The 72,089-nt window shown below is 38.9% G+C and overlaps 1 long non-coding RNA gene across 1 annotated transcript; it reads left to right on the top strand.

The window, feature by feature from the left end:
• The first annotated feature begins 19,624 nt into the window (after positions 1-19,624).
• LOC117674861 (uncharacterized) lies at positions 19,625-59,350 on the top strand. The gene is made up of 2 exons (XR_004594022.3): positions 19,625-19,718; positions 58,985-59,350. It is a non-coding gene; the product is annotated as an uncharacterized LOC117674861 (long non-coding RNA).
• The last annotated feature ends 12,739 nt before the right edge of the window (positions 59,351-72,089 follow it).

Raw genomic sequence — 72,089 nt, 5'->3', positions numbered from 1 at the left:
AGGAGATATACCTCAACCAGGCTTGCAGGATTCTGTTGGTACAGACGATCTCCCCCCAAAAAAGTAGCTATAGCTTTCCTGTGCAGTTGATTTCCTGGTCAGGCTCTATTGTGGTCATAACTCAAGGACTACTTCTATTCCTCCTCCTATAGAGCAACTTTGTGAGATGGGCTTGGCTGAGAAAGAGTGACTGGCCTGAGGTCGCTCATCCGGTTTCAGGTTTCAGCCCCAAGGCTGGACTAGAACTCCCCATCTCCTTATTTCTAGATCAGCACCTTAACCACAAGACCAAATTAAAAACAAGTAATTAAAAACAAGCAAACCCAAAACTATCCTTCCATAGACTGACAGTTTTGGGGAGAAAACAAGCCAATCTTTTCACATTCCCTCACGCAATATTTAGTTAACAATTGGATTTGACAACACTGAACTATCACTAAAAATGGCCCTTAAGAAGCAGATACTCCTCAATTCTTTTAAAAATATCAAGCACAATTTAAAGGGCTGATCTAATATTGGCAAGTAAATGACTCTATTTAAAGAAAACCAAGCAGTTCTTCTAGCTGTAGCTATTTGTAAGTGATGAACTGATAGCAACTAACAAATACTACATTGTAAGGTTAATTGTTTGAGGAAGCAATTTGTGAGCAATTAACAGCTGGTACAATTCACAATTGTGGTTAATTTATCTCGTAAAACATTGCTATATACGCATACTGTTGCATCTGTTTCAAACAGCACTGCACAAAAGTTAAGATACATCATTAATATTTCATTCATGGCATTAGTGGGAGGTTCAATTATATTATAACCCTGGCCTCTATCTTAAATACCAGATGGGCACTATTAAAGTATGTCAGAGCTTGTGATAAGGATGTGGCCATAGTCTAGGAACTATTAATTGTGAGATGTACCATTTATTATTCATTTCACTGAAATAATATTATATCTTGATTCTATGCACAGTACAATTTGCCCTTTAATATACATTCATGTTCAATGTGACATTACAAAGCCCATTTGAATGTGCCAGAATCCTTAACAAGAAGCTAAGGGAAAAGCTGGTTATACTGTAAGGATATTATCCTCAACGTTACTTCTTACTAAGTGACATGAAAGCAATCCATTTAAAGCAATAGACAGTGAAAATTAAGTTAATGATTAAACTGCAAGTCCTGTTTGCAGAGTTTTTAATCTGATTCATAACCATGTTACAGCTTGTGTTGAAATAATGTCCAGCAGCACTAAATTAAATTAATCAAAATATTTTAAAATCTTTCTTAGTTACATAAAATGTTACGATTAGGTTTTTTTCTGTAACATTTTTTCAGAAATCTCCTTTTAGCTAATACACTATCACAGAACTTTAACTAAAACTCATGATCCTTTCTTACACCTGCTTTCTTCCTCCTCGGCTGCCATGAATAACAGGGGTGGAAGGGACCTTGGAAGTCTTCTAGTCCAATCCCCTGCTCAAGCAGGAAACCCTATACCATTTCAGAAGTTATATAAGCCAGTAGCCTATATCAAGCTGTTTGTTTTCTTATTTCTAATCCCTGCAACCCTACCATGCTGCACCCAAATGTGGGGCAGAATATAATAAGTTGTAATTTACATTATATAGACTAGCACAGGGGTTGGCAACCTTAAACATTCAAAGAGCCACAAAGGTCCTAATCGGAAGCTCCCCATTCAATTCTGGAGATGACCGGAAGTCCGGTTCCCCCAACATAGAGTCTCCTAGCGTGGCATCCTTTTTCCTCTGCCAACCAGAAATCTGGTTCCCCCACCATAGAGTGTCCTCCTAGTGCAGCATCCTTTTTCCTCTACCTGTCCTAACCGAAAGCCCTATCAATTGTGGAGCTGACCAGTGACAGGGGGCCGCAGAAGAGGGATGAAAGAGCCACATGTGGCTCCAGAGCCGTGGGTTGCTGACCCCTGGACTAGCATATAGTTTATGAACTACATATCCAAGGTACAGCCCTGTTTAAATTTTCTTTTCGATTGTATTGCTGATAATTTCATATAAGCCTTAACTTTCAAGAAAAGGACTCTCTTTTGTTGACCAGGACTGGCAGGAGAGCATTTAATACATTGTAGCATTTTTAGCTGTTCTCAAGCCTCTGTGAACAAAGAAAATAGTCAAGCCAACCTTGGGCAGGCTGAGAATGTATCTGCTTTGATGTTTTTCTCTCTCAAATGTTTCTTTCACTCCAGCAATGTTCTTTTCCATGGCTGTGCTGCAATTCTTGTGAAATAGAAGAACCGATAAGGGCAGTGATGGGTTTCAAATAATTTAGCATCTGGTTCTCTGCCCTAATGACAAGTTGGGTAGGCGTGGCTCAGTGGTCATGTGACCATGTGGGTGAGGCCAAGTCAACGTCCCTCAGGTCGATGGGCCTTAGTCTTACAATATAATAAGGGTTAACCAGAGAGGCAGTTTCTGTAAGCAGGGCAATAAAGATTAGGCTAGAAACAATACCAGAATGTTTCCTTCCTGCCTTCCTTACAGGATTAGCTCTGTAAAGTGGGAAAAAACAAAATAAGATTTCTTCCAACAATCGGTTCTCCGAACTGTTTAGAAAGTAAACAACCGGTTCTCCCAAATAGGTGCGAACTGGCTGAATCCCACCACTGAATAAGGGAATAACAAAGAAGTGGGACATGAGGGGGATGAATGCTTAGCAAGCTTGGGTGACAAATAAGGGCTTGACTAACTTTAAACATTTAGGGGTGATAATAGATTATAAGTGGCCAGAAAGCATGTGACCAGCCTGGGCCTATCAACTGGGCCTGGAAAGGAATGATGTGGCGTAAGCTGACGGGAGTAGGATGATTATAAAAGTATGCTTTTTCGTTACTTGGGTGTGGTTTCTCTTGCCTGTGTCTATTGAGGTCTACCAGCTTTTGCAAATGCTTCAATAAAATTGTTTTGTATTCCAACAACTTTGAGTTTGAGCTTTTCTCCTGACTCAAATGATCGTATTATCTCAGGAGCTACAAAGCCAGTGACCTTAGCAGGAGGAACGGGTTGATTCTCCAGTAGTTACAGTCTGAATTGCCACAGCATCCGTCTTCCTAGCCCTATTCCCAATTCCCTCTACGGTAATAGCAGCCCAGTATCAAGGAGACCAGAAACCTCAAGTGCAATGCAGTGAAGGGAAAATGAAGGCATTGATTCAACATTACTTAAGCTGACAACGAAAGAGCAAGATGAGGAAACTTAAACAGAGGTAGGTTTTTGATGAAAATTCTGGGTGTGGTCTACTAATCCAGGCTTTGACCAAATCTGACACCATTTTCTCTATGTCTAATATGCAGGGGGGCCCTTTCCAGATTTTTCTCTTTTATTCAAGCTTATATGCAGAGAAAGAAACCATTCAGATTTATCATTTGAAAATCATCCCTGTTCTTTTTTTCCTCATAACTCCTGTTTATGTCTATGGGAAAAAATGTAATAATTTGGCCCTTAAGCCAGACTTTGGATTTCCCAAGGAGAAGTGATCAAGAAACCCAAAGCTAACTGCAACCCTCCATTTTGTCTTAGGGAACAGAAACACTCCAATACCCTCCTTTTCAATAAATTAAATAGCACTTTTGAAGGACACTTTCTGTAACAATAAAGATAATAAAGACAATAAAGATTCAGTACTATAACCATTTTATTTATTTATTTATCAAATTTTGACACTGCCCATCTCACTTGAGTATCTTTGGGTGGTTTACAAATAAAACTATAAATTTATGGTGTAATTCCAATTATAATTTTAGACACCTTCTGAATTTTAGAGCCTTCTTAATTTTAGAGCCTTCTTAATTTTAGAGCCTTCTCTGTGGCGGCACCTGCCCTCTGGAATGACCTACCCCCAGAAATACGCATGATACCAGACCTCCGGACTTTTCGTCGGGCCCTTAAAACTCATTTATTTTATCTAGCTGGGCTGGCTTGATCCCATCCTTTCGGTTTTAATTTGTAATTGATTTTAATTGGACTGTTTTAAATTGTGGGCCGAAATCATTTAATATCTTTTAAACTGTTTTTAAATTTTGTATGTTATGTTTCACCTTGGCTGTTCACGGCCCTGAGTCCTGCTGGAGAAGGGTGGTATAAAAATCAAATAAAAATAAATAAATAAATAAATAAATAATTTTAGACTAGGCTGAAGAAGCTACTTGGAAAATCAGAGAAATTTTTCAAACCCAAAAATAAAAGAAGTCCAGTTGCCATGACTCAATTTCCAGACAACTCAACTGGATGACTAAGAAGCTTCATCGACAACTAGACTAGGTTACAAAATGGACCAAATGATGAATATGAAAGGTAAGCATAGAGTTTAAATTTAACATAATTCACCAAGAGTACAATGTAAAAAAACGTAAAAGCCAAGCAGGAGAAGCATATATCCTACCAGTCCTCCATCTTGGCTCCGCCTCCCTCTCAGAGTACAATGTATTGGATGGCAAGTTTATTCTCTTCGTGTATTTGACACTGATTTGTTAATGGTGATTATTATTCTCTCTTAATGAAGGATAATTTCAGCGAAGAAGAATAAATAAACTGAGGATTGAGATAAAAAAGACAGTAGAATAAAATATATTTCATAGTTTTACCTTAAAAAAATAACAATCTTGAGTACATGCCCTCTGTCAGGTATAGCTGTATCCTGACTGAGGTAGTGGTTTTATACTTTGTACATGTCTTATGATAAATGAGTGGAAATATATTCTGGAATGTGATACTTCTGGTACTTTGATATGAAGCCAGACAATGAGCTTGGTGGAGCTTATTCCTAGATAAGTGGGAAAGCTCCAGTAAGTAAATTCAATTCAACCCACAAGTCATTATTTTCCTCAGACAAATGATGTGATTGTAGGTCAGTTCTTTCATGTTTCAATCACCCCATTTTCTTCCTTGCCATTTTCTGCCAAGGGGCAATTTAGCCTCCCTCATCCAGCTATATAATATTGCAGCATAATTATTTTATTTGCATTGAGAATAGGATTGGCAGATGAAAAGAAGATAATTGTGCAGGGGGGAAAAAGGAATTCCAACTGGGTGAGTTGCGATGAAAACTGTATCTGTATTTCTCCATGTAGCGATCAAGATGCAGAACCTCTGTCCTCTTTTGAATTGGATCAGTTTAGCTGAATTATGTTCCTATATACCCATGAGGTGTGAAAAGAATAAAAAATGATGCCAACAAACGTTCATGAAATACATTTTATTTAACCAACACATTTTTAAATGTTGAATTTTTCCAGAGACAGAGCCTTTGGACTCTGTTGAATTTTGAGACCACAGACCTTCTGAAATGTGAATGCCCTTTCTCTTCCCCACTTCACTCTTGACAGATGATCTACAATACATTTACAAAAGAAAAGAAAGGGTAGTCACCAGGCATTAAATAGGGGTCTTTGGTAGATTTCAATAGCCTAGTGTACTCTTTAAGATGCTCATCAAGAGACTACAACATTCTGCCTGAATTATGTGCTCATTCATATCAACGACTTTGGGGCCATAAAACCCCTCTAACTATTCTAGTTACAATCAATTACATCAAGCTTTAATCACATTTTAATGAAGTATTAATAAAGATTTCAACGGCAATTAGCGTAATGTTTTTTAAAGCAAACCTAACTTAATTATTCGTAGGTACAATTGAGTAGATGTAAAGAAGGTGTTCCTTGAAACTTCTTGGTTACTAAATTTCACAATTTTGTGGCTTAGATTAGAGAAGTGCCCTATTGCCAGGTGTTCAATAATATGCTCTGAGCAAGAATAGACTTCCTAGCGAAGATATCATCAGAAGGACAAATTAAACGACAGTAATCATTTTAGTCTAAAGTTAGAAAGAGAGAGATACTATCTTGGTAAAGTGGTATTGAAAGAAACATACATATAATATAGCTCCTTGAAAGTTCAACAAGATAATTATGAATATTTTAATAAATCTGAGGAGTTCTCTGGTTTCAAAAGCACATCTTTTCTCTGGATATTTCAAATGTGCCAAAGTCTACGCGACTTTCTCTTTGAAGCTCTCTTTAACACAAAAAAAGATAAAGAAAAGATATTTCAAGCATACCTCTGCCTTTTTTTAAACAACCATATTAGGACCGGTATACCAAACTTAAAGAATGTTGTAAAATGAGAATGGGGGGAAATGTACAAAATGAATTCATGCCCATTTACATGCTTTCAGCAGGCTACCAGATAACAAAGCCTCTGTCTTTGTGTTAACACTGCAGATTAGGTCAAGATTTTACCCCTCTGAGCTCTTTTCCTGTAAATGACGGGTTTTGATGTGAAACAAGCAACATGTCAAAGCAAGTTGAAAGATGTAGGCATTTTATGCCATGTCACAATGACAGGCCGGTGAATATTTGGGCCATTAGGGGCTTATTAGTGAATAAATGACCAGATGGTTCAGTGATGCACAGAGATGGACAGAACTGGATGCTACTAATCAGCACTGTCTGTACTTGATGTCAAATCACATGACACAGTAACCCATGGATACCGAATAAAAGTTAGCATTAGCAAGTCAATTTGATATCTGTGCGCTGTAAACAGACTTATAACTGCACTTCAGAGCTGCCTATTGTTAAAAGAGAGGTGGGGGGAATAAACAACGATAGGTATTTAAATAAGCACTCTACTTTTTACCAAGTTCTGAAAAAATATAAATGCAATTTCAATGCCTAAAGTATTTTCATTGTAATCCCGCAGAGACAGACTGGCCTAGAAGGGTGAATTTACATATGAGGCTTCTTTCGGTCATAAACATAGTGGCAGGAAATTGTATTAAAAACAGAAGCCAGAAGATAAATTGAAACGCACACATATACATATACGTTCCTGTACATATATATGTGCGTATTGACACACACAAACGCACACTTTTTGCATCAGAAGTATGGATGCTTTGTTGTTTGATTTGGCCATTACCATAAGAATAGAAACTCTGCTAGATCTTTTGATAAATACCAACACAATAAAAATCAGATCCTGTCAGTTCAACCAGCAATGTCAAAATATGATATCCGAGGAATAAATTGATAAGTAGCACGTTTGCAGCACAACTGGTTTCTGTGTTGCTGTGGTGATAGTTTCTTGCCCTTCTGCTTTGATTGCAAGATATAGTAGTTTTATTATTATTATTATTATTATTATTATTATTATTATTATTATTCCTAGTAGTAACAGTAGTAGTAGTAGTATAGTACTTATTATTGCAAGATATAGTAGTTATTACATCAGGTCCATTTGGCATGGTGACTAGTTAGGGTAAATGGGGGAGAACAAAGAGCCCACATGGTCCATCTATAATTTTACTAACCAGCTTTCCATGTCCTTCTAGATTGTTCAACCATGACAAGATCATAGCACTCTATAAATAAATACTCATTTTTGTAGTTGAGTGAGGAAGACTAGAAAGCAAACAAACACAAGGGAATTACAAGACAAGGTGGTAGAGAAAATAAACAAGGATGAAGTTATATGAGGTCCATACAAAAATTGACCCAGGCCCTAACATAGCAATACATGAAATATTTTTCATTCTAGGAATTTAACCAATCAAAAACTATAGCCACGTGTTTATATAATCTTACACTTAACACCAAAAAAACTAAAGAACTTATAATTGACTTCAGGAGGAAGAGAGATGTACATTTACCATTGTACATAAATGGTGAGGAGGTGGAGAGGGTTGGTAGTTTTAAATTTCTGGGCATTTATATCTCGGAGGACCTCTCATGGACTATGAATGCTAACATGCTTGTGAAGAAGGACAGAAGAGGCTGTACTTCCTGAGAATGCTCAGGAAGATAAATTTATCTCAGCATCTACTTCTGTCCTACTATCGCAGTACCATTGAGAGTGTCCTGACATTCGGCATTCTTGCATGGTATAGGAGCAGCTCTGTAGTGGACAGAAAAGCTCTACAGAGAATCATTAAAACTGCCCAGAATATCATCAGGCTCCAGCTACCAGCCCTGGACGACATCTTCGAATCTCGCTGTTTGAGGAAGTTGCATAACATTCTCAGAGACTCTTCCCATCCTGCTTACAATCTTTTTGGACTGTTGCCTTCTGGCAGAAGATACAGAACAATTAAAACTCAGACCACACATTTTCTGAATAGTTTTTATCCCAGAGCTATAATTGCACTCAACAATGAACTAAAGGGCCACCATCAGTGATCTGTTGGACAACATTACTTGGTCTGTTGTGTGGATGTTTGGGTGGTTTAAGGGTGGAGAATTTGTGGTGGATGGGGGTGTTATTTGGGGATTGTGATGTGTGTTGGACCTGATCTTTGGGTGTTAAGTGAATTTTGTTGTAAGGGTATACTGTGTATACATGTACAATGACAATAAAGTTATTATTATTATGATGTTTCCTCACACAATTCTGAATATTGCAGGTAGTCCTCATTTACTGATAAAAAAAATAACTTCACGACCAATCCTTGAATTTACTATCTTTGCATGTCTGTAAAGAAAAGGAAAACTTAAGTAAGATCAGAAGCACACTTGCGGTTTCTTTAGGGACCACTTCGCTTAACAATTGAGTTGCTGGTCCCATTTGTTCTTGCTAAATAAGGACTACCTGTATTTAATCCTCATAAATGTGATGGAGGGAAAAATATATTGGAACCTGCAGGATAAAGAACATGAAGAAAGGAAGGGTCTGATGTGTAAATGAACATTCTGATCCTGAACTTCTGAAATTTTTAAAAAGATCTTATTTTAAGGAAAAGGGGAAGGAACACCATTCAAATCCTAATTTTTGAAGCCAAACAGCATGAGCTTGCATCGAATCAAGATCATGTACAGTTCTATAAAAAAAAAAGGATTATGCTGGTTAATAAAACTTTTTTTTTCCATATTGCAACATTGCATATTGAATGACTGTTTATGACATACCAAGCACTGGTGTTATTTGCTTCCTCAGGCTCCAGTTCACAGGCCAACAGGATGCAGAGGAACCTCTGACAATGTTTAGAGGCAAAGATATGACACAGTTATAAACAGGGTGAATACTTTTTTTTTTTACAGTTCTGTAACACAAATTTGCCATGTGTTTCTAAATTAACATATTCTGAGTTGAAAGCTTTGTTTCCTTACATTTATCAGAAGCTGAGTTTGAGGACTCTATTTTTTTTTAAAAAAAGAAACTTCTCCTTATAAGTATGATTCTTCTTGTCCCAGTCACCCTCTAAATCAGGGGTGTTAAACTCAATTTCATTGAGGGCCACATCAGGACTGTGTTTGACCTTGGGGGGGAGCAGGGGGTGTGGCCAGGGGGCATGCCCAGCATGATGTCACTCGTGTTGGGGCGCCTATGGCCCGAGCGCTCTGCCAGTGAAAATGGAGCTCGGGGGGAGGGGCGCATGCGGCCCTCCTGTGCTCTGTTTTCACTGGCAGAGCCACTATGGGCTGGACCTTCACTGTTTCCAGGGCGGCCCCATGGGTCAGATCTAAGCACCCCATGGGCCAGATCCGGCCCGCAGGCCTTGAGTTTGACACCCCTGCTCCTAGATATTTCAGAAAGCATAGCCAACATGGTCAGCCAATCATGGCAAATAAATCCATTCCAAAATTCTCTGTGTACTTAAAATTTACCAATGATTAGCACAGGCATCTTCATTGAATTATGACAAAGTATGAATCAACCATTAACATCTTGATGCTGTTGATGGAGCTTTGACTGTTACCTGAACAGTGAGCAGCATTGAGCAGTCAGTCCAATACTGAATGTACAGGGGTCACCTCTGCGATATACCATTTTGGCAATGGCTTTGTTGTCATATCAGAAAATGCAGTCTCCCCAATTGTCTGTGAATATCATTACAGCATTACAATGATACAAAAAACAAGCATCATTGTTTATTTAACTAGCAGGTCTTTTCTGATTTTGTAACCGAGTAACTGAAGAGACATCAGCACCACACAGTATACATCATATTTACTAATTAAGTTACCTGTGCATTTGAAATACAGTGTCCCCTGTCTTCCACTCCGCATGGCTTCCCAGGATATCCTTTTTGAGATGCATCTTTTGCTGTCAGTGACAGAATATATGTGGGTGACTGGGTAGGCACGTTCAATAGCCTGGTGGCTCAGTGGCTGCCCTTGTCATCAAAGGCAGCTTCATCTTTCATTATTACCTGTTGTTGTGCAAATTAATTCAAGAACAGTTTCAGTTATTTTCCGAATGGATAAAAGCAGATAATTCATGAGTACATGTTCAAAATGTATATGTTCTTCTGCTTTCATAGTACTTCTATTACAGCCCTTTCAGAAATACATTATCTTCTGCCTGTTCCTACTAATTGTTTCTAGTGTTATCAACATACAGTATGTGTGATCACTGATCTTTGGTCTCATCATACCGTTGCCTAGGATGTCAGTTAGTGACAACTGAATAAAATTTTGGGAAATGCTATATTTGAATGCTACCCATCCAACCAGATCTAGCAGATTGGGCATGTTGCAGATCCTGTCAGTCAAAGAGGGTCAGCTGATAGGGGCTAGAATATGGGCTTTTTCTGCAGTGCCCCCTGCTCTATAGAACATCCTCCCTTCAGAAATTAGAATGGCCCCAACTGTGTTTATGGTTTATGGTTTATGGTTTATTTGGATTTATATACCGCCCTTCTCCCGAACAGTCAAAGATAAAACACATACAATATAAAATTTAAAAAAGCAATTTAAAACATATTAAACAAATTTGGCCCATACTAATTAAAACATCCCTTTTTTAAAAGCAAATTAAAATTAAACCATTAAAAAGAGTTAGGCCAGCCCAGCCTGTTGGAATAAAAAAGGCTTGAGGGCACGGCAGAAAGTGCGTAAATCCGGGATTCTCCGTATCTCTGGGGGGAGCTCGTTCCAAAGGGCAGGTGCCCCCACAGAGAAGGCTCTCCCCCTGGGGGCCGCCAGTCGACACTGTTTGACCGAGAATGACCCAGAGTCATTCTGGCCAAAAGAATTCTGGTCCTCTGCAACATTTTAGTTTTTAGTTTTTAGATTTTAGATTTTAATAGAAAATGTTAATTCCTGTATTAAAATACTTATTATATATATATTAATATTCTATTTCCTATATGAATTGTTGACTTCTATTACATTTTAACACTGATTATTAGCTTTTAATTCTTTTTAGCAATAATTTAGCTCATATTGATAACCAATTAAATTAAAATAGCAGTATGTTGTTTTATCACAGGACATATTTTTAAAACATCTTTCATCCTCTTGAAACTTCAGCTGGAAAAATTACCTTATGAAGCTTTTACAGAACTTGAGTACATTCAATGTAACTAGGTACTGCTTTTTTACGATGTCCATGCTCTTTTGGAAAGTCTAGCTTAACCGTGTAGGCCTATTTTGAGTTTTTGAGAAAGAATTCTTTCGTGGTTATAGGATATAAGAGAGCCAGTCTGGTGTAGTGGTTTGAAACTGGGAACTATGAGTTTTATTCCTACCTTTTGCACAGAGACAGCTGGGGTGATCCGGATGGATGGATGGATGGATGGATGGATGGATGGATGGATGGATGATATAATGCATGAACAAAGAATTTACTTCAGACTATTAAAGCAGCTGCATCCTTTTAAAAACTCAATCAGAAAAGACAGCTGCTTTAGTAGCTGTCTTCGGTAATTGAGCATGCACACAGTATGCATGCAGGGAGAGGCAGTATTTCCACACAGCAGAGCAAAGGAGTAGATGGGCTCCTGCAGGTGGAGATGACTAGGGAAAGAACTGGGAGAGCTGTACAAACCTTTGAACATATTAAGTAGAGGTGCTTCCTTCACATCATTTGGAGTGTTCCAAGAGTCAAACAGATCCTGTTTCTTTTGAATGAGAAACAAAACTCACAATTTAGTTCCAAACCTGGATAAAAAATGTGGCTATTACCACATGAATACTTTTGAGAGACTGTTCCAGGCATGCAGCCAGACTGTTTTCAATGGATCTTATCTTTGAAGGAGCTGTGATTTTTTTTCCATTTCACTTTTCCTTTGACTGTCAGGTTTTAGCAGGCACATTTTAAGATGATTTGGATATTTTTAACCATTGTTATTTCCCAAAATCATGGATGAAGGAGAGGCTGAGTAAGATGTACTTTCATACTCTGAGGGGTTTGGTTTGGACAATCAAAGTTTCAAAATCAAAGAGCATGTATAAATTTGTATATGAAAGAGGTTTCTATATGAAATAATATTTCCTTGAAAACCTGCCTGTGTACCACTTTCAGTTCGCATTCTATAACTTGTGTTGTTACTTGATTCATGAATACTTCCTTCTGATTCTTTGCAATTCTGATATAATCATGGCAATGTAGTTAAATCTATACCACAGATCTGAGCACTCCATCAGCCATATTATGGAGGACCCTATAACTGACTGCAGCCATGCTCTTAATAATTAGGCTTTCTATTTGCTAGAACCTACATAATTTGTTATCTGTGGCTAATTATCCTTTGTTGTGCTAATTTTTATAGCTAGGTCTGAGGGAAAAAAATTGGGGCGGATTTGAACAAAATCCTTTCTGGAGAAACTTCATAGCCACTTGGAAAAAATGATGGCATGGCAAAGGAGCAAGAACAGTTATGGAAATAAGCAATTTGCTGGCCAATTTATCTTTGGGATTGCCAAGCAAGGGAATCTAGATTCAAACTGGAAGAGAGAGACATTCAAGGTTTCCAGAATTGCAAGGATGCCTATATAGTTTTTCTTTTCAGTCTACTTAATTTCACCACATTTCACTGTGGTGAAATGTATTAAATTTAAATTTAATACATTCCACCACAGTGGAAACAACTGCAATCAGAAAACCTTTGGGCCAGGTCAATCTGCTACCTAGAAGTTAAATGATGATGGACAAATTTAAGATTCCTTGAGACTCCCACCACTTAATTATCTTTATTTGTAAAGAAGACTCTCATATGTCAACTCCTTAGGATGGGGGTGTCAAACTCAAACCCACAGCACTGGCCATGCCCATCCCCAGTTTAGCAAAGGAGGAAAAAATCATGATACGTCACATGCCGATGTGACGCCACAGGTTTGACACCCCTGCCTTAGGGAATAACTGTGCCCAGTCTAAAACAGGACTTTTGGTCTTTAAATCAAAGTTCCTAATTAGTCCTTCACTTGCAAGTGAACTCATGTGGGCTATATTCTCAAGAGGTCACCTAGAGCAGTGTTTCATGACCTTGGTAACTTTAAGATAGGTGGACTTCATCTCTAGAATTCCCCAGCTGACATGCCAGCTGGTGAATTCTCAGCATTCTGGTTGGGGAATTCTGGGAATTGAAGTCTTGATATCTTAAAGATATCAAGATTGAGAAACCCTGACCCAGAGCACTGTTTGCACGTATTAACTGCACTTTAATGTGTATTCCATGTCCATTAATTAGCAATTAGTCTCACTCCATCTTTGAAGATAGGTTGAAATATATTTCCTGCATGTAAAATCAATGTACATGTCATAACGAATCTCAGATTTAGCATATTATTTGCCAATAAAGAATTTTTATTCACTCTGGGGAATTTGGAAATGTCTAATGACAAATTTAACATTGTTCAATAGTTTTAAATGGCTCATGAAATGATAACAGCATTTTAGAGGTACATGGCTATTCTCAAAAAATGCACTTAAACCAAATTCTCTAGTGCTACATTAGTCACTTTGTAGGGCCCTTCTATATCCACCTGGATCAGTTTATTTATTTGCAACAGCCATATTGATATAAATTGGGCTTTTACCATCATCATCATCATCATCATCACCAACAACTTCATCTGAAGAGATACCAGTGAAAGATTTGCCCATGGCAAGAGGATTACCGTCAGGCAACACAAGGCACCAATTGATAGAGTAGTCCTTCTGTTTAAAGTGAGTTTTATAATTTTTACATCCTTTACTTTTTTGAACATTTTGTCCCTGTAAAAAGTATATCTGTGGTAAATTTCATCAATAGCTTCCACAATTTTGAAGACTTCTCTTAAGTCACCTCCTTGCCTGTTATTTTCCAGGGAGAATAAGCTCTACTCCCTTAACCTTTCTTCATAACTTAGATTTTAGAGACCTGATATTATCTTGCTTGCCCTGTGTTACCTCCCTTGTAAAGCAATCATATCCATCCACTGTTTGAGTGACCACCCTGCAGAGAGGTCCAGATATGTTCCCACTAATAAGGTTCTTAAGCAGGACCCCTCTCACCCCTCGGTTAGCATCGTATCCCCCTGCTAATACAACTCCAGATCACGTTGCCTCTCTTTCAGTTGCTGTGCACCGGGCTGATGGTTTTAATGATTTTTCTACAATAACTCCCCAAAGCAGGCAGCTACAATGGATTTGCCACTAGGGAAAGGACAGGGCTGTTTCAGAACGAGGGAATTTGTACTGAGCAATCCTGGGAATAAAAGCAATGTGGCCATCAAACTACCCCCCCCCCCAAAAATCCCAATCAGCTGGAGTTGCTGATGGTCGCAAGAGCCGGATGTCTAATAAGAGAACCTCACTCCCTCTAAGCTGAGACTCTTGGAAGCAGTTCAACGTGTTTCGCTCATCAGTGCATCATGATGACAGGAGAAAAACAAGGACCTGTCACTTACGCTGTTTTTGCAGTTGAAATCAAGCAAGGATCCCTTCCCAAGGCGGTGCCTCTCTTTGAGATTCAAGAAAGTGAAAAGCTTTTTTAAAAAACAAAAATAGCACAAGAGCTTTTGAGTATGCTAAATTGTGAAAGCATTCAGCTGGTGATGGATGCTACAACCCCAAACACCAGGCGGAAGTCCCACAGAACTTCATGGGTCTGGCCTCTGAGTAGACTTGGGATGAAGGGAGGTGTAAAAGGCACAGGTAGCTGCCAGCTCTCCTGGCTAGGATTGAACATCATTCAGGTCATGGTTATCCCAAGAGCCCTTTTCAAAAAGCAATTGGACTTCCTTGGTGGTTTTTCCCCCCCTGGAAAATGTTTCACTTCTCACCCAAGAAGCTTCTTCAGTTCAGAACCGAAGAAGCTTCTTGGATGAGAAGCAAAATGTTTTCAAGGAAACAAACCAAGAAAGTCCAGTTGTCTTTTGAAAAGCACCTTCAGGACATCCAGGAGGTGGTCCCACTCAAACTGGGACTCCTGCTGGACAAAACCTGCAAAGAGAAAAATAAAAGGTAATGATTGAAGAGGTGACACTAGGCAAGTCAGCCAGTGACTACTGAGACAGGCAGGTCAGAATCCAAGCAGGGAGCAGGAGGAGTTTTCAACTCAGCCACTTGCTTGAAGTCATCAGTGCTTTGAAAAATATAGGCTATTTTATGGGAATATCAACCTCTTGATTGTCTGTGTCTTCCAAGAGATTGTGAGATCAATATTTCTATGACAATAAGTAGACAAATATTGACGCTACTCAGGGATGAAATCTACTTACCTTCCTTACCAGTTCGGAAGTGCATGCGCCGCACGCAGTCCTTTTGCGCATGCGCAAAACCTTCTGCGCACACATTACTTCCTGGTTACAACCAGGAAATAATGACACCTGGCCAGGTGGGCAGAGCTACTCTCTGCCATCGCTATCGGATCGCCAAACCACTGGCCAAGATCGCTACCAGATCAGGCGATCCGGTCCGATCCGGGAGCATTTCACCCCTGATGCTACTCCAACTCACTGCTTAGTGGAGCATAAGACAGATGGCGGATGAAGGAGTGCCTGGAGTCTCCCAACTCTCCCAACGCACCTTCAACAGAGTGGCTGGTGGTAGGTGACCCTGGGTGGTAGGGGAAATGATGGTAAGGAATCCAGCAGTTATTACCCTAAGATTATCCTATATTCATAATATGAGAGAAGCAGGTCTGCCTGGTCTTGTAGATGAAGTGAAGTAAAGGGAGGCTGTGAGGACAGTAAAACTTATGTTGGTACACTTTCCTCCCTGCTCAAGGATGGGAGAAAGAGCACTTTGACTTACAGAAAACTCAAAAACAATAGGAATTCCAGAGGACACTTTTTAAATATCTAAGTCCAATTGTTTAGTGTTTCCTTAAAAAAACAAAAGAACTTTCTGCCTCAGTGACAATAATATGAGATACAAGATTATAACTCAACATTGGAATTTATTTCCAATGTCTTTTATTCTTTAAAAAAAAAAATAGAGGATTGCAGGCATCAGATTAATGTTGTCCCAGAATTTAGGTTACTATTTCTCAATTTTTCAGAATACTGGGGAATTTCTTTCAGACTGTCCTTGATATTTTATCTTTGGGAGAGCATGCTCCTTATGGTGGTGTTTTCGGTTGCACATTTTTCCTTCAGCGTGAAATCTTCCTGATTTATGCTTCCTTATCTGTAAAATTTGGAAACAGCTTCCTTATGACTGTCTGGACTGTTTAGTATAATTTATAAAGTCCCTATTGTACCAATTTGTATACTTCACACACCTGCATACCGTGTCTAATAACATAAGTAAAAAGGTCACAATTAGAGAAGGGATATTCTTTTTCTTACAAGATGCCTCAGGATGGAGGGGATACTTCTTAGAGTATCTGGTGGAAGGGTTTGGGAACAGACCTGAGGGGAATGGATTTTATAGGAAGAGATTCCACTTGGAAAATAAGTGTAGGGAAACCATCCCTCAAACTCAGGGCTGACTCTAAAGTTATCGCTGACTATGTCTACAGGTGGAAAGCCCATAGTCTGCAGGCCATATGTGGCTTAATCTTTCCATCTGCAGCGCTTAGATCTCTCCCACAAGCAATTTGGGGCTTTCTACATTTTGGAGGGTGGAAAAAGCTTTCAAAGGGGGAAAAAGGGTAGCTCCAGCTTTTCAGAGATTAAAGGAATCCATTTCCCCCGGTCAAAATATCATCCTGCCAAAAACTTTTAAAAGGTTGATTTTTCCCATTAGAGGAATTAAGGAGCAAAATGAAACATTTAAGCTTCCCAAGAAGGGATAAACAGAGGTCACAATTTCATCTCCATCTATTGTAATAATTGGTAACTCTTCCTTTAGCCCCAAGACAAGGCACAAAAATAGTGTAGTCTCCAAAGTTGCATAGCATTTTTAAAAAGCAATGCGCTTTATCCAATGGTGGGTTGCTACTGGTTCCCCCCAGTTCAGGCGAATTGGTAGCAGCGGCAGTGAGAGGCTCCGCCTACCCACCCGGACGTCATCAAATATGCTCTGCGCATGCGAACCGATAGCAAAAATAAGTGAAACCCACCACTGGCTTTAACCACATTAAAAGGGGGAGAAAAGTATGAAAATGAGTACTGAATGACTAGTAAAGGTAATACTTGGAAGTATTCAAGTACAAATTCATTCATTGAACTGTGACCAAAATAGAGAGGCTGGTGGAGGGCAAAACTGCTGATGGCTGCCTGCATTGCTGAGTTTCTGGTGCTGGTGTCTTGTCTTGGACAAGATGTTTCTATCATTGAGTTTGGAGCATGTTGATTTGTCTACAGATGTCAGAAGATATATATAGGGATAGCTAGGAGGAGTATTGACTCATCACAGGATCAACAAAAGAAGGGCAGAGTTATTTTGGGAGCAGTGGTGGGTTTCAACATTTTTTGCTACCGGTTCTGTGGGAGTGGCTTGGTGGGCGTGGCATGGCATTAATTGTGCAAATTAAAATGATGCCATTTAGAAACTGGTTGGCCATCTTTCCAAATTAGACTTTGGCCATTAGAAAAATTCCTGTCTAGTCTGTCTCCCAATTCATGCAAGCATGTCCATTGTATTTCCTTCAGCAGCAACCAGGGACAGGTTTCGATCAACAAAATCACCCAACACCAAGTAATAGGACATTAAGATGTGGGGAAATCTTGGTAGAAATGTGATCTTGGACTGCAGCTGATGTTGTTCAATCCCCGGCTTGCTGAATGAATGGTAGCCACCAAAAGAAAAATCAAAAGGATCAGATCAGTGGTGGGTTTCAAAAAATTTTACTACTGGTTCTGTGGGTTTGGCTTGGTGGGCATGGCATGGCTTGGTGGGTGTGACAGGGGAAGGATACTGTAAAATCTCCATTCCCACCCCAATCCAGGGGAAGGTTACTGCAAAATCCCCATTTCCTCCTGATCAGCTGGGACTTGGGAGGCAGAGAATAGATGGGGGCGGGGCCAGTCAGAATTTTTACGACCAGTTCTCCGAACTACTCAAAATTTCCGCTACCGGTTCTCCAGAACTGGTCAGAACCTGCTGAAACCCACCTCTGGTTGGGAGGGACTTGCAAAGTGAATAAGAAACCATCTGGTCTACAAGCACTGAAATAAAAGTTTACTTCCATGTGATTTATCCATCTGCTGAAAGTTGTTTTGCTTGTGGCAGGGTAGAAATGTGTGTTAAATAAATAAATAGAGTCAGAACTAAAGTCTGAGCTGGTAGGCTAAGAAAATACTGTACAAAAAGGCCATGAAAATGAAGGAGGGGGGAGGAATCTCTACAAGACTGAGAGAAGCAGAGGCAGGAATAGAAGCAGAACTGTGTATTATTTTAACTCATTTGATCAAGTTAAGAGAAAACACTGAAGAGACTATAAATGACTTCAGAGATTTATTAGGAAACTTTCAGGAGTGTAAGTTAAAGTGGTATAAGAGTTAGGATTAAGGTATCATTTTAGTAAAACGTAAGATTTCCCACTCCCGTGCCTCTGTAAAGCAATTACTAGAAATAAAACCTATATCTTCTTCTCTATTATGTAACAAACCCACAACAACACTTATTTGGAAGATAAACATAACCTATTTATCTTATACACAGCCTCCTAGCAATCTCTGAAAGACCACTCTTTAAGAACAGATCTGCTGGTCTTCCATAGTTTCATGTTCAGAAGGCCCCTATTCTCCCAGCCTTCTAGAAAATGTTGGTGACTTGACTTTTCCTCCAAGTGCTCAGATAGGGTGAGGTGAACGAGGGGATTTAACGATGAACTGCATGTGAAAGAGTAACTTAGGGCCAGTTTTTGATGCCATGGTTTTAATAGATATGTGTACTATGTTGTTACGTTATTGATGTTTTAATTGAGGGCTGGGAACTGCCCAGAGTTGGATTAAAGATGGGTGACTATATAAATGTTCTAAAGAAATAAATGCGCACAAGGAGCCCATACAATGGCTAACTAGTGTCTTCTGGAGAATTTGTGAGGCAGATGCCCTTGTATGTGCCGGGAGTCTAGTTTCTCTTCCATATGAGCCGCGGTGGTGCAGTGGTTAGAGTGCAGTACTGCAAGCTACTTAGAGAGGGCTGTAAAGCACTGTAAAGCGGTATATAAGTCTAAGTGCCTTTGCTATTGATGCCTGAAGCCAGAATGACTAAATAGGATAGAGCCCAATGACTGTAGAGTGAGGAAGTATGACTGCAACCAAAGTAATCAATGGGTCAACATCACCAGCAGCGCCACAATACCTTATAGTTTGTTTATTTGGTAGGATTTGTATCACAAGAAGGAAAGAATAACCGTAGCAGCAGAACAGCTAAAAATAACCTCAGAATGTTTCTGCAGTTCACAGTCAATGAGACCATGTCACAAGGACAGTGAGTTGTCATCATGTTGCAATAAATGGAACATTAGGAGGACTCTAAGAATCAGGTTTTCTGGGGAAATGGTGTATTCTTCACTGACTCTGAAAACCTCATCAACACAATGCTACACACACCTGTCCAGAAAGAAGGCTCAGGTACATTTATAAAAGATTGTCAGGTAAGATTATAAGTGATTGCCAATTTAATGAAGCAGAAATAGATAAGAGACTTGCAGAAGTAGCATAAAGGAAAACAAAAGTGTAGATTTCTTGTACTATTTGCTTCTGGCAATAAATGCAAAGAATAGTCATTCATTCAATACATTCACCTGTATTGAATTGACTGTGAATTAATCTTTTATGTGAAGATGTATTACTGTATGTTTCATATATACTCATTGCTATGCTTAAAAACAAAACAATGGTAATAAACGTTCTTCGAATTTCATGGGTTTAAAAGTATTTGCTCTGTCATTTCCTTCTGTTTATATAAAGCAGTTGTCTGAAGTTGCCTGAAAACTTTTAAACCCACAATTAATTCTAAGATTTGCCAATTCACATTTCACTGACTACCATGTAGCAGAACATACACCAGTTTGCTTACACAAGTGAATATTTAATTTAAACGCATCCTGACATAATGCAAATATGACCATTAAAGTCCTGTCCTCAACAGTGGTTAGGCTTCAGATATTTTGCATCATGGCAGAACTGGGGGGAAAAAAAGGTTATACATCCCAGCTGTAGTTACATGACAGCAATTATTATGGAAAATTCAGAAGGGAGCAATGTGTGTATGTGGTTGAAATAGTATTTGTGTTTGTCACATAAAAAATGAACAGACAAATTATCCACTGTCAGTGAATGCAGGAGGAATTAACCACACCTATGTTCCATAGAAATTAAGGAACTAGCCATAGAATTTTATTCTTTTGCATTGATTGAACTTATTACTAAAGTAAACCAGTCAGATCCTACAGCTCATTAAAAAATCAGTAAAAGTTCAGCAATAGGGCTCTGCAGATTTTTGAGGAGATTCCATAAAATGTCGAGTGAAGCTTAATCCCCTGTGGTTTCCTTGCTTCCAAAAACAAAACAGCCTTGTTGCTTTGCTTCATCCTGTTCTAGCTCTGTTGAAATGGCTATAAGGCAGGGGTGAAATCCAGCAGGTTCTGACAGGTTCTGGAGAACCAGTAGTGGAAATGTTGACTAGTTCGGAGAACCGGCAAATAACACCTCTGGCTGGCCGCAAAGTGGGGTGGGAATGGAGATTTTGCAATATTCTTCCCCCAGGAGGGGAGGGAATGGAAATTTTGAGGTATTCTTCCCCTGGGTGGGAATGGAGATTTTACAGTATCCTTCCCCTACCACGCCCACCAAGCCACACCCACAGAACCAGTAGGGAAAAAAATTGGATTTCACTCCTGCTATAAATCAATGTGGCAATCCACAACTGCAGGGGAAAAAACGTTAGGTACCCTCATCTTATTGTGGAGATAGTTTATTACAGGACAGTCTTTAACTTTATGTGATTAAGATTAATTAAGGCAATCAAAAGAACAGGCAACTTCTCAGCTTGCATGCAATCTTGGAGTTTATAGAACTAAATGCCTATGGAGATTCTCAGTCATTCAAGTCATGGAGCGTGCATAAGTGCACCAGTGGGCCTACCGTCCCTGTCTTAATATTCCTTTTTACTTACTCTTTTCATGTATTCAAATTATGTTTATACTTTTACCTGTTATCTTATATATGCTTAACAAATAAACTTATGATTATGATTATGGCTGTGCCAAAGGTGCTTTTTGCTTCTTATCCAAGAAGCTTCTTGGGTGAGAAGAAGTGAAACGTCTTCAAAGAAAAACCAGAAAGTTTGGTTGCCTCTTGAAAAAGCACCTTTGAGAGTTTATAGATCCTCTCTGTATTTTTTAAACAGAGTTCAGAGCATGCTGTAGGATTAAGGCAGTCTTGGTTAGCCTGTAGATGGTCTGCAGAATGACTGATTGTGACTCCGTTGGTTCTTTTTGACATCTTAATAGCTTTCAGAACCATTAATAAAATATCCTTCTGGCTTTGATATCTCGGAATAGAAGGAGCTGTTTGCAAGATCCAATCTGGATCAGTCACAGGAACCAGAGATGATCGACCAGATTGTATCCTGGAACACTGTCCCAGGATATGTATATCTGCCTTCATTCGTAAGGTACTATTTGGCTGTGGTTCAGTTCCTCTCAGATAAATTTCAGATGGTCTTGTGTTCTGCCCCCAACACTTTCTTACCCTTGTATCAAATCACATATCACAAGTTTATCAGGATATTTGAAGTTGGGCATTATCAATACGCTGATGATATCCCAATATAGTTCTCAGGAACATCTTCATGTAATCAGTGGTGGGTTCCTCCCGGTTTGGCTCGGTTCTCCTGAGCCAGTAGCGGTGACGATATGACGTCACTGAACTGGTTCTGCCCCCCTGCCCCCCGTGCCCTCCACCCCCCGTGCCCCCCCACCCCCATGTTATTCTTACCTTTTATTTGGCCCCACCCCCAATCTATTGCTGCCTCCTGAGTCCCAGCTGATGGCTAGAGGGAAAAACACTGTTTAAACTCTTGCCGCGGGGCTTCAAGGGCCGCCCTACAGCTGATCAGTGTTAAAAGAAAACAAATGAGTAGACCAGTGTCTGCAAAAATACATAATAGACCAGTGCCTGCAAAAAATAAATGGGTAGATCGGTACACTCTGCAAGCAGTTAAAAGCCTGGTAGATCAGTACCTCTGCTAAATCCTAAATAATTGTCACATGACCATCAAGCCACGCCCACAAAATAAGCCACACCCACAGAACCGGTATTAAAAAAATTTAGAACCCACCCCTGCATGTAATGGTGCATTTTTTCCTGAATTTCTGTGTGCAGCTGGTAGTGATGATGGGGGATCAAAAACATGAAACTAAATGAAAACCGTGAATGCTTATAGTGAGTTATCACAGTTCCAGACACGTGATAGATTTCCTAGTTTAAAGGGATGCATATCTTCCCAGAGGGAACAGCTTAGGGGGTATTTCTGGATTTGAATCTTTCTCAGTTTCCCAGGTATGACAAAAAACAAAGAATGCCTTACTGTATATGAACTTTGTTTCATATATCAGTTCACCTGAGCTGAATGTCCTTTCAGGAAGAAAGTGACTGATGGTGAAAGTGCTGGCAATCTCCAAGCTTCTGTTCTCATATAATTTGTATTCGGCTTATTTTTCTATGGGGATTCAGTTGATACCCAATTCAATGGCCAGATTGGTCCTCTGGAAGATCTCAGTGAGACCATATTATTGTGCTAAAAGCATTATGTGAAATATTTCTGCACGAAACACAAAGTGCTGAATTTGAAGCCTTGTATCCAGAACTTTTTAAGAAACCACCTCCTTGTATGTGATTCCCCATCTAGACCCCTTTTTTAAGGCATTTGGGAAAGTTCTCCTACAGCTTCTTTGCATTCACTTCTCAGGAATGCTTAAGACTAAGCTTTTTCAATATCTTGTCCAGTTTTTTGAATACTCTCTGCTAAATCGAGGGATGTAAACATAGACCGTTTTAAATAGGCTGTTGAGTGTTCATTTTACTTGTTTTAATTTTCCAGATTTTTCCCCCCCCAACATTAATTTTAACAAGGTTGCACTACCTGAGCCAATGCCTGTGTATAATCGGTGTGTTGTGAAAAGAATTTGATAATCAGAGGAATAGTCATAAATAAAATCAGTACTGTAAATACACATTTAAAATAAAATCTTATTTTATTTAAAAATAAGTAATCCTCCCCTTACTGTACATAACCAGTAATTTAGTCCTATAGTTTGGTAAGATTAGCCAGTGTATCCTACGTTCTATCATTGTGTAGATGCATTTTCAGTTTGGCAAATGAGACAGATTTTTTATTTAAGAAATTGCAGGCTTCCCTCTGAGATGGTGCCACATGTTAACTTGTTGCTTTTAATCTGTCTAGTTTATAAAATTGAAAGCATGCATTCAGATACTGTTGTCAGGACTGTGTTTACTTGAAAAGGAGTAAAATTGCATTTTAAATTCCCAGATATATGGGTGACTTAGAAATGAATGGAGGTACAATAAAAGTCTGTTTCAAATTCTCCTTTTTATTGTGGGGAGAATGGGTTGGAGGAGATGAGGCATGAATGCATAGGAAAAATTAGCTATTACAGTTAAGTTTCACTTGACTGCATGTTTTTTTTACATCTAGCTGTATGAACTGTTGGAGTAATAGAGATGAAGAAGTCAAGATCCTATAAGTTTTCTTAGAATTGGTACTATTTTCAATTCTATATATGGTAGTTCTAAACCTCAGAACTCCATAGAATTTAGCCACATAAATCCTTACAGTGCTACTCCCAACATATTCAGTCACTTCTCCATTGTCTCAATGTTTCAGGAAATTATGAGGGAAACATTATTTATTCCTTTGCATTGCAATGACAAATATCTACTACATCAGTTTGTTTGTTCTTATGGCTTCGATCCAATTATTCATTCATTAAGTTGTATTATTGGAAGCTCTTAAATGAAATATCTGGGTCAAACCAAGATATGGGGGAGGGGAGAAACAGTCCAAGGCCGAGGTGGGTTTCAGCAGGTTCTGACCAGTTCTGGAGAACCGGTAGCGGAAATTTTGAGTAGTTCGGAGAACCGGTAGTAAAAATTCTGACTGGCCCCATCCCCTAAAAGAAGTTAGGAAACTGTAAAGTTCTCTAAAACAAATGACTGGGAAAGTAAAAAAAAAATTAATGAGAAAGTGGAAATTTTGAAGAGCAAGACAGAAATTATGGATGGAGACTTAGAAAGAGAATTAAAAACTTGGCCCTGTTGGAATTAAGAGAGAAGAAGAGATTGGAAGTTGATATTTAAAGCAATTCCTGAGGCCTGAGACTTCAGATTTAAAGCAATTCCTAAGAGCTCAGATGAAGATATTGGAGAAAGAATTATTAAAGTTTAGCAAGTTTAGATTGGGAAGAGAAGTTTCTAGATTTTAATGTTCATTTAAAAGCAATCAGAAAGGTATTTCAAAGCCATATGGGATTTGGCATAGTATTCTGCTGATAAAGAAAGAAAAGGCAAGCATGCAGAAGCCCTTATAAATTGAGCATGTCTTTAGGTTTTGGCTCTTGCTAAACTTACTTCTGAATATTGTTATCAGCATTGTCACTACCACCATCATCTTGTTGCCTTCTATGTCCACAGCACTTTATTAGATTGCAAAGAGACTCCATCCCTTGTCTAAGGACTTTGTACTCCCAAGATTTCATTGGGAAAACAACAATGGTTCCCAAAGACACGCCTGTACATCTGCTTTTATTTCAGCCTGAATCCAAATCTCTTGGAAACCACTGGGATTTATCATCACTAGGGTTAGAATCAGGCTGCATATTTGCATACGGGGCCTATCAACATAAAGACGAGGTTTCCTGCAACCCATTTCAGTTCTGAAGGCATTCATCTCATAAATGTCTTCAGTTTTCCCTGCTGTGTCAGATTTCCTAACCAGGTTCATTTGATTTGTCTGAGAACCTGGTGACTATTGTCATTGCATTTGGCTAGTGGCCCTCCTGCCCACTTGTTCCTGACCAGGCATTAAACCTTGACTGTAGGGGTCTCATCACAGATGAACTGTCAGATCATGACTACGTTTGATGCAGTATAATCTGTCTTGAAATTAGAATTGGCCCAGCCAGGCTTGGGTTTCTCACAGGCTGCTGCAACTAATGCACTCTTTGAATATGCATTCATGGAGCTCTGCCTTCATTGGGAACCCAGAGGGAGTACAAGTTAAGAGCAGATTTTCTGAATTAGCATGTCGAGAAGGAAGGGCCCTTCTTTTTGGCTTCCGCAGATGCCTCTCCCGCCGGTTCATTACAATTGCATTTCATCAGCTTTATGATGTCCACATGTCAACTGAGTGTGAGGATTTTGCACACAAAAGAGCCTCAGGGAAAACGACTCCACCAGCTAATCAGCTGATTATCATACCTCAAATGGGTTGCAGTGTGCGGGCTCCAAAAAGCTGTATTGGTGAGAGCAGAATTGAAGATTAAGACAGAAAACAGGAGAGAGAGAAAGAGAGAGAGAGAGAAAGAGAGGGAGCGACCTTCCCATTCCAGTTTTTAAGAGACATTGAAGTGGAATTTGTTAAAGATAACACACATAGCCAGGACCTCTGTTTTCAAAGCAACCCCAAACCAATGGACCCAAATCACAGATGGCTTTCATCTAAAAGAGTGGGGGGGCAAAAGGTTAATGAACTTTATTAGTGGCTTGTTTACGCCCAGCAATGGGAAGTGCAGAACTACAGAAACTTGTACATTACACTATACATTATTGGGAGTGCTTTGTCTAAATTATTGCAGCTGAATAACTGAGTGGGCTTCCAAAGCAGTAGGATCAACAGTGAAATCCGGCTGGATCTATCCGGCTCACGTGAACGGTAGGGCCGGCGGCGGGAGGCTCCACCCACCTGCCGGGACGTCATTACGCCCCATTTTTGACCATCTGCGCATGCGCAGAAGGGTCTGCACAGGTGCAGAAGAGTCACGCGCGCTCACATTTCCAAACCGGTAGCGAAGGTAAGTGCATTTCACCACTGAGTAGTATTATATACTCTCCAGCTCACAGAGGGTCCTTTCTATCTCCACTCATCAGAGGATGGTGGATGATCTGAAAATAGTCCCTCTTGCATAATCTACCATCAGTGCAGTGATAAACTCAGCAATAATATTGTGTTATGGACTGTTTTATATTTCAGTGTTTTATTGTACATGACACTCAGAGTCCAGGTTTGAGGGAAATGGGCAGTTCAGAAACATGAAGTATAAATAAATAAATATTTAAAAATAACCATGCAAGTCTGTAAAAATGTGAAGTGGTTTTTGTAGCATACATAAATGGATTTCTTCAGACTGATGGTGGCTAAGAGAAAAGAAAGACCATGGAACCCCCATAAGAACAATATCTTCTCCTTCTCCTTCTCCTTCTCCTTCTCCTTCTCCTTCTCCTTCTCCTTCTCCTTCTCCTTCCTCCTCCTCTTTTTTCTGAAATTTACCAAATTTCACCTTTCTCAAATCTATCTCAAATGCAGTTAGAGCAGAAGCTTTCTTTTGCTCTGCAGAGCATCTGCCTTATGCTTTCATCAGAGTAGTCTAACTCACACAGATGCAGTATTTAGCAGTGCCATCTCTTGCTTTCATCAGAAGGGGGAAGGTTGCGGAGCTGAGCCCTGTAGAATAAGGGGGGCAGGTCCCCAGTGATTGGCGAAAGCTGAACATCGGTGCCAGTTTCCATCTGTCAGGAGAGCCCATCTCTGAACCTTCAATCTGTCAAAAGCTGGCTGCCTAGCTGAAGGCTCCAGGAGATTTGGTGCACTAAACACATTTGACAAGAGCATTATCACTGCAAGAAGCCTCACGAAATGCCATCAATGTGTTAATTGTAGCCAGCTATGCAAAGTGTCACTTCCCATATCTTTGGCCTCCAAGCAGCGGTTGCAGATTTTGCAATTCCCCTAATTTTCTATACTTTGCAAATGTAGAAAATGTTCATTTCTTCAGTCATACTAAAAAAAAGAATTTTTATATTGGGCAGAGAAGCTTTTTTTAAGGTTATTTTTGAGTAGTGGGAGGGGGAGAATTCTAACATTTTGAAGTGGGAGGCTAGGCAGTGATATTTTACATTAATATTAAATGGCCTGAGGAAAGAAATTGGCTTTTTCCCTCCTGCATTTTTATTTCTCACTGGAGGTATTGTTGTTTTTTTCCACATGGAAAAGAAGGGAATGAGTTGTATATCCTTTAACAGCACAAATTATTCATTTTGCTGTTGGAATTCTTTTTGTCAAGAGCTATATATGTATGGTGCGTTTTCATTTCTGGAAGTTTTCTTTCATCATGATGAAAGAATAGTTTTTTAATGAGAACATTAGAAAAGTGCATAAATAAATGAAAAATCTCCCTTGAAGACATGTAATGTGGTTTTTAGCACCCACACAGCTAATATTCAATTTCTGCTACTACCAGTGCCAGGTGTTAAATTTCTCTAGTTGCTGTCACTAATGCAAATGAGATTCTTTTTCTGCTCATAAAAAATCAAATCCACATTAGAAATTAGCTATAAAATGTAATGACTTAAATGCTATAGTTTTCTACAAATCTCCTTCCGTTTTCCTACCAGACAATGCTATAAAACAAAGGAAGGATAATAAACCTTACAAAAGTTGAGTTATTTAAAGGTCTTTTGGAGCTTGTTACTTAGCGGCTGATATATTCTTCTTTTTTTTTAATGGTTGCAGAAAAGAGATTTTTTTTATACGCCAATTTTCTATCACATTGTTTAGTTTTAAAACTAGCAGTAACTGAGCAGGGGAGATTTAGCACTGCAAGTTATCTATTTTAAGTAGTCTATTTTTGACACTCTGGGGTGTACTTAAATAAATTCTAGGAATTTACTAAAATCTTATGATGCTGATATAAATTTAATCTGAACTAAGTATAATAATCCTCATAAAAATGTGGGGTGTGTGCATTTTTCTACTGTGCCTCAGTTACTTTCAAAACAAACTGGTAAAAGATAATCCATTTGATTGGATTGATTTAGAGTTTTATCTCCCTTACACTGACTGATTCCTATGTTCTAGAGAGAGAGATCAAAGATCAAGGACCCAGCAGTATAAATTGCAAACGAGGGCACAAGAGATTAAAAACCTTCACATATTTACTTCTGTTTCAATCTGAGCTGAGTTCCAATTTTGCCACTTTGGACAAACAAGTCCAGCGGACAGAGGGCACGAAATGAAAAATGTAAGGAATCTTATGACTGAAACCTTTTGCAGCACAAAGGCTGATATATTTAAGGGTAATAAAATCACTCCCTAATCTCAAAATGTAGATGTTAATGTAAAAGATATCCAAAATAACGCAGTTCTTACCCCAAAGAAACCAATGAGATTCAATTGTGAGAGCAGACAGGAATGGGATTATTTGCAAATTTCATCTCCAAAGCAGCCATGTTAACAACTGTATAATGTGAAATGCTGCTGAGATTTATTTATTTATTAAACTTACATGCCACTATTCAAAGTGCCTCTTACCTACAGAGATTATCAATTCATACAAGCTTATGCATTCCTGCCAAAGAAAAAGACAAGTTTTAAAAATGATTATCAATCACATCAATAAATATGGATTTGTTATGTTGCAATATGATGTAGTATGTTAATGAGTAATTATATGCTTGCGGTGTGAAAACATTTCATGAAGTCCAGTTTCCCAGACAAGCAAATTTCCTTTGTGGCTAATGATTTTATCCTAGAAAATAGGATACGAAATATATCATTTTTAGGCATAGATTTCAAATACTTCTAAAAGACCCAGCTTTTTACATTTTCTCTTATAAATCAGGAATCTAAAACTGCGATCAGTTTTTTTCCCACTAAAATTATATTTTTTAGGGAATTCTTTACTAGCTCAAAAGGTGGTAATATATTTTTGCACCTACAACTTGTTTGAATTGAAAATGCATAATTTATTAAATGAAACTGTGTATGCTATTGTATTGTATGTGTTTCTGGAATTGTGTTGTGAATCAGATTGTGTTTTGTGATTCAGCAGTTTGGAAATGTCCTGATTGACAGACTTATCCATATCATTTTTAATAGCTCTGCTATTGATTATTATTTAAAATCTACTGACAAGTATTCTTGTGTAAACATTTTATAAACAAAAATAAATTAAAACTTGGAGGCAAAATATATGTTTTTAAAAGCAGGTCACCTGTTAAATTTAAGAGAAATATCTACAAATGTCTACTTCCAAATAGAAAAACTATTTTTGCAGAATTCTTTTGCAGATATTAATGTCCCAAAATTTCATAGAGGTGGGAAAGTATTGTTAAGATCAGGGGTGCTAAAAATTCGAGTAAAAAAAAATTTCAGTTTAAAGTTGTTAGGATACATTGGTCAAAATTTTCTTCCACCCATCACCTCAACCTTATTGAAGAGGTCCTTTGTATTGAAAGTAGTTGTACAACTCATGAAAATTATGTCATTTATTAAATTTACAACATTTGCATTTGCCATAATTATACAGATAACATTAATTGGTACAAAGAATGTAAATCACCTCATTTATGGATTTAACAGACATTCAGGTATAATCTACATCCTCTCTCCTAAATGTCCAATTAAACCAACAGTTTACTATATTAAAAAAAATCCTCTATTATCTGATGGGCAATAAATACTGTAAAACTGATTTTTTTGGTAAGTGGTTTGCCCAGTTACAGAAGAAGAAGAAGATTTTTTTTTATTATTTGTGCCAAGGGGCATTATATTCTTCTGGGGATATATATGTAATGAAACAGAAACAATATTTACACAAAAAAGGAGAGAAAAGTACATTTTTCTGACTACTGATGGTTGTCTGTATATAACCCTCTGAAACACCAAATTCCTCACTTGCCATCAAGAAGACCTGGATCCTATTTTGCCTCAGAGACCAATCCTCTCAGATTTCGATCATATCTGATGCTCTTCCATAATGAACCTTCAACATAAATGTTTATTTGTTCCAGAACTATCACCAAATTTCTGTTCTCCTGTACAGAATTGATTTCCTGTTGATTTCCCATTCTTGTCTAAATTGAATTCCATTCCATTCTTCTTTGTTCTTTTCTTTACTTTTAAAATAAGTTTATTGAACAGCTAGAACTAATACTAATACAATCTACATACTACAAAAATATATAAAAATATTTTTTAAAAAAAGTTCAGAAAAAGACAATAAAGAAGAAACGTCCTCCTTTATCCCCAGGAAGCATAATCAACATTAACAGCTTATTAGTATCTCTTCAAATGTATCTTTTCAACCCATACCTTACCCCAGTCTCTATAAACCAATCTTTAAAATCTCATCCTTCCATATTTATCAGCAAAATCCATTCAGGGATATTAGAAATAACAATGTAACTATTACAAACTGTATCTCCTAAACTTAATTTGAGTCCTGACATTTTAAACCTCTTCAAATTAACAAAATATTTAAACATCATCATCCAGTCCCAATCAACAAATAATTAAACATTACCAAAAATAGCAAAGTCAAAATAAGTTTATTTTGACCTTGATCAAATAAACTTATTTTATATTCGTTCTTCTTTCTTTAGTCTTTAGATCAGGGGTCAGCAACCTGTGGCTTTGGAGCCGCATGTGGCTCTTTCACCCCTCTGCTGCGGCTCCCTGTCACTCAAAATATGCGTCACAACCGCCAATGTGTGACACCCACCAGCACATGATTTATTGAGCTTTTCAACCCTCTGGTAGGCCAACCATGGATAAATCCAAGAAAAGAAAAAATTCAGAAGAAAACAGAATGTTAAATTCAACTACATATGCTAGTTTTGTGGCAGCTCAAGAAATAGTCAGGCATGGGAAGGGTTTTGTGGCTCCCGGTGTTTTCTTTTCTGTGGGAAACGGGTCCAAAAGGCTCTTTGAATGTTTAAGGTTGCAGACCCCTGCTTTAGATCCGTCAAACAAAGTTCTAACATGTGCTTCCTCATACTCTCTTTGTCTCTTCTCCCAGAACTCTTAGCAATGGTAATAGCACTTAGACTTATATATTGCTCCATAGCACTAGCTGAATGGCTAACAATGTCAGCATATTGCCACCAACAATCTGGGTCCTCATTTTACTGACCTTGGAAGGATGGAAGGCTGAGTCAACCTTGAGCCGATCAGAATTGAATTCCTGGCTGTGGGTAAAATTAGTCTGCAAGTGCAATAGCAATAGCAATAGCACTTATATACCGCTTCACAGTGCTTTACAGCCCTCTCTAAGCGGTTTACAGAGTCAGCATATTTTCCCCCAACAATCTGGGTCCTCATTTTACCGATCTCGGAAGGATGGAAGGCTGAGTCAACCTTGAGGCTGGTGAGATTTGAACTGCCAAATTGCAGACAGCCGGCAGTCAGCAGAAGTAGCCTGCAGTCCTGCACTCTAACCACTGCGCCACTGCGGCTCTTTAGTGTCTTTGTCAAGCCCCTTTGTTAATTCCAGTAGAAAAAAGTTATCCATGTCACTATTCATATTCTCACTGTCTCTTAGAAAAACTTGGACAACTTCATTAAGTCCCTTTTGTAAATCCTATGTAGAGAAATTATCCACATCACTCTTCTAGTTTAAAATGTACATGTCTTGTTTAATTATTAACTCATCATCCAATTTCATTTGTAAAGCTTTTATTTACATGTCTTTGTTATAGGTTATCAAATTTGCATCTACTTTCAGTTCAATTTCAATTTTACTAAATGGGGCTTTTCCTCTTCAGTAATACCTTCTAACTTTCCTATAATAGCAAATAACTTTATTTTTCCTGAGCCAATTAATTGTCGATCTCTCTTAAGGTAGCCTGTAGATACCCCATTCACATATCTATGCCTTTGTCTAATCCCCAGCAGGGGCTACTTACATTTCTTTAGATGATATGGTGGTTATGTTTTTCCTATGTGCCTAACTCAGGGGTCAGCAACCCACGGCTCTGGAGCCGCATGTGGCTCTTTCATCCCTCTGCTGCAGCTCCTTGTTGCTGGTGGGCTCCACAATTGATAGGGCTTTCGGTTAGGACAGGTAGAGGAAAAAGGACACCACGCTAGGAGGAGACTCTATGGTGGGGAGGAGCCAGACTTCCAGTCAGCATAGGAAAAAGGACACCATGCTAGGAGGAAACTGTATGGTGGGGGAACCGGACATCCAGTTAGCAGAGGAAAAAGGATGCTGTGCTAGGAGGACACTCTATGGTGGGGGAACTGGACTTCCGGTCGGCTCCAGAATTGAATGGGGGGCTTCCACTTAGGACCTTTGTGGCTCTTTGAGTGTTTAAGGTTGCCAATGCCTGGCCTAACCCAACTCTTGCCATAGGATGCACCACTGAAGATGGTGGCAATGATTGCCTTTTAGATGCTGCCTCCCTTTTCATTTCAACCTGGGCTGCAGGGGTGATTGGGCATTTAGCTTTTGCAAACAGGGGAATGTCTACCCAGTGCTATATAAAGCACTAATCTGGCATTAAGCAGGCTCATTCTATATACTAGTGTTTTTCTGGGAGGTATTGATTGATTGATTTATCCCATCTCACCAAACAAGTGACTCTGTTGTGAATGGCACACCACAAACCCATACTGTGAACAAATACTTCATTAACATTATTCGTTATTTAAACCATAAAAATCTAAAAATTCTAAGCACATGTTTAGCAATATTTTGAAAGACAATGTGTTTTCAAGAAACAGACTGGTATTCTCTGTAGGGAAGGCCACTTTAAACCATAAAAGAGAGCTGGGCAATCACAAATGAGCATGTTATGGGATTGTCACTGCTTCTGCTAACAGGTTGTTATGCGGTGGCCATGCTTTCTATTCTTTTGATTACATTGGAGAGGCATCCATGGAATCTTTTTGGGTATTGCAGCAGTAGCCACTTACTGCTAGCAGATCTGTTTCTTTGTGGCATTTATTGATTTGGGATATCTGGGAACTAGAATAGAATTGATAGGAGTTCTATCAGTTTCCTTTTCTCACCAGAGTAACAGATCATAGAGGTAGCTGTGGAGTGTAAGATAAGATATAAAGGAATGTCTCCAATACTCTTCATTAGAAGTTCTGTTTATATAAAGCACCATAGGGCAAACAAAGAGTACAGTCACCATGTACTTTACTGCTCAACTATATAACTGTAAGAGGAAACAGGAAACTCTACTCAGAACAAAAGAGCATAGAGTACATACCATAGATCCAAATGTATAAATATTGCCATCTACTGGCTGAATACTACCATAGTTGTTGCATAGAAATAAATTCCAACAATGAATTCCAACACTCTTCAGTACCTCTCCCCTGTACCCATGACCTGTAGTCAAGCTATTGTAGACATAGGGATTGATTATTTTTCCCACTGACTAATGATGCTCTGGGATTGGAAATGCATCTGGAAAATCCAGCCATCACTATCCTCAGTTTCTCTTGTTTAAAACAGCAATAATAGGACTTCCGGTTTGCGAGCTTCGGCGACGGCGGTGACTTTTTAAAGACCGCCAGCCTCGCCGCCTGTAGAGCCGCCCCGCGAACGAGGAGCGGCTCGAAAACTCCGAAATCTTGAAGATTGCAGGAGCAGAGACAGCAGGGCACAGGTTGAGCCCCTGTAACCCCCCCAGGGAATCGCTTCTGGGGGAGAAAACAGGCGCGGCTCCCTCCCAACCTGCGGAGACTCCGGGCGGCGTGGGACGATTCTGCCTTCAGCAGAACAAGCCGACAGCAGCAAACGTTTAAAGTGAGAGGAACTAATTCTAACAAATAGCGGAAATACCAACTTGAATCCAGAAACCTGAAAATTGCAAGTATTAGTGCTTTATTGACTTTTTAAATCAAAGAGAAAATGAGCGAGTGAAAGTGATTTGAAAAAAATATGGCGTCCAGCGCTTGAGTTAACGAGCTAGTGAAAGTGGATCTGTGAAGCCTCTCTGCTTTGTTACAAAGTTGAAAAGTTGTTACAAAGTTGTCTTACCTAAAGGAAAACATTTTTTTTTGCTAAAATTTGACTTTGCTTTACTTCAGTTTTATTTGACTAAATTTGGGGGACTTTTTTAGAAGCTTTTGTGGAAGAGGGAAAGGAAAAAGAACTTCCCTCTTTAGAAAAATTAGCCTACGTGGCACAATGGCTTCAAAGAAGCAGGAAAAAAACGGGAAGGCATCAGGGGGGGGATCCCCCATACACAAACATCAAACGCAACTTCCCCCTGCTCAACAGCTACAAACTCAGAAAAAAGAACTTGATGTGGGAGATTTAAAAGACTTTATTTCTAAAACTTTGGATGAAAAATTTCAAGAATCCCAACAGGAAATAGATCATAAACTTCAAAAATCACATGAGGAATTTCTGCAGGAAATTAATGAAGTTAAAGATATGGTGAAGCAGAATCAAAATATGGTGACCAAAAAAATATCAGAAGTGGCGTCTGGCCTGGCAAATTTTATTGGGAAAGTTGATTTTAAAGTTGAAGAACTTAAATTAGAAGTTAATGTTAGGATGAAAGATAATGATTATAAAATTGAGGAAGCTGATAATAAAATGCAGAGAATTGAAGATGAGATAGTCATGATACAATTCCGGGCGATGGAATTTGCCATACGGCTTCGGGGAATTCGAGAGGCGGAGAGACAGGACCTGAGACAAGTTTGCTCTGAAGCCCTGGCTAAGATTTTACAAGTTAATCCTGATTTGGTATTTCACAAAATAGATAAAATTTACAGAGTCAATTCTTGGGTGGCCAGACAAAGACAATTGCCTAGAGATGTGGTCATATACTTTACTGAGAGAGAAATTAGAAATGAAATCCTCCAAAAATCTTTTCACACTTCTGTAGAAGTGGGGGGCTCACGACTTGTAATTTTTAAAGAACTACCTCCTAAAATGCTGAAAGCTAGAAAAGAATTTGGTTTTCTTGTTAAGGAATTGAAAGATTTACAGATACCTTTCCGGTGGGATGCACCAGCTGGGATAATTTTTAGATATAAGGGAGAAGGATATCGATTGAATACCGTGGAGAAGGCACAACATTTTTATAGTACTATTCTTAAGGAAAGAACACCATCTCCACGTACATCTACAGTTTTGGAGATTAAGGAGAGTGAAGAGAGGCAGTTGGAAGAACAGCCCAAGCAGGAATTAGAAAATGTGCAAGGTGCAGAAGGAGGTTCTCTGAGTGAGCCCTTACTGGATTCTTCTCCAATTTTGGATTTGATTCAGTTGACTGAAGTTAAAGATCAACGTATAACTAGAGCTCAATCCAAGCTACTTAAACAAAAGCAACAACAACAACAGGAAAGACAAGACAAGAAGGCAGCTAAGAGCACCCCACAAGAGAGTGGAGCTATGGGAGGAGCAAGATCGAAGCTTTTGGATGAACTTCAAATATTTTGCTCTGCGCTCCAGAAACAGGCCGATGACCCTTAAGTGCCTATCTTGGAATGTTAATGGGTTGAATTCAGCACAGAAAAGGAAGAAATTATTTACATATTTGAAACAATTTAATAATGATATAATTTGCTTACAAGAAACACATATTACAACTCAAGATCAGAAATATTTGATAAACTCAAAATTAGGAGTACATTATATATCTTCAACTTCGCAGAAAAAGAATGGTGTGGTTATTTATGTAAATAAAAAATTAACAGCAAAAGTTATAGAAGTAGATCAAGATGGTAGGTTTGTAGCAATTGAATTGCTTACAGCAAATGGTCAAATTCTTTTGATTGGAATTTATGCTCCTAACCAACAACAGGATTGTTTTTACAAGATGTTACATACTAAAATATTGCAATGGGACTATAGATCTATTTTATTGATGGGAGATTGGAATGGAGTAATTGATTCTAAATTAGATAAAAAGAGCTTGGCAAAGTCTAGAATTAGACTACCGCAGACTTTTTTTGATATGAAAGAAGATATGGAACTAAAAGATGTTTGGAGAATACATAATCCGAATGAATTGGATTACACTTTCTTTTCCGATAGACATAGATCTTTTTCTAGGATTGATTTTATCCTGTTGTCAAATGATCTACTTATTAAGACAAAAAGAACAAAGATTTTTCCAAGAACTTTGACTGACCATAGCCCTGTATGGATAGAAATTGAGATGGATAAGGTTGAGAGACGTTCTTGGAGATTAAATGAGAACTTGTTTAGATATGAAAAAAACACAACAGAACTTAAAAAGCATTTGAAAGAATTTTTTGAAATAAATTTGAATAAAGGTACCCCAATTGAAATTGTTTGGGACGCTAGTAAAGCATACATGAGAGGGGTACTTATCTACATGAATTCTAAACACAGACTGTTCCGACAAAAGAAAAGATCTGAGTTGGAAATGGAAATAAAGAATAAGGAACAGTTACTTATTAAAAACCCAACAGATGAAAGAATAAGAAGTGCTATAAAACTTTTGAAAGACCAATTTCAAATGCTTATGGCGGAACAAGTTGCAACAAGTTTACAATACGCAAAGCATAATACATTTTGCAATGCTAATAAACCGGGCAGATGGTTGGCTTACACACTGAGGAAAAAACAAAGTATACGGACTATTGATAGTATTGACATTGGAGGGAAAGAAATTTTTCAACAAAAATTAATTAAAGAAGCTTTTGTGGATTATTATACTAAATTATATGCCAAAGAAGAGGTGCAGAATGGACTTATAGAAAAATATTTAAAGGATAAGAGAGTTATAAAAATTACTGATCAACAAAAGGAAAGAATGAATTATCCTATAACAGAGGAGGAGATAACAGCAGCAATTAAGCAGCTAAAAACAGCCAAAGCTCCTGGCACGGATGGTTTGACTGCAGTGTATTACAAAACTTTACAAGCTGAAATGGTGGAACAACTTAGAGACTTATTTTGTAATATTCAACAAGGGGGTAAAATACCACCATCTTGGACAACTGCTTATATATCTCTGATACCAAAGGAACAAGTTGGCCCTAAAAAACCAGAGAACTACAGACCAATATCTCTTTTGAATACAGACTATAAAATTTATGCGAAGGTATTAGCCAACAGGTTGATGCCAGTAATTCAAAAAGTGATTCATGAGGACCAAGCGGGATTCATTGAGGGCAGATATATGAAGGATAATGTAAGGCAAGTAATAGACTTATTGGAATATCTTGATAAGAATAAACAGATTTCTGCAGTGCTGGTTTTTTTGGATGCGGAGAAAGCCTTTGATAGAGTGGATTGGAATTTTCTATTAAAGACTTTAAAAAAGATGGGCTTTGGGGACCAATTTATACAGGCGATTTCAGCAATTTATCAAGAGCAAAAAGCACAGATTATTATTAATGGAAGTTTGACGACAGAGTTTAAAATTGAAAAAGGAACAAGACAGGGATGTCCGTTGTCCCCACTTTTATTTATATTAACATTGGAAGTCTTGCTAAATACAATACGGGACTCAAAAATTTTGAAAGGTATAGTGATAAGGCAAGAGGATTATAGAATAAAGGCATTTGCAGATGATCTGGTTGTTACCCTATCACAACCAATGGAATCAATAATCCTGATGAACGACATTATACAAGACTATGGTAGAGTTTCAGGTTTTAAACTGAACTCAAAAAAGACTAAAATGATAGTTAAGAATATGACACAAGATCGTAAACATGAGCTTGAAAGGAGGGCAGGTTTTGAAATTGTACCTAAGGTAAAATATCTTGGAATTCAGGTTGCAGAATCAAATATGAAATTGTTTCAAAATAATTACGAGGTATTGTGGCGAGAGGTTCAGAAAGACATGGAGACCTGGAAAAAGCTGCAACTGTCTTTACTTGGAAGAATAGCAGCAGTTAAGATGAATATTTTGCCAAGATTTCTGTTTTTGTTTCAAATGACTCCGGTGCTTAAAAGTGATAAACAACTGAAAGTCTGGCAGTCTGGTGTGAATAAGTTTGTCTGGAACGAGAAAAAGCCGAGAGTGAAATTGAAAATTATGCAAGATGTTCCAGAAAGAGGAGGCCTTAAACTCCCAAATCTACAGTTATATTATGATGCAGCAGCTTTAACTTTAACAAGCGATTGGTTTGGAAATAAAAAGGCTGGAATATTGAATGCAGAAAGTTTTGATCTTGAATTTGGATGGCATGCTTACTTATTTTATGATGATAAAGTTGATAAAGTATTTAAAAGTCATATACTCAGAGATTCTTTGATGAGAGTTTGGAAGAAGCACCGACTCAAATGGGATTATAAAATACCGCTATGGCTGGATCTTGGTCATACCTTGTGGAATACAAATATAATGTCACTCGGGGGGTTTTTATACAAAGAGGTTCTTTTTACAGATGCGGGCAGATGGCAGCTGAAGACATTGCAGACACTGTTGGACGAAGGGATTAATTTAACCTGGTTACAATATAATCAATTACAAATGAGATGGAAAGAGGACCAAAAAACTGGTATTATGTTGCATGAGGAAGAATTGGTTAGACATATAAGAGAGAAAGGTCCAATGCATATTAAAAGGCTTTATAATGTTTTGTTAGAAAGAGATTCAGAAACGGAATTAGTTAAAGATTGTATGATTAAGTGGGCACAGAATTTTGAAGAACCAGTGATGCTGGAAACTTGGGAAAAAATTTGGGTTCAGAATGTTAAGTTTACACAGTCGCAAAACCTGAGAGAAAATTTTTATAAAATGTTTTATAGATGGCATTTAGATCCTAAAAAGTTGTCATGTATGTACCCTAATGTTCAGCCAAAATGTTGGAGATGTGATTGTGTAGATGCCACATATTATCATGTTTGGTGGACCTGTAGGAAAGTTAAGGCTTTTTGGATAAAAATTTGGTGGGTCATGCAGAATGTTTTGAAGAAAAAAATTCAATTTTCTCCACAACTGTTTTTATTGGGCATAGTTAAGGGTTTTACATTGGGTGAAACAAAATTGATATTGTATATGATAACAGCAGCAAGATTGTTGATAGGTAAATACTGGAAGAATGAAGCTTTGCCTACTATCGAGGAATGGACTTTGAAGATGGCCAGTTTTGCAGAGATGGCGAAGATTTCAGCGTATCTAAAAGATTGTTCACAAGAGACTTATGAATGGGGATGGAAAAGGTGGATAGAATATGTTCAGAACAAATACCAAACTAGAAAGTATCAAATAGCTTTTATTTGAAAATAATGTATCAGAAATATTTTAATGTAAAGAGACAAAGAGGAAAAATCATATAGGGGGAGGGATGGGTTCAGGTTTATATATTAGTGCTATTAGTTATGAGTATGTAATAGGGAAGTCTGGGGGGGGAGGGCTAGGGAGGGTTAGGGTGGATGGGAAGTTTGGGGAGGGAGGTGGGGGGGTGAAAAAAGGGGTGAAAATGTAATTGTAAAACTTTTGCAATAAAAAAACAGCAATAATAGCTCCTCACTCCCTGGTCTTCTTACTGAAGTAGAATAGATCTTGGCCATCAGGAGAAACTGATGGTGGTGGTGGTGATGATGATGACTGAAGAACTAGAAGAATGCGCATAAAATAGCAATAGCACTTAGACTTATGTACAGTACCACTTCACAGTGCTTTACAGCTCTCCCAAAGCAATTTACAGAGTCAGAATATCGCCCCCAACAATCTGGGTCCTCAGTTTACTGACCCCGGAAGGATGGAAGGATGGGTCAGAATTTAATTCCTGGCAGTGGGCAGAGTTAATCTGTAATACTGCATTCTAACCATTGTACCACCACAGGCAATGAGGAATAATCCTTACTCATATTTGAAAGGTATCAGTGAAACAATTTAGACCAATCAAAACTTCATTTATTTCAGGAAAAGAGAAAACTGTGGCTGAACTTCAAGTCACCATTTGCCTAGCAATTTGATGGCTAATGGTATCGCATAGCATTTCTCAATTCTGTAAGAACCATCTTGTCTGTTTTGTATATTATCTTTTAGGCATGTAGTTATTCAGTCATTCTGAAAACTATACAATTGCTTTTAAGTCATGATTTCCTATCATTAATGTGAGTGTTTCAAACAAGGAGGGAAATGAATTTATGCTGGGTGATATGTGTGCAGGCCAGATTTTTCCTCTTAAATTCATGTGTAAAAGAAAATGTACTAAATGTTTGTTGATTTAGAGAAAGCATATCAAGAAGTGAACAGATGTGTAGAATTTTTTGCATCAACACAGAATTAAAGTTTGATGGTTGAATGTGATAAGAGTGGAAGAGCATGGAAAGCATGTGTGAGAATAAATGGAAAGTTAACAAATGTTTCAGCACTGAGCAGGGCAAAAGACATGGATGAGTGATGTTGTATAAAGTATTTCTGATCAAATAACTAATAAATATATAAATATATAGTATAGGTAAAAGTAAAGATTCCCCTTGAACATATTGTCATGGTAAATGTCTAACTACTACATCTCCCTGATCACCCGGACCTGCAAGGGTTAACTGACCACATATCCCATAACCCCTGTAACCACTCCTTACCTCTTTGCCCCTCCTCCTGGGTATAAAAGCTCCGACCACGTGGTCCACAGGGTATTCCAGATGTATACCTGAAAGAGAAAGGTACAAGGTCAGTGACCTCCAGTACCATTAAACCTATAATAAAGTTACAGAAAAGAAACGAAGTCTGTCTTTGAGTTATTGGGCTAGATCCAGCTTTTATCACATATGTGCTAGTCGTTCCCAACTCTAGGGGGCGGTGCTCACTCCGTTTCAAAGCCAAAGAGCCAGCGCTGTCCAAATACATCTCCATGGTCATGTGGCTGGCATGACTAACTGCCAAAGGCGCACGGAACACTGTTACCTTCCCACCAAAGGTGGTCCCTATTTTTCTACTTGCATTTTTTATCTGCTTTCAAACTGCTAGGTTGGCAGAAGCTGGGACAAGTAATGGGAGCTCACCCCATTACATGGCACTAGGGATTCGAACCACTGAACTGCCAACCCTTCAATCGACAAGCTCAGCATCTAAGCCACTGAGCCACCACATCCCAATAAAAAAATATATAGTATACAAGGAGACAAATTCCTTGTGTGTCTAATCACACTTGGCCAATAAAGTCTATTCTATTCTATTCTATTCTATTCTATTCTATTCTATTCTATTCTATTCTATTCTATTCTATTCTATTCTATTCTATTCCATTCCATTCCATTCCATCCCATCCCATCCCACCCCATTTCATTGTACTCTTTACCTGTACTACTGTTAGAAGGCTGGGGGAGTTAATATACAGACAATTCAATGTTGTCTGAGAATCTGACAATTTGCAGTGAATGTTAGGTAGATTGTATGATGCAACAAAGGTCTGAAAATTAGATGTTTCAAAACCAGGAAAATTGTCACAGGAAAAATGGAGTGAAGAATTGCAAGTTTTTCTAATGAAAAACTAGAATGAATAGATTAATTTGTGCACCATGGCAATTTTTTAAAAACTAAAGACAGGAACAGGGATGGAAACACTTCAAGATATGCAAATGCTGATGGAAAGATAGCGGGTAGTGATATGTTCTAAGGGAAGAGATATATAAATCAAGAGACACATAAATGTGGGAATGAGGTACATAAGAGGTAAATGTGGGAATGAGGTACATAAGAGGTATATATGGTAACAAGCAACAAGGTCAAGAATGAAAGAATACCAGTAAAATCAGTGACTAACGCTAAAAAAAATGAAACTTCTTTGAGGGCATATATAGAGAATGAATGAAAATAAATCATTAAACAAAGCCTGATGGAATAATAATGAGTCACAAATGAAGAGAAAACCAAGAAATGGCTGGAATGAATTGATAAGAAGATTAAACAGCTTGGAAGGCAATGTTATAAAGTGGTATATGGACTTGATCAAAGGAAGGATGATTTGCAAGAAATAATGAGGGTTGCTGGTGTATAGTGGATTTAGCTGTGTTTTTTTTTCTTTGCTTGCTTTTTCTGTTCTTTTCAGAATATTATTTATCCTTAAAAAGAGCAGTGTGATAGGTAGATGTGTATGCATTCATGTCTTGAAGTGATTACTTTCAGGTTTGAGGCATTCAGAATAGAAATATAGTATATAAAATTGCCTTATAGGAACATTAAGACTCAAATATAAAATATGTGAATGGGAAAGCATGGCATATGCTCTTTTTCTTCTTCTCCTTCCTAGCACCATCATGTTTAAATGTCTAGCTATTTGCCTACAGCAGCACCTCTGCAGCGAGAATCCTGCTAGATTTAAGCTGCTTTCTACAAAATTCAGAACACTGCATAAACCAGCCAAGACTCATAGACTTGAATAGATAAAACACAGGATTACACTACAAATCTTCAAATTCCAGAGTGCCTCTTAGCACTAATCAAATAGGCATTTTTCTTCCAGTTGTCCTTATGGACTATTTTCCTGAAAAAGCCCCTTGTCTTCCTACTTCATTCTCTGTTTTCCTCCATCATAGCAACAGTTTAAAAGGCTCAATTAAACCACATTCAGGGGCCTAAGCATCTTTTGTGAGTCGTCCTGGGATAGGATAGGAAAATTTGTGCTTTTCTGGTAGCTGATAAATGAAGATAGTGGAAGTTTGGCGTAATAGGGAGCTGCTTTGTTACTCTCGGTAATTAAGGCAGGGATGACACCCGAACATGGACAGGAAGTGGCAAATTGCGGTATGCTTTGTGTAAAAGACTGCCTTTAACTCTGCCTCATTGGCTCTCCTGGGAACTCATCATCTTCACTAAAAGTCAAAATGAGACTTGGTCTCTCCTCACCTTTCTTCCTAATACATATCTGCTTTATTAAAACTACATTTGTCAAAAGGCCCTAATTTGTATCAATGTGTGAGAGAAAAAAGGACATTCCTGGGCTTGAGATTTTTCCTTGGTTTTATAATAGAATTTTATATGTTCTTTCTCTGAAGTAAACTTGGTTGCCTTAAGTGGAGGTTACTCATAAATAACTCTATGTCAGATTACTATCCGAATCTTTAAACAGCACATTTCACACTCCCCTCAGATTCTTCTTCCATTGTTTGTGAAACGGTATATTGCTCCCCTCTCCCTTGATATATGAGATAAGCAAATGGTTGTTGATTTAAGTTTTTATCCCAAATATGTTACTTCTTTAATAGCTCTTTGTCTGGTCCATAATTTATCAGTGTCAGACTTTTTCATCTTTATTGCTGCATCATCTATTGCACTGGAAATCTATCTTTTAAAAGGAGCTTCTTGGATCTCCAATGCAGACATGGTAAATATATATTTTAAAGACTGTAACAGCAACCCAGTTCCACCCCTTACCTCCTACCCCCACCTCAAAAGAAACACGATTGGACTTTTCTTTTTATTTATTGGAGTGCTTTTCATCTCTTCCCCTTCTGTGCTATTTCTCTGCTTATTCTTCTAGACCGTTGCAAAATAAGTATCAAAGGTATCCTGGGTAATTAGCCATTACAGTACTGTCACTGAGGGTTCTGCAGTCAATACAGAGATAATTTGGGCAATGGTGAATGACAGTGCTGTCCAGAGTTTTGGGATAATCAAGGACACATCCAGATGCACTAGACATCTGTCAGACCCGTGAATCATTTCAAGGAGGTTCTGCATTGGCAGGCAATTCAAGCAGGGATCAGCATTCCATCAGCATTCAACTGCAGAGATAAGGACCGTCTCGCTAAAAGACTTCCGTTTGCCTTGTGCTGCAGAGAAGGATGCCCCACACTTTTTTGTGGCTGTGGTGGCTTGATTGCCTGGCTCATTCTTAACTAAAGAGGAGGGGCTCCTACTAGTTCTAGCATAAAGTTGGCAGGTGCTCCTGGTAACACCTGATTAATTTTCTAAGGGTCAGTCTGAACAACCACCCTCCTCTTCTGATAGCTTCAAGTGTGTTGGGACTTTAACATTTGGAATACCTGGCTTCTGGGAACAACAGGTATCTAGATATCAAAACATCTGCGGGGTGCTAATTGGGGGGAGTTGCTCCAAACACCTCTTGACCTCAGCTAAATTCATACATTGCTGTGATCATAATCTAATTTGCTTGATAACACATTGGGTCAATTCGGCCATTGTGATTTGTAAATCATGGTTCAAGGTTTGATGGTGCAGCTACCCAGTTGAGGTTCATTTGACAATCATAGTTAAGCAAATATACCCAGCCCTTTTCCTGCAGTAGCCTGGAGTTAATATAGACCAGATTAAAGCTCATTAGAAAAGTATTGGGGGGGGGGAGATTGCACAATATTTGTGGAGTGTGATGGTGGGTAACAGTGTTTAAAGCATGCAATATGGATTCATACATAATACTGCAACATGTCTGATTTTTCTTTAGCATGTTTTACGGTTGAAGTTGGTAAACTTGATTCATGGCTTAATATGTTGTGTGAATCCAGTTATTATTTTAAAAATATTTTGTTTGCTCATGTTTATTCATATTTGTTGATGTGTGTGTATGATTTGTTCCTGCTTCAGGTACTCTGGGTAGTTTAGGGTAATAAAACAAAGTGTCAACCAAATCATAGGAGTGTAATTTTGAATAAGCATGCTAAAGATTATATTGTCTGTATTTTAACCAGTTTTATTTTGTTGTCCAATTTGGGAGCCTTCAAACTGAAGAGCAGCCTTCTGTTGTTATTTCCTCAACTGTAATATTATACAGAACCACTATACAATAAAGAAACTGGTAAATAATTTAAAATCAGGATTCTGCTTGTTTAAACTAAAATAGATCAAAAGGCTTAAACCGATCTTTACTTTACTTCATCAGAGACAGAATAACAGAATGCCACTGGTTGTCTTCTAAAGCTCGTTCTTACAAGAAACAACATAAAAATTGTCATAACATGGGAATCAGACCTACAACAATCCCAGATGACTACTTTAGTCCCACATAACACAGCATAACACAGGCCCCGCATATTCACATACAAAAGTAAAGGTGCTTTCACTTGCTCTTCTTCCTTTGTGATATATGCCATCATCTGATAATCTTCTGAAATCTACACTGGACAGACAGGTCAGATTTGGCATAAAATAATTAATGGCTGCAACTTTGATATCAAGACACAAAACAAGGACAAAGTAATATCAGAACATTTTAATACCCCAGGAAAACTCACAGATTTCAAAATTGCCATTTTAGAAAACGGAACTATGCCAGTATCGTAGAACAACAGACTGCTGAACTCACATATATCAAAAGGTTTCAGGCTGTCCCAAAAGTTTTTAACGAACACAATGGGCTTTTAACACATTACTTTTATTAATTAATGAAGTTCTTGAAATCTCTCTCCCATGTAACTTCATTTGCTTAACCATCCTTACTTTCCCATTTCCCTCATCACATTTCAAAGCCTACTTCACTTTTATCACTCCATCCATCTGGTGAAAGCTTATGCCTTTAAATGAAATCCATTAGTCAGAAAAGATGCTACCACCAGATTCTTCATGGTTTGGGGTTACCATAGACTAACACAGGGTTACTTAAAGAACTTGTGTTTGATTTCTAATAAAGATCAACCCTTATTAACTTGATCACCCTTCTCTTGCATGATTTTAACTCCTTGGAGGCATGCCAGCATGTCAACTGCTCAGCATTCTGGGAATTGAAGTATTCACATCTGAAGAGGGCCTATCTCAGGAAAGACTGATATAATAGAATTGTTAATGAAATAATGAAAAGGTTTGGTGAATAGTTCTGTTGGAAAATCCACTACAAAGTAAGATACTCATACTCAAAGTATGAATTTTATATTCATATAAACTTTAAAAGACAGTGATTTCCTGTTTACTAATTTCTTAGCCATACAAAGAAACTTTCAATGTGTTTCAGATCCTATACACAATGCTACTGTAAAACTGTAAGAGAAAGATCTTCCTTTTTTCCTATTGGCCATGTAGAGTATGGGTGCTTTTCATGGGCACCAATCAGTGGTGGGTTTCAAAAAATTTTACTACCGGTTCTGTGGGTGTGGCTTGGTGGGAGTGGCAGGGGAAGGATACTGTAAAATCTCCATTCCCATCCCACTCGTGGGGAAGGTTACTGCAAAATCCCCATTTCCTCCTAATCAGCTGGGAATTGTGAGGCAGAGAATAGATGGGGGCGGGGCCAGTCAGAATTTTTACTACCAGTTCTCCGAACTACTCAAAATTCCCGCTACTGGTTCTCCAGAACTGGTCAGAACCTGCTGAAACCCACCTCTGGCACCAATGCTGAAAAAGAAAGGATAACTTTTTCCTTCTTTATAATCCTTTGTTAATGCCACCTAACATATATACTAATTACATGTTGCACATGACATTACTAGGGATCTAAAATAATACCTGAGTTTACACCCCAAGCTGTTATTTATGAATCAAGATTTGTTGAGTTGAGTACAATTGACAAAGCTACGGATCACACTATAAGACATTCATCCTGGTATGCAAAGCAGAATGTCTAGGTTCACAAAGCACAAAGCCACAAAAAGCAACCCACGTTTTGCATGCGCACCATCTTTAAAACAACCAGCCTATGAGTATAAGGGAAATGATCCTCCTGCTCCAAATTCGCTGGAAGGGTCTCATCAGGTTTCTAGTTCTGATTCCTGATTGCATCTGGACCTGGACTCTGCCAACAATGAGACTGACCAGACACATCTTTAGGTCTGCTCTGTGAAGAAGATTAGCTCATCAGCTGGGCTCTAAAATTGAACAGAAGCAGAAAGAAAGGAACCGAGCATATGCACTGGGATCAGTCCATGCACTTAATGTTTGGGAAGTAGCGTAGCCATTTGAACACCATCATCATCTGCCTGAAAGCCAATTACATTATAATTGCTCCCAGAATGAAGCTGATAACAGAAGTGACATGGAATTGGGAAGAGAACTGCACTTGTCCCAGCATCACAATGATGCCGGCGATTCCATTTTCGGTTCTTCCCATGATGGACTATAAGTAATGTAATTTGAGTACAAATACTGAGAAAAAAATGCCTTACTGTTCCCAGGACGCATTGTCCATCGCCCCAGAACTTTTAGCACAGCAGTGTAATGAGCCACTGTACATCATTTAAACCGAGGATAAAATATAATGCAAGTGTAATTCGGTGAAATTCCACCCATCCAAAATATTAATTGTGCAAATTAAAATGATGCCATTTAGAAACTGGTTTGCCATCTTTCCAAATTAGACTTTGGCCATTAGAAAAATTCCTGTCTAGTCTGTCTCCCAATTCATGCAAGCATGTCCATTGTTTTTCCTTCAGCAGCAACCAGGGACAGGTTTTGATCAACAGAATCACACAACACCAAGCAATAGGACATTAAGATGTGGGGAAATCTTGGTAGAAATGTGATCTTGGACTGCAGCTGATGTTGTGCAATCCCAGGCTTGCTGAATGAATGGTACCCACCAAAAGAAAAATCAAAGGGATCAGATCAGTGGTGGGTTTCAAAAATTTTTACTACTGGTTCTGTGGGTTTGGCTTGGTGGGCATGGCATGGCTTGGTGGGCATGGCTTGGTGGATGTGGCAGGGGAAGGATACTGTAAAATCTCCATTCCCACCCCACTCCAGGGGAAGGTTACTGCAAAATCCCCATTTCCTCCCGATCAACTGGGACTCGGGAGGCAGAGAATAGATGGGGGCGGGGCCAGTCAGAATTTTTACTACCAGTTCTCTGAACTACTCAAAATTTCTACTTCCGGCTCTCCAGAACTGGCCAGAACCTGTTGAAACCAACCTCTGGAGCAGATGACATTGGTCCCTAAATATCTACAGGGCCAAAGATTGTTGTGGCCCGTCAGCAGCCTGTGCAGCTAGTAGCTGATTCCAACAGCGAGGAGGCTGGTGTGATGATGCGCCAGCAGCCTGTGCAGCTGGCACTCGAGTCAGACAATGAGGAGGCTGGAGAAGATGTGGTGCCAGAGGCGGGGATTCAGCCAGGGCCTTCAGAACCTCCAGAAGCTCCCATAAGTGAAGAGGAAGAAGAGGAGGAGCCTCTTCTTGATGCACGAGCATGTAGAGCTGCCAAAAGGCAGGAGTGGCTCCTCAGGAGGAGGAGCATATTCCTTTGCATCTTGATTCCAGAAACGTCTGATCGGCTCTTGCTCCTTTCTTATCAGTTTGCCTGCAAATTGCTTCTGGGCATTCTGCCAACCACAGTAAGATTACAGTTAACCTGAAATACTGTGCTTCAGAATTGAGTTATTATTCTTTGGTTTCTTGTCAGCTGTTAATGAAGTTAAATTGTTCAGAAAAGACTGATTTAAACTGTACTTGTGTTCGAACAACTACTAAGAAAACTCATTAGCAGTCCTTAATTAGTAAACTAAGGTTTGTACGGACCTTGTGTGTGCTGCGTTCTTTGGGGTCCATAGCTGGGGCAGAAAAAAGATAAAGCATCTTAGCTGCTCTAACAGACAGGACCAGAACCAATGGGTGAGTTAGCAAGACATCAGGTAAAATATCCTAACGTTAAGAGCTAATTTCATAGCAGTATTTGAGGTGGCAATATTTTTCAACAATACTTAGCCAAACACCATAGGCCTCATTGTTTTTATCAAAATGACAAAAGCAATGTTGAGTTCTCATGGTTCAAGCTGTACTGCTCTGGTATACTAGTGACGTCACAATGCTTATACATAGGGGCGGAGCTTGCATTGCATTGGCACAATGTTATTTTTTACCTCGCCCTAATCCCAGCCCCAACCCTTCTGCAAAGGTTTGACAGCCATCACTCAAAAATGACATTTTTTTTCTCTTTAAACTGCTGGTCTTAGATAGAAGGGATAAGGCTGGTTCATCTTGAAAGCCCTTTCCTTCCTTCTGGTAGGAAAATGGAGCTTTACATAATAAAGATTATGTTTTCTACATATATGCTTTAATCAGTATTTCTTAACCGTAACAACATCAAGAAGTCTGGATGTCAACTCCCAGAATTGCCTGGCTGGCTGGGAATTCTGGGAAATGAACTCCACATTGTCATGGTTGTCCCAAAGTCACTTTTCCAAAAGGCTTTCTTGGTTTCTTCCTTGAAAATGTTTCCCTTCTCATCCAAGAAGCTTCTAAAATTCAGTTCATTCTTGGATGCGACGGGAAACATTTTCAAGGAAAAAAACAAGAAAGCGGTTAATTTTTGGAAAAGCACCTTAGGGACAACTATGACCTGGGTGATTGAGAATCTCATAGACACAAAGTCCACACATCTTAAAGATGCCAAGGTTGAGAAACACTGGCCTAAATAAAATAAGTTTGCAGTTAAAGAATTTATTTTACAAAAAAAAAAAAATCAAAAACAGTTTAACATGAATTTAGAGCTTTCAGGAGCAAGGAAGCTTCTATCATTCTGTTCACATATCACATTAAACAATATATTGTAATAATGTATTATGTCTCCTATTTGTTTAACTGATTTCTCATTACTTTTCCTCTCATGATAACAAGCAATAGGATGCAGGAACGAGCCCACCTGATAAGCAACATAGTTAAATAATATGGAAGTTGTATCTGTGATGTTTATTCTGTGATGACTTATTTACAAACTATATCATTCTATTTCAGCAAACCTTATGTTTCCCATTCTTTAAGTGCATAGAAGATAGACCATGATCTGCCAAAAAAGTTTAAGAAAACCCAGTAAAGACCCATTAACTCCTCATGTGGAAATACAACAAAGATGTTATCTAATGGCCTAATCACAATAAAAAAAAACTGAATAGGGAATAAATGTAAACCATATGAACTAGATTTTCAGATTTTAGGCACATTGGAATGATACATGTTACTTATTAGCCTGGTCCAAAGATAATGCTTAATCGTAACATGATCTCTTTGTTTCCAACATCAGGCAATTAATGGAAGGCTGCTATGGTGTGTTTAGCATGCCATGATTGGAAAAGAATGGCTTTTCCTATGAGTCAAGCCTAAATCAAAACTATTTCAAGTGCCACATCTTGCCAATATTTCCTAATTCTTCTTGGCACCACCAAGATGGTATTCAGGTTATTTATTAACCTTAAATGCTAGCTTTTAGGGAAGAGTATTAAATTTGTCTTCAACTTAAGCTCAACCCCTTAAATAAGCACATAATGTGTGGGAGGAGAATCTTTAAAGAGATTTGTTGAAGTGATTTATTTGTTTTCAAGACAAGATAACATTCATAAAAAAACATATATGCTTCACTTCAAAGAATCTTTTAAAGTAACCTTTGATCAACTATAGTGCAGATAAGCTATTTAGTTAATTAAAATGGAGGAGGAGCTGCATAGTCAAGTTCAAGGGCAAGATTTGGATCTTCTAGTTGAGATATTCATTAATTCACAAAAAAACTAATAGCAGGGAATTGTATTCTCAGAGGATGGTCTCATTAAACGATTTCCTTCTTCAGATGCTTATATTCCAAGTACTATTCTGCCTGAACACCAAGATTAAAAAAATACTGGCTGTCATCCCAAGTTATTAAGCTGGGAAAACTTCCACAGAAGTAATTCTCAATAAATTCATTTAGGATCTGGTTGTGGTTTTAATATGATTTAGAAATTAACAACTAGATAATAAACTCATCTGGATTGCATCTGTTTCTCATGCTCTACATCCCATAGTTCTTAATTTTTGATATTATTGATGAGTCTCCACTCACTGTAATAATATAAAATAATATTACGTACACAAAAAATGTAAAATCACAATTGGTGGTTCTTTAGCTGGTATTGGCCTTCATGCACACTGAGTTCTTCACAAGAACTTAGGATGTTGCTATGTATCAATGTAGTATATTATATGTGCAGATCCAAGCACTGTGGCTTTTTGTAATTCACAGATGGACATTTTGTCAATGCGCAGATGTTCTCAGTACTGTCCAAGATTGTTGATATGGCACCCAGTGTGCCAATAACCACTGGCACCACCATAGCCAGTTTATGCCATAATATTTCAATTTCAATGTTCAGATCTTGATACTTTGTGATAGTCTCCAATCTTTTGTCTTCTATTCTACTATCCCCTGGTATTGCTACATCAAATTATCCAAATTTTTTTCTTTCTAATCAGAATTAAATATGGTGTATTATACAGCAAGACTTTAACCATACATATTTTGAAATACAAGTAGTATTTCAAAATAGTAGTAATGGTAAACGTATACAGGTCCTTTATTTGAAGTCAGGCAGCATCATTGATTTAAGACTCAAAACTTTATGCAAACTCAGAAAATTGAGTACAGTAATTCAGTAAACATGTTAAATGTGTCCTATAAAGTAATCTATGGATATTCATGAATTTGCTCTTGACATAAATCTTTTTAAAATAATGGGATTTATTCATCACTAATAATGTATCTGATTTAAGTTAATTTCTTCTAAATATAATTAAGTCTGGATCCAATGCAAAGAACATACTCAAAGAAAAGTAGTACATTTTCAATGCAATCCTGTACATCAGTAGTGGGTTTCAAAAATTTTTACTACCGGTTCTGTGGGCATGGCTTGGTGAGCGTGGCATGGCATGGCTTGGTGGGCGTGGCTTAGTGGGCGTGGCAGGGGAAGGATACTGTAAAATCTCCATTCCCTCCTCATTCCAGGGGAAGATTACTGCAAAATCCCCATTTCCTCTTGATCAGCTAGGACTTGGGAGGCAGAGAATAGATGGGGGGTGGGGCCAGTCAGAATTTTTACTACCGGTTCTTCGATCTCCAAAACTGGTCAGAACCTGATCTCCAAAACTGGTCAGAACCTCTGCTATACATGTCTACTCCATGCTAAGTGACACTAGATTCACTTGGCCCTCTCTAATTTAGGATTGCAGTCTAAATAACAGAGTTCTCCGGGTGAATTGCCCTGAGAATAAAACAGAACCTCCTGAATTCAAAAGCCTACACATAGTGGGAAACATGAGGAGTTGAGACTCCAATGAGTCCACCAAGTGTAGATGACTCAGGATAACACACCAGAAAAGGTGCTAGAATACAAGGAAGAGCTGCTTTTAAAGTAAACCTGGGTTTATTTGGGGAGGATAGCCAGTTGTGAGGAACCTGCCTGCCTACATTACTCCATTGCTCATCAGAGCAAACTCAGTCAGTTTGATGGGCTAAGTTGTTGACTCCTTCTCCCTGACCACTCTGTGGATATCTCCCTTGAAACTATATGCTCTGTAGGATAGGACAATAAGCCAGAGAGAATCTAGGCACCATTCTTCTGCTTGTCTCTGCTTGGTTCTGCTGCCAAGGATTAAGACCTCAGAGGCTGGCAGATCATTAGCCTAATAATCAAGCTAACAACATAAGAGGCATAGCCTGCAACTGGCTGGATTTGGAATAATGGCAATGTACCAGTCCTTCTTTGGGATTGAAGTGCCATTTAACATGTTTGGGAATCTATTACTTTAGGCTACCACTCTGGAATTTATTTCAGAGTTTGATCTGGTTTGTTTACTTCAGTTATAATTCCATTCTCTGGTGGTCTTTTGACTTGCTATGAGACCCAGTTTAGAGTAGTGGTTAAGGCACTGGGGGGGGGGGTTTGAGCTGCTGGGTGACCTTGGGCCCATTCACTTTCTCAGCCCCAGGAAGGAGGCAAGGGCACACCACTTCCAAAAAAATCTTGCCACGAAAGCTGCAGAGATTAATCCAGGCAGTCACCAGGAATCAATACTGACTTGAAATCACACACACACACACACACACACACACATACACAATTATACCGTTCGTCTGTGTATGATATCTCTGTAAACTATCTCTCCACTCTGTAGGCAATGCAATAATCATGGACTTAAAAAATAAATAAAGATTAGGAGAAAAATCATAGAATTCACTGATTACTCTTTTAAAGAAATAGAAGAAAATGGTTACATTAAGTCCTGAAATCAACTGTAGAAACTATGCATGTGCATTTTGTTATTTTCAATTGGTCTTTATGAAAACTATAAAGAAGAGTTCTAGTATAAAGCACATCAATTGTATGACAGATTAGATTGTGAGGGATGTCAGTTTTCCAAAAATTTGATTTTCAAGCATTAAAGATCGCAAGACATTCTGAAAGATTTGAGGACAGAATGTTACATTTGATTCCAGTTTATACAAAAAGATGACATTTTGGGATAATTCTAACAATGAAAGGCAAATGCTTTTTTGGAGTATTTGGGCAAATATGGTACCGTGTGAATGTGGCCATATATAGTAAAGCATGATATTGAGAAAGCAACATTTACAAATATTCAGCTTGGAGAAAGCAAGACAAATAAATAAATTTGTCAAGAAGACCAATAGGGATTCATTTCCTTCATCTGTGGATTACAGCACCTCCCACCACAAGAAGCAACTTGTCCTTTTGATCTTTCTTAAATTTATAAGATTTTGGTTTAGACTTTGGTTGGATTATTTAATGAATTATTTACTTGGATGATAACAAGATATTTCTCTCAACCGCTCTGAATTAGCTGTATCTTAACAATATATATTTAATCGTCTTGTGTTCTTAACAATCCTTTGTTTTCCCTTTGCTATGTTCTTAACAGCAAATATGAACATGTTCCTTTCAAACACTAGCTGAGTTGGGTTGTGTTCTCTTCATGCTTTCTATCAGCCTTTATGGCTTGTGCTTAGCTGCCACTCAGACTTCGGTGACAAGCCTCTGACCTTGTCTCACTTCTCATGCCTTTAGGTCCTGAAGCTGACATCTGATACCCTTTCCACACTCATCTAACATTGAATATCCTGTCCCACATTTATAATAGCTACACATGTGTGGAGGTATATATGTCAACTTTATTTCAGTGTAGGCATTTTGGCCTTGACATATCACATCTTGCAGGGGTGACACTCCTCTGTTTGCAGTTACTGGTTTCTATAGTCTCTACGACTTTAAATAGTAAAAAAAAACATACTTAATATTATGATGACGATGATGATTAGTCTGGCGAGAGTTAAGTGTAAAAAAATTTAAATAAATATACATTAATCAATTAAAATATTTGTTTTACATTTTAAAAAGTGTATATGTATGCAAAGATCTATTAACTATTTCTCCAGTGCCTCATAATCAGAGCTGAACTGATGATTATCAAGTTTTGATGTGAGTTATTACTTACTGTTGTTAATAGATCAAAATTCAATCCATTCATCTAACAGTTTCCAGAAACCAGTTATACTAATGCAGGGGTGTCAAACTCAATTTCATTGAGGGCCGCATCAGGGCTCTGTGGTTGACCTCGGGGGGCCGGGCAGGCATGGCCCACTGGGTGGGTGTAGCCAACTGGGTGGGCATGGCCAGTTTGATGCCACTCACTGGGTGTGGCTGACTGGGTGGGCACGGCTAGCTTGACGTCACTCACTGGGCATGGCTGACTGGGTGGGTGTGGCTGACTGGATGGGCATGGCCAACTGAGTGTACATGGCCAGCTTGATGCCATTCACTGGGTGTGGCTGATTGGGTGGGTGTGGCTGACTTGATGGCCGTGGCTGACTGGGTGGGCGTGGCCAGCTTGATGCCACTCCCCAAACTGTTGTTTCCTCTTTGCACTAGGTAGACCGGGCCGAAGCCATGTTGGCCCAATGTTTCCTCTTCACATTGGATAGACTGGGCTGAAGTGACGCGGCCGGCCCCTTACATTTTCCAGGCCAGCCCTGCAGGCCAGATCCGACCACATTGTGGGCCAGATCCAGCCCACGGGCCTTGTGTTTGACACCCCTGTACTAATGGATCATCTCAACATCCTTTTCCCTTCTATTACATCAAGTTATTTTGCTTGTATAGAATCTATTGCTAACAGGATCGTTGTTTAACTTAATTGTATCCTATCAGTGTCAACTGCTGGTTTATTCGGGCTTCCTCTTCTACCCAGTAGCGCCAAAGGCCTTCATAATCTGCAGTGGCTGAATCCAGATCATATTTTTAGCAGAGAGAACAGGAAGGTGGTATCACATTTCTCCTGTTCGATTACAAAAAAAAAAGCCCCCTGCTCCCCACATTAATAGAACTACTGCACCCCACCGTCTTTTTCTATACAAAGCTTTGGAATGTATTACAACTTCAAATGAAATGGCCCTGGAGTTACCATGCTACAAAACTGAGACACAAGTGTTGTGGCCCGCCAGTGGCCTGCGTGGATCATGGCTGATCCCAACAACGAGGAGGCTGGTGTGGTGTTGTGCCAGCAGCCAGCGCTCGCATCGGACAGCAAGGAGGCTGAAGAGGATGTGGTGCCAGAGGCAGAGACTCAGCCAGGGCCTTCAGAACCTCCAGAGGCTCCTTCAAGTGGAGAGAGCAAAGTGGAGGAACCTCTTCTCAATACTTGAGCATGCAGGGCTGCCAAAAAGGCAAGAGTGGCTACTCAGGAGGAGGAGGTGTCCTCGAGAATAAGGCTTGAGGATAATTGGCCACTCCCTTAGCCTATTTAAGTCACACGTCTTTAGTAAGTTTCTTGCGGAAACAACTTGTAATTATCATCAGAGCATTTTTGGAAAAGTCTTATCATATCTTGTTTTCTGGGCTGGTTGCCAACCTTTGCCGGACTTTGGTTTATTCTTGCTACTTAATAAATTTGATAAGGACCATTGGTGTGTGTCAATATCCTCGGGAATCCGGAGCTGGGGCAGAACAACAAGGAAGGACTTGCTATCCTTTGTTCATATATTCCATTTCTAATGTGATCAGTCGTTTTCATGCAGTGAAACCACATTGATATTTTATTCAAATATTAATTTGTGACAAGTAAAGGTCAGAATGGGTGGAACAGCAAAATTGTGGCATCATCAAAGTGAATAGGGTTACAGATTTTTTGCTTCCCCTCTCCAAGCTTTATTTGTGGGGCAAAGGAACTTTGGAGTTTTTTGTGGGGGGGAGGGAAGGGCAGAGGTCAAGTTAAAGCTAATACACTGTTGGGTATCTGCAGCCTAGTGAAGGTTATCATATTTTGGCTACAAAAATCCAATAGATGACATCTAAACGTTTTCTTCCATCTAATACTGAAGCTGTTCAGATGTTTGGGTTTGTTTTTTGGGGGGGCAACCTAGTTCAATGTCTCTGATACAGGTCATCCCCATCTTACAACTGCCATTGAGCCCAGAATTTAGGTTGCTAAGTGAGAAATTTGTTCAGTAGTTTTGCCCCATTTTACAACTTTTCTTGCCACATTTGTTAAGTGAATCATGGTAGTTGTTAAAATGGTAACATGGTTATTAAGTGAATCTGGCTTCCCCATTGACTTTGCTTGTCAGAAGGTCATAAAAGGTGACCCTGGGACACTGCAACCGTCATAAATATGAACCAGTAGTCAAGCATCTGAATATAAATCACGCGAACATGGGGATGCTGCAATGGTCCATACGTGTAAAAAATGGTCATAAGTCACTTTTTTCAGTGCTGTTGTAACTTTGAACGGTCACTAAATGAATTGTTGTAAATCGAGGACTACCTGTAATGTTTATTTTGGAAACAGACTTAACCAGCCCATTAAAAAGAAAAAGATGGACTGGAAAAGAAATGGTAAAGAATGAAAATCACTTCAACCGTGTTTGTTTGTTTGTTTGTTTGTTTGTTTGTTTGTTTGTTTGTTTTTTAAGAAACAAGGGCTTGGGGCTATCCAATATGGTGACGACACTTCCTTATTTTGGCTTGCCTTAGCAACCTTGTTCTTTGTTATTTAGCACAAAAGGAATCCCTAAAATGGCGCAAGTCTTCAAAATGGCATAGCAAGCTGTGACTAAAGGGAGCCTCTGTTAACTTGACTTAGAAAAGATTAATAGTCCTTGAAGATGATTAAGATGTGAAAGGCACAATTTACTGTCTGTTTGAAAGGTTAATTTCAAAATGGCAGCTTCCTCAACCACAAACAAATTGCAGCCACTCCCCCCCCGCCCAGTTTTTGGCATGCAGATGGCTTTGAAGTCCAACCTCAGAAGCCGCTTGCAGGCTTTTAGCTGTATCGGTAGGTCTTGAGAGGAAGTTCTTAGACTTTCCCTGATCCAGGTGGGTCATAAAAACTGAAGGGATGCCAGTCCCTTAAAGTTAATAGCTGAAGAACTACAGCCCAGGGGGAAAAAATCCTTCAGAGAGGTCTCCCTGGGTGTATATTTCAGTCAGCCATCTTCACGGAAGTGCTAAAGTGGCCATTTTCTGAAGAAGCCAGCCCTTCTTCAGAAGAAGAAAAGAAAAAGGATTTATCCATGGTTGGCCTACCGGGGGTTGAAAAACTCAATAAATTGCGTGTTGGTGGGTGTCATACATTGGCAGTTGTGACGCATATTTTGAGTAACAGGGAGCCACAGCATAGGGGTGAAAGAGCCACATGTGGCTCCAGAGCTGCAGGTTGCTGACCCCTGGCTTAGAACTAAGGAGGGGAAAAAAACCCACAGAAAAACAGTGCATTCTTATACAAACATCCCAAATAAAATTGAACACAATATATACCCTTTAGGTCCTCAGAGATGAGAAGGAAAGCATAGATGGAAAGTACAGATTTACAAAACTAAATATGGCAAAACTTTCATTTAACCAACCTCTGTTTAGCAGACTTCAGATAGAGTCCGTCATCCTGCCCTCCACGCCTTCTTCTAAACAACAGCCAAGTTCCTTGCATCTGAAAACATCCAGACAAGGCATTTAAACTTAGGTTAATTTAATGACATCTGCGGTGATTTCCATCATTTATGTAATGACTGCATTACGCAAATGACATTATTCTGTATTTAATGGTCACTTGAGAGGAACAGACACTCCTTCCCCAAGTGATCCATTAAAATGAGCTTTCACTGTACTTACATATTTTTAGTTCCACTCTTACCACTGTCACAATAATACCATCAGGATCACACTATAAGAGGAAAGGGAGGAGGGTGAATTTTCCTGCACCCGGGATAGAATGCTTATTTTAAGATGATGCTTCTTGTGACATTCCTATGCATCGTATAAAAATGAATCAAACACATTTTGTGTTTCAGGCATAAAACACTGAATTATTATTAATCATCCAAAATGAACGTAACCAGACCTAGCACCCATGCTTTAAAAAAGCCCAGTGCTTTCAAAATGTCCACTTGCTAGGTAAATTTGCCCCTAGTATGATAAAATTATAATACTGTATATGCACCACCTAAAGGATTTCATCTGTGCAAGTCCTGCTGTAGCAACTCAAGACTTTGCTGGTAGACGTTTGAGAAACTGAATCTTACTACAGTAAATATTTTAAAACTTGCTTCTCCTCCCAATTAATCTACAGGGTAATTATGTGCTTCCTTATTCAAGTACATCCCTTATTAACACTACTTTCTGAGAGCTTAATTGCCACCGCAGTAATATGGGATAGCAATCCCTTACATAAATACATGATTATTATGTACAGTCACTTATCTGTGAACAGGCTGTGCTCCTATTTTCCTTAATTAAGGATACAAAGAGCTCCTTCATCTTTGCATATTCCCTTGCTAGGACATTGATACTCATTATTTCCTAAGCCCGAACACTGAGACTGTGTCAAGAATGCATCCATCACTATCCCACTTAAGAGTCAGCGGATTTTTTTTTTTGACCGCGTCAGCAGTTTGGCAATTTGCAATTTCTGTATGTCTGACGTGTGTTTTTATTATTGGTGAAGATCACTCTCCACTACCAAGATCATGAGAATGATTCCTCAGTTGCTCTCTTCAGCAGTCTAACCTAATGACAGTAATTAACAGCTTGTGATTAGCAGCCACTCCAGAAAGTGCTTGAATGCTAATTTGCTGCAACTAATATGTGGTGCTTCTGGGTAATGAGAACTGCACTACAGGTTCACAGGGAAAGTACTTTCCTTTTCAGCATTTAATCATACAAATGATCCTTATTTAATCATTTCACCAGTAAACCTGAATTTAGGGCATTTGTTTTTTTCTGCTGTTATGTTCCAGGCTGCAACAAGAAAAGAAGCCACAACCCACTGAGAATGTGGAAGAATGTAGATGCTGACTTTTGAGTGGCTAAAACCAATTCACAACACTTCTCTTGCAAACTGCTGCTTTTTCGACCCTTTGTCCAGCTGAAGGTTTTGAAGAAGCCTTTTGAAGGAAGCCATTTGCTTTGCATCCTTGTAAAATTTCTACTTCAATTTTTCAGTTTTGGACATCCACTGTCATAGGAAGAAAAGAAGCGAAGAGAAAGAATTTTACCTCATACTTTAGTAAGAATACAGAATTACGCTACAAGAGTTACTAACATAGTTCACAGGTTATATACTTAAGCTTTTGCATGTTTTAACAATGGTTTATTGAACAAACTAGGAGTTGTGTTGCTTTTTTTTTTACCTGCCTCTAGCATTAAAGTCTCCTGTTTGAAATATTTTTGCTCGCTGTGTCCATAAATTGATCAATATCCTTGCTATTCACAGATGTAACTGCCAATCATGGACTGATAACACTGACCAGGGGTCAGCAACCCGCAGCTCTGGAGCCGCATGTGGCTCTTTCATCCCTCTGCTGCGGCTCCCTGTTGCTGGTCAGCTCCACAATCGATAGGGCTTTCGGTTAGGACAAGTAGAGGAAAAAGGATGCCACGCTAGGAGGAGACTCTATGGTGGGGGAACCGGACTTCCGGTCAGCAGAGAAAAAAGGATGCCGCACTAGAAGGAGACTATGATGGGGGAACCAGACTTCCGGTCGGCTCCAGAATTGAATGGGGGCTTCTGGTTAGGACCTTTGTGGCTCTTTGAGTGTTTAAGGTTGCCGACCCCTGCACTAACCCTAACTGATGGGGGGGAGGGAGGTGAGTAGAAACCTAAACAAGCAAACATAATCAACAGATGTGCAAAACTCATGGGATAGCAAAACAGGAACAAGAGTCCAAACTAGAGTCAATCCTGCAGATGAAAAAGATAACCATGGACAGTTTCTCTAATCCTTGCTTTGTTTTTCCCTGTAGCTGTTTCCCCACAAGTTACATATTTGATCAGCTCATAAAAACATAAATATGTTTGGAAATACTAAGCAAACAAACAAAAAAACCTCTCTCATACCTATGCTTCTCTCTTCACACAACTGCAATCAATTAGCTAACAACAAAGTGTGCTTTAAAATTGTGCCTCATTGTGCTAAAACAAAACATAGCTTATTTGTTAAGATCTCATTTGTACACTAGGCCAAGCTCAAACAAAATCAAAATTATATTATGAGCAACTTGAAGATGTGTGAACTTCAACTCCCAGAATTCCCCAGCCAGCTGTTTAAAGTTTACGCATCTTCAAGTTGCCATGGTTGAGAAACATTGGCTTAGAGGAAAGTATGAATTCATCCATTTATGGAAGTGAACAGTGAAGCTATTTTCATCTCTGTTTGCTTATCCTACTAAGGAATATGATGCACTAGACAGAGTTAACTCCTCCACAGGCTTCATAGATAGTTCTCTTTCAGAGTACTCTAGGCTTTTTCATTTATTTATTAAATTTATATGCCTCCCCATCTCTCTGTCAATCAATTCTGGGAGGCATATAATTTTTTTTACATATATAAATACATTTTGTAATGAGAGTGTATCTGCTCTGATAGTGACTTCATTTATTCACAGATAAACGTATTGTCAATTATTTAAGGGGGAAATATGCATTGCTTCAATATAGAGCCAATTCCAAAAATGAGCCATGCTTCCTTTTGTCTAAGAATTACACATGCATCCTATTCTGTTTCATTGTGCCCGGCAAGTGATAGCAAGAATAACCAAACCACTTGCGATTATCATGTCACAATATGGAAATATTAGAAGTATTACCAGTGGGGGTGAAGGGAATAGTTAATATGGAAGAGCCATTTCAGTGACAATACTGTATCAGGAATAACATGTATTTCCATCCTTAAAAGTCAACTGATATAGTACAAATTGGGTAGCATAGAAGGAAAATGACAAAGATTAATGATTGCTAGGAAAACCTATTGCAAATTATATAGATGGCATATTTGAGGCCAACTTAATTGTCCTGTGTCACTTAAGATGGAAACAATGTATGTGAATTGCCTTTAGTTAATAATATAAATAGCAGTTATGTACTCATCTAAAACATTAAGAAAATATTAAAGTTTGAACATGAATGAGCATTATTGCTTCATCTTTAAATATTTACATGATACTGTTGGATATTCATGAAACCGATTAAATGCAACTTGAAGCAGTGACTGAAACCATGGAGGGCCTCCAAAAATCCTTTTTTTTTTTTGCAATGGAAACAGAATAATATCACTTCTGAATCTTTAAATTATTTTATTATTTATTTTCTATAAAACTTTTACATCTTATGCGAACATGTCACAATATCTGTAAACTTTAAAAGGACTTGGATATCAGCTAATGACATCCTTATCAATATACCTTTCTCTTCATTTCTTAACATGCTGTCTTATTTATAGTGAAAATAATGTGTCACTATATAACCACTCCATGTTTTTTAGACCTTTATCCATACTGTAAAAACCAAGATTGCCAACCAAGAACTGAAAATGGCCACAGAGACTATGACTTATTGTACTTTTTGGTATAATTAATTTTAAATGTTTGAAAATGAAGCTGTTTTCTATATTCAGGTCATTTTGAAGTCCTGTTTTTCCACCCTTAAGTAGAAGTGAAATAAAAATGCAGTTCCACATGGGACTGGTATTCTGACTAGATCTGAGAAGTCACAGAAAGTTAAAAGAAAGGAGTGGAATTGTCCCCTCTGACTGTATCACCAAAAAGTAATTGTCTAAGAAAAATCCAGATTATGGAAAGTAGGAAAGAAACGCAGACCATATTTCTATAGCAAAGAATTAGTCTCCATCAGTATTTATTATTGTCCACCAGGCAGGGGTGAAATCTACTTACCTTCCCAACCGGTTCAGAAGTGCACACGCCACGCGGCACTTCTGCACATGCGCAGAGGGTAAAAAACAGGTTACTTCCTGGTTAAAACCAGGAAGTAATGACGACCAGGCGGGTGAGCGGAGCCTCGCACCGCCATCACTACCGGTTCTCTGAACCACTGGCCACCATTGCTACCGGTTCAGTTGAATTGGTCCGAACTGGGAGCATTTCACCCCTGCCACCAGATTGATGGGAATTTCAGATTAGCTATTTTTAAAGGACCTGGAAGTAACACATGAGAAGAATGATTCCATAGAAGCTTTGAGGAGGCTGGTTTGCAAGATTTCCCCTCAAAATCTTGCTCACTGACTAGAGTTTGCTACCATTTTCTAGAGTTATTTTTTTTTCCAATAAGATATCTAGCAGCATTTATTAAAGCAATGAAGTTTGTTTTGCCTTCACAAGAGAGGCAAGCTTCAGTCTTTTGTAATAAAAATCAGAGGAAATGGACAAGAGTTTTACCATCATATTGCCTATATAAAGGTGTCTCATTTGAAATTAAGTTACTCCTTGGAATTCTTGTGCTGTAACCTTAATCTTCTAAATACTGTTAATCAGAGCTTCTAGTTCTGAACTAGACTGTGCAGGGGGAAATCTGATGCATTTCACTTACAGGAATACGACTAGAAATCTTCTGTTAGTTAGTGAATTTATTAAGACATAAATCCCACTCATAAAGGGCTTCTCTAGTATTAATTAAAATTTTCATTTCATAAACCCTACTATTCTACAGTTTTCTTATTAACTGTGGCTGGATGATTACCAGGAATAACCTCGTACTCACTCTACAATAATTTCTGTTCTTTGGAAGAGCTGACGTTCTAATTTGTAAATTCCCTTTGTAATATTGCTTTTCTTTTTTCAGTTTACACAAATTGTGTTATTTTTCTTTTAGACTGTAAATGGGAAAAGGGGGAGGAAGAGGAGGAGGAAGAGGAGAAGGAGAAGGAGAAGGAGAAGGAGAAGGAGAAGGAGAAGGAGAAAGATAGATGATGATGATTGGACTGAAGCCTCCTCCAAACCTTGCAAAAACAAAGGTTTTGTAATATTAGGACAATTAAGATAAATTATTCAGGGGATAGTTATGAATCTATTCACCATTAACCTCTCTAGCTATACTGTAATCAACGGAAAGCATAGAAACACATGGCTAAGGCTTGCAAACAAGAAACATTTAATTAAAGGCTCAGGAGCCCTGAATGCTGGTACATAATAAACACAGCTTTGCAGTGAATTGATAGTAATACGATTTGTAACCTCCATAAAGGTAACTAAGGAAAAGCATGCAAATTCAAAGAAAGGGATAGGGTAGACTATTTCCCCAAAGTATGAGCGGGACACCTTTCCCTTTGAATGGGATAGTGGAGAGAGGGGAGCACCGTAATCCATCCATAGCCTTAAATACTGTAGAGTGGATGTGCTGCACTATTCCTACATTCCTGTTTTGGAAACCCATCCATTTCTAGCCAACAAGCAAATGCTGCCAGTTCAGACAGACTAGTATCTTTTATTAGTAACAAGTCACCCGGCTCAACAAGAAGGTGAGAATTCTTCTTGTAAGTCAGCATTTTCACAAGCAAGTAAAATAAATCGGGACAGATTCTAATCTAATTGCAAATGTATTGTTTTTTTAAATGTACCTTGTCAATGAATCCCTTCATTCACAAAGCACTGATTGCTTGTGGCACAGGCACCACACAAGTCAAGCATCAATTTTAAGGCAAACCGTCGTTTTTAAGCCTCAGCTTGTCAGGGAGGGAACCAGGATTTATTTCTAGGATGATGATGAAAATCAAGGAACTGGTGAGATCAGAAACAGAGCCTACTTCTCAAGCAATTGCCAAATACAGAGGCAACAAATTAAATTCATTTTAAAACAAAACGCCAACCCAAATACCAAAGCGCCAACAGAAAAAGAAACATTATTAAGGTTTTAACAGTCTCCACACATAACCTGGCAAACAAATGCTCTCCCTTACAACTCCCCCATATTCTCTGCTACAAATCAGGGGATCTCTCAACCACATCAGAGAACTCATGAAACATTCATCTGCATCCATGGAACCATAACTCAGCTGGATAGATATCCAGCCCTTTGACAAGCAGAGGTAGAGTTCAACAGTTCCAGCAGACTCTTGCCCGAATGGTGAAATGGCAAAGAGATGTGCTGGGATGCAGCAGAGAAGAGCTGAAGGAGAAAAGTCAATGGCAAAGGTGTCTGAAGTCACTGTGGGGAAGTTTAACTATTCCTATTAGGGTTTAGAATGGGTGGAAATAATTAAAATATTTAATTACTAAAAAAAATTTTTTAAAGCAATGACTGCTTTATGTATGTATTCTTCTAATTGTTGTATGACACCCAGAATTGCTTTTGTGAGATAAAGGTAAAGGAGTCCCTGCAGACCTTACCTAGTTGCTGACTCTAGGGTACAGTGCTTATCTCCATTTCAAGGCCACCCAAGTGTTACCTATTTATCTGCTTGCATGCTTTCAAACTGCTAGATTGGCAAGAGCTGGGGTGAGGACAGGAGCTCACCCCGTTGCGTGGCACTCTGGTCTCAAACTTGGGCTGCCGACAAGCCCAGCATTTTAATCGCTGAACTACTGTGCCATCCTTTTGTGAGATAAGCAGCCATATAAATTTGATGAATAAAATAAGTAAATAAATAGAGCAAGACTTATTTCGAACCAGGTTTGTTATATGACCATGCAACATCACTGGGGATCAGTCGATCTTCCCTTAAGTTGGTGCTAAGCCAGGTGAAGAAGTTCATCAAAACTGAGGAACAGCCTGTAATTGAGATCTGAAGTCTCAGCATGTGGACATCCAAAGATTGCCAACAAGAAAGATGAGTACAGAGCCGAGCCAGGGGAAACAAACATGAAGGCAGTGGTGGGATTTAAATAATTTAACAATTGGTTTGCCCAGGGTCAGGTTGGCTGTTGTGGGAAACGTGGCCCATTCCTGTCCTCCAGCTCCAACGCACATGCAGGACAAGCCTCCCGTGACTGCCAACCTGACCCTGGGCAAACCAGTTGTTAAATTACCCCCCACCATTATCAAAGTGGATCCGAATGTTGCACTACAATGGAGAAATGGGCAACAGAGCGGCCAGCATGAGGGAAGGAGGAGGAGCAAGAAAGAGGAAAAGCGGCCTTCTTTCCTTGCACCAGCCACTCCATTGCCCGTTTTTCAATTGCAGTGCAGCACAGTGTCCAGGATCCACTTTGATAGTGGGGGTGGGTGAGTAATTTAACATCTGGTTAGCCTGAAGCAGTGCGAACCGGCTGAATCCCACAACTGCATGAAGGGCAACAAAGAAAAGAAGGAGAAGACCTAACCAGAAAGAAACTAGAATATCAGATGAACATTGCTTGGTTTGATCTTCCATTTACCGTGTCTGTTTTGCAATGGGGTAGGGGGAGGCAGGAGAAAATAAGCCCCCCCCCAAGGGAAAATGATATTCATATGTATGAACATGAGGGAGCCAGTACGGTGTAGCAATTAAAGCAGCAGGCTAGAAACCATCATCTGATCATGTAGACCTTTTTGTCATATCAAAATAAAAAGTTATCTTCAGTTAAAGAGGAACTCAGTGATAAGAGCGTGTATTCCAAGAGCGAGGTTGTAGGTGTTTTTCACCCTCTGTATGGGATCGGCAAGAGTTAACTTAAAAGTTATTATTTCATGTGTATATTTATTTATTTGTTTAGCGTATGGTTGGTCCCACACAGTATTAAAACACTTCATTTTTACAGGTTAAAAACAATTAAAACAATAAAAAAACAGTAAGAAAACCTAAAAGGAAAACAGAAATAACATTTCAAAGTTTAATGTCGAGTTTGGAGATCCAGTCAGTAGCTGCCGTTGTTATGCAGAGGAAGTCCCTAGAATCTCCTGGATACCTTCTGTTAGGGCATTCCCCCACTATATGCTGGATAGTCTGTCGAGGGGCCCCGCAATCACATTGTGCTGAAGGTGTCTTTCCCCATTTATACAGGGAGTCAGCACACACCCCATGAGTTGTTCTAATTCTATTATATGTCACCCATATGTGTTGGGGTAGGCTAAATCCTGGAGGTATACTACTAGGACTGATATGCTTGGAGACATCTTGCGGGAAACAGCTATTCCATGCCTCCATCCACTTTTGTGTGGTGTTCTGATGATCGGCCATCAACTTACGCGCTGTCAAGATTGGTGGTTTCTTTACTTTAATCGGCATCTTAAGAGATCAGGAATGTATCCATGTATGGGTAGGACGAATTTAACAGGATCTTACTATACTCCCGAATGAGAGCTTCTTGTCGTCGTAAGTGCGGGGGGAGTATGTGACTAAGAACTGGTCATGTGTATAAAATTTGCAATCAAAGTATCAGGTTGCTCCGGTATAACATAGCACTTTGCTGCTTTCTCATGAGCAACCAGATTTTTGCAGCCCATGTCTGGTAGCTATAGATTTGTAAGATTTGGGAATTGAAAGTAATGAATCTGTAAAGCTGATTATTTTGAAAATGTTAGAGTAACCAGATCAGTGGTGGGTTGTTCCCGGTTCAGACTGGTTCGCAAGAACCGGTAGTAAAACTGGCGGGAGGCTCTGCCCACTGACCCGGATGTCATCAAAGTAGATCTGTGCATGTGCACAATGCGAACCGATAGTAAAGGTAAGTAGAACCCACCCCTGAACTAGATGCTTGTTTCCTGGCTAAATATAGATCTGCATCTAGGACTGGTTCAAAGGATTTGGCCCAGAAAAGTAGAAGCCACAAGGTTTTTCTGATGGATTCATCAATGTGGTGTTAATTAATGAGTAGACTGAACATTGCTTCCTTCTTTCTTTCTTTCTTTCTTTCTTTCTTTCTTTCTTTCTTTCTTTCTTTCTTTCTTCCTCCCTCCCTATCTTCCTCCCTCCCTCCCTCTTTCTTTTCTTCTTCCTTCCTTCCTTCTTTTCTTTCTTTTTTCTTTCTTTCTTCTTTTTTCTTTCTTCCTCCCTTTCTCCCTGCTTCCTTCCTCCCTCTCCCTCTCCCACTCTCCCTCCCTCTTTCTTTCTTTTCTTCTTTGTTTCTTCTTTTCTTTCTTTCTTCCTTTGTTCCTTCCTTCTATCTTTCTTTCTTTCTCTCTCTCCCTCCCTCCCTCCCTCCCTGTTGTCAGGGTTCCAAGTAACACCCCCAATGGAAAAAAAAAACTCTGAGGCTTGAAGTTCCTCAAAGTTCCATTTTATTAGAGATGTCATATTGGCACATCTGGGAAAACCTGAATCTGAAAATGTCCAGGTTTTCCCCACCCAAAGGAAAGTCCAAGTCCCTACCCAGCACCCACAGGTTCATCATATAACCATATGAATCAAAGCACCATCCCAACTGGAGATGCCTCCCAGCCACACCCCTCCAGGTGCAGGGCAAGATGTCCTTGACTCTCTGAGAAAGGACTGTTATTATGACTATATATCACCCTTGCTCCGTACAATCCCCCCTCCCAGTTTCCCACAGCAGTAAATGTGGTAGGCCTGAAGATCCAATGCAAAAGATGGCTTCCAGGCCTGGCAGCTGTCTTCCTTCCTTCCTTCCTTCCTCCCTCCCTCCCTCCCTCCCTCCCTCTCTCTTTCTTTTTCTTTCTTTCTTTCTTTCTTCCTCCCTCCCTCTCTCCCTCCCTCTCTTTCTTTTCTTCTTCCTTCCTTCCTTCCTTCCTTTCTTTTTTCTTCCTTCCTTCCTTTCTTTCTTTCCTTCCTTCTTTTCTTGTCAGCCTTCATTCCAACTTAGTGGGATCAGAGTGTCATTTTTAGGGAGCAGCAACGTTTCCACTGGATGCTTTCCTTATAATCCATAATCTTTATTACAAGTGTACTTGCAGCCCACTAAGAGGGCCATGAGATTCACTTGTGAGACTCCATAAGAGCCAGCCAAAATCTATCTGCAGAAACATCTGCTCAGCAGTGCAAAACTGATGTAATTACCAACCATCATCTTTTTATTGTCCTGCTGGGGCAGCTGCACCAAAGCATGACTTTCTGCCCTAAACTTATAAGGTCCAAAAAAATGAGCTGTTCTGCCCACAAAGCCAACACAGATTATACTGTAAAAAGGGAGCTTCTCAACCACAAAACATAAAAGTGTTGAGATCTCTCCCCCGGCACAATTTCACACCACTTTTATTTTTTTGCTATGATTAAGTTTGTTTGTTTTGGCTACTTCTTAAACACCACTTAGAGCTCTTTGATTTAAGTCTAACATTGCTATGAAACACAATATTGTATGGTGAAAGAACAGGGATTGTGTTGTGACGTCATAATACCATTTTTATCCTATGGGCATCACAGGACAACGCGCCCCAGGACAATTCAACAAATATAAAAGTTAAATTAATTTTAACGGAACTGTGACCAACAATAATAAAATCAAGAAAATCAGTCTAGAAATACAAGTTATAATAATTTTGATGAAAACATGGTCACCAATAATAAAAGTAACTGAATGATATAGCATGGAATCGTCCCATGGCTGGTTGTCCTGTGGTGAGTTGGTCATTGCCAATTGGCCATGGTGAGTTAGCCATGGCGAGTTGTCCTAAATCCCCTTCTTGATACTTACACTAAATCTTGGAGTGTGCAACTTTTTGCAAGCTGAAGGTTGTTCTCACCCAGCAGCTATGGCTCTGAATATCAGTATGTCATTTTTGATTGATTGATTATATGCCATCAAAACAACCACATAGATTTTCTCCAAATTCTGTACTCAACCTGGTCCTTCAGGTCTTCCAACAGTGCATGCATTGCACTGTAACTGAGTCTTTTCACTTTGCAGTTAATGGTCATCTTCTCTTTCCTTTCGCCCTTTCCAATATTATAGACTCCTTCTTATAGCTAAGTCTTCATATCATATATCCAAAAGATGATCATTTGAGCCTGGTCGTTTGTACCTCAAATGAAAAATCTGGGTTGATTTGCTTATTTAATGTACACTTTAAGAGACAGAAGGAGAAGGAGAAAGAAATCATAGTCATATTGGACTAAGCTGTAGAGAGCACTCCCCTGACCCCACTCCTCAATAAAGGCTGATATGAAAATAAGGAAGTTTGTAGTTGTTCCAGCCAAAGATTAGGAAATCTGTTTTCCAAAAAATTCCTGTATTGATCAAATTTGGCTTAAATAGCAAAGCAGTATAAATGTGTTAGCTTCTTAACCTATTTGCTAAAATTCTTAAGCAATAAGTTTCAAAAAAAATCCCCCCTACAAATATTATAATAATTGCCCTGTTTCTTTCTGTCTCACACAGAGGTATTTGTCATCCATCCATCCATCCATCCACCCACCCATCCATCCATCCATCCATTTATTCTATGATTCATAGATAAGATTTAACAAAAAATTAATACCTTGTTGATTAAATCAACATTTAATTGTCATCCCATACTTCCTATGTACAAAGTTGTTTGGATAAGTCCATCAAAGGCATCAACATTAAACCTTAGAGGCAGCCTGGAAAAACTATGGCATTTTCTTGAGAACATGAGGGAGGAAGCTGAATAATGAGCTAAACTGAATTGCTCATATCCCTCCCCTCACAGACTGCAGGATACAAGAATCACCATCACGTGGATCTGCAGCCACAGTCAAAATCAAATTATCTCAAACATACGCTCTACAATAGATAATTAGGCTACATATGCCTCCAATAAAAATAGACATTCTACTTTTATTTTTCTACAAAAAAAAAACATCCATAAAGAAGAGGGGATGGTGAACAATTTACCATTTCCCCGCTAATATTGTTTGTGTTGACATGTACCTCACTTCTCCATGTGATGTTGAACTGAAATCAAGGACAGGCCAAGGCTGCCTGAAAATGTTGAACATTAGGAACCATTAACAGAAGCAGAGGTGGTAGTACCTTATGTAGCAGAAGCATAAAGGGTTCAAGAAGAATTCTCTTTTTAACTCTTGAGGGGCAAGATGTTTGCACACCAGAAACTTGAGGCTCAAATTCTGGGATTCTGTTTTCTTCCATAGGTTTTGGAGATTTGCACTTTTGGCTCCTCTGTGTTACACTGCATAGACACCAAAAGCTGAATTCTTTGTAAATGTGTTCGTTTACACCAGCTAAGAAAAATTGCTTGCAAACCTTTTCATTTCTGTGACATACTGGTCAAAGAATGTTCTCCCCACAGACTTTCAGTTTGGTTATAATGCATTTCACAGCACTTGTTCAGCTGTCGAGGGCTATTTGTTTTAAAGTCCTTATAAATGAACCTTATTTGCTGCATATCCTGTAGCCCTCGGTAAACCACCATTAACTTCTTAATGTATCTCTTTCAGTTCATTGAATGTAGTAATTATTTTGTGTGCTTCCGAATGCTGAGTATGTTTTGGCACAATTTAAAACAACCTTCCCTTGAATTGTATCATTAGCTTCAGTTACTTTTTCTGGCATGAGATCAATGGTGAAATTCAATTTTTTTTACTACCGGTTCGGTGGGCATGGCTTGGTGGGTGTGGTGTGGCTTGGTAGGCATGGCAGGGGAAGGATACTGCAAAATCTCCATTCCCACCCCACTCCTGGGAGAAGGATATTGCAAAATCCCCATTCCCTCCCCACTCCAGAGGAAGGATACTACAAAATCTCCATTCCCGCCCCACTCCAGAGGAAGGATACTACAAAATCCCCATTCCCTCCCCACTCCTGGGGGAAGGATACTGCAAAATCCCCATTCCCTCCCCACTCTGGGACCAGCCAGAGGTGGTATTTGCCGGTTCTCTGAACTACTCAAAATTTCCGTTACCAGTTCTCCAGAACCTGTCAGAACCTGCTGGATTTCACCCCTGCATGAGATTCATTTATTTCTTTGGGTCATAGCTTTATAGAATGACATTAACAATGCTAATAAGAGGATGATGAGAAAAGCAAGGTGGTTTAGCATTATCATTGATGACACAAGCAGAACTTACAAGAACTCAGAGAAATTACTGACAGATTCTTTTGATGAAATTATATCCAGTGGTCCCAAAGAGGCAGAAGTGACCGAGAAACCAAATAATTTTGAAAGAAGAAACAGGGGGTTAAAATAAAAATATTATAAAATGCAATTCATGATGCACTTTGCATCGGTCAATGTCAGTAGTTCAATTTTGATGATTCCTTAAAATCTTGATTCCTTAGAGGTTTCCAAGGGTCTCTCCTTGCAACTATTTCTCCCAAACAAACATTTGGGTGGAGGTGAATATTATACTCTTAAGTCGTTCATGTGATCTTTGCGGTTTCAGTTAAAATAATGCTCCTAAAGAAGTCCTCCATCCCACACTTCACATTTTGAATATTTTGACCTGCACACGCACACATAGATATTTGGCACAGATTACTGCTGTGATTAGTGCTCCAGTTATTTCCCTTATTATCAGCTAAGTGCAATTTGAAAAAAACCCAGGCATAATATTGATCCAGAACCCTGTCCTAAGTTTCAGTTGGCAATGGAAGACACATAGGCCATTCTGGCCAGAAACTTGTACTTCCAACAGAATCATTAGGCAAAACTGCGATCAAGGTCTAGTTGAAAAGTTTCAGGAGAAATGACTCCAGTATCTGTAACAAATATCAAAGACTTAGGCAATTGTTTAGTCTGGTAGAAGTCAATCTGTCTGCGCATTTGCAGTAAGGTTTGTTTTCTAGGTCAGGCTTTCTTAGATATTGTTTCAAATTTGAATAAATCCTTTTTCAATAAATTAAAGGCTTTTATTCTGGTCTTCCCCTAAACACATCTGCTCAATGCTGATAACATTAAGTTAAAAAGGTTGGCTTGTTTTGGAGCAATAGTTTACTCCAGACCAACAGCCTTGAGTTCTACCAAAAGCAGAATGCTCTTTTCAACAGTATTGGAAAGCAAGCTGATAGTTCCTTTCTTTCAGAGCTCAGCAGGGTTAAAGGCAGTGGTGGAATTCAAATTTTTTTTACTACCAGTTCTGTGGCTTGGTGGGCGTGGTGTGGCTTGGTGGGTGTGGCAGGGGAAGAATACTGAAAAATCTCCATTCCCACCCCACTCCAGGGGGAAGGATATTGCAAAATCTCCATTCCCACCCCACTCTGGGGTCAGCCAGAGGTGGCATTTGCCAGTTCTCTGAGCTATTCAAAATTTCTGCTACCGGT

This window comes from Pantherophis guttatus, chromosome 1 (assembly GCF_059756535.1).
Source record: "Pantherophis guttatus breed Tessera chromosome 1, ASM5975653v1, whole genome shotgun sequence".
Lineage (NCBI taxonomy): Eukaryota > Metazoa > Chordata > Lepidosauria > Squamata > Colubridae > Pantherophis > Pantherophis guttatus.
Note: the sequence above shows the minus strand (reverse complement) of the source record. Positions and strands in the feature narration are given on the sequence as shown.